The sequence below is a fragment of the Podarcis liolepis genome (assembly GCF_965112155.1).
Source record: "Podarcis liolepis genome assembly, chromosome: 18".
Lineage (NCBI taxonomy): Eukaryota > Metazoa > Chordata > Lepidosauria > Squamata > Lacertidae > Podarcis > Podarcis liolepis.
Genome location: NC_139572.1, coordinates 11,125,125 through 11,193,943, shown reverse-complemented (window position 1 = coordinate 11,193,943; position 68,819 = coordinate 11,125,125). Strand labels below are relative to the sequence as shown.

General features: G+C 50.0%; 3 protein-coding genes and 1 long non-coding RNA gene across 10 annotated transcripts in view; 2 read left to right on the top strand and 2 right to left on the bottom strand.

Moving 5' to 3' along the window:
- Positions 1-26,072: 26,072 nt before the first annotated feature.
- On the bottom strand, positions 26,073-28,656 carry LOC310697586. Its single transcript, XR_014521057.1, has 3 exons — positions 28,600-28,656; positions 26,904-27,063; positions 26,073-26,774 (listed from the first exon to the last, which is right to left on the bottom strand). It is a non-coding gene; the product is annotated as an uncharacterized lncRNA (long non-coding RNA).
- A 311-nt stretch (positions 28,657-28,967) lies between these two features.
- On the top strand, positions 28,968-41,750 carry ARMC6 (armadillo repeat containing 6). Of its 3 annotated transcripts, none has more exons than XM_083483963.1 (8): positions 28,968-29,089; positions 30,575-30,701; positions 30,834-30,916; positions 31,775-32,345; positions 33,379-33,524; positions 35,084-35,215; positions 38,065-38,202; positions 41,010-41,750. In XM_083483963.1, the coding sequence occupies exons 2-8, from the start codon at positions 30,581-30,583 to the stop codon at positions 41,220-41,222; spliced, it is 1,404 nt and encodes a 467-aa protein (XP_083340089.1). In that variant the 5' UTR covers positions 28,968-29,089; positions 30,575-30,580; the 3' UTR covers positions 41,223-41,750. The 3 variants fall into 3 exon arrangements, with proteins under 3 accessions (XP_083340089.1, XP_083340090.1, XP_083340091.1); XM_083483964.1 differs by having other exon boundaries at positions 28,968-29,094; positions 30,580-30,701; XM_083483965.1 differs by lacking the exon at positions 28,968-29,089 and adding an exon at positions 29,351-29,375 and having other exon boundaries at positions 30,580-30,701.
- Positions 41,751-44,594: 2,844 nt separating this feature from the next.
- LOC310697426 (uncharacterized protein) lies at positions 44,595-51,786 on the bottom strand. 4 transcript variants are annotated; one of them, XM_083484088.1, is made up of 6 exons: positions 51,623-51,786; positions 50,977-51,069; positions 50,543-50,692; positions 48,175-48,270; positions 46,908-47,315; positions 44,595-44,999 (listed from the first exon to the last, which is right to left on the bottom strand). In XM_083484088.1, exons 1-6 carry the CDS (start codon positions 51,635-51,637, stop codon positions 44,703-44,705), a joined length of 1,059 nt encoding a protein of 352 aa, XP_083340214.1. In that variant the 5' UTR covers positions 51,638-51,786; the 3' UTR covers positions 44,595-44,702. The 4 variants fall into 4 exon arrangements, with proteins under 4 accessions (XP_083340214.1, XP_083340215.1, XP_083340213.1 ...); XM_083484089.1 differs by having other exon boundaries at positions 46,897-47,315; positions 50,543-50,695; positions 51,623-51,764; XM_083484087.1 differs by having other exon boundaries at positions 50,543-50,695; positions 51,623-51,763.
- A 14,964-nt stretch (positions 51,787-66,750) lies between these two features.
- SLC25A42 (solute carrier family 25 member 42) overlaps positions 66,751-68,819 on the top strand; it is a 16,253-nt gene continuing 14,184 nt past the window's right edge. The window contains exon 1 of one of the 2 annotated variants that reach the window (XM_083484107.1): positions 66,751-66,894. The gene's annotated coding sequence lies outside the window, so the exon portion shown is untranslated. The remainder of the gene's footprint in view (positions 66,895-68,819) is intronic. The other variant, XM_083484108.1, reaches the window with a different exon arrangement.

Below are 68,819 nucleotides of genomic sequence, written 5' to 3'. Positions count from 1 at the left end.
GCAAAACATCATCTAACATCAACTTAAAATCATACTCCTCACTCAAGCTACTCGGAGGAAGACTCTTTGGAGCCTCTCTCAAATAACAAACATTTGCACACTTCATTCTAATTTTTTTTTTGTCCTGTTTAAGATTGATGAGGCCCAACATGGCTTCCTTAGATTTAAAATTTTGAAGCAAGCTTGCAATTTAAAAACTATGTGCATTTAAGAACAGTCTGTGGATGCCGAGGCCAATGTAAACACAAACCCTTTAAATATTTCTAAATCTTTGAGTACAGTACATCTCTTATTCATTTTTTTTTAGAGAAACTAAGATCTCTAATGCGTGGGATCTCAGGCTGGGCTGTTATTATATCTATTGAGTGAACTCACTCACTCACTCACTCACTCACTCACTCAATCAATCGGAGGGAGGCCTCTTCCCTTTCCCCCTTTTTACGATAACATTATTGCCCACCCCACCCCTGCTAAGGAGCAGTCCATGGGAACCGAGACTCAAAGCGGTTCCACCCAGCAGGAATAAATCAAGGGAAAGGGTGGCTCTGCAGTGTCCCAGGAGAAAGCCGTGTTTGAGAAGCTGGCACAGAGTCAAGCTGTACAGAAAGCAATGCTGCTTTTTCCCCAGGGTGTAAGAATTCTGCCCCAGACCTGCGACACCCCAACCCCTGCTTGGATTCAGATTGCTCTCTCATTTCTGTTTCCGGGTTCCTGCGCCTTGAACAGCTTTCTGCACCAAGGGGATTTCAGCAGGGTATAAGCTCTATGGGAGAATTCTTTTTTAAAATAATAATTTTTATTGAATGATTTTATGTTACAAAAAACAATACAGCCATACCACCATTAAATATAATTAAGAAATAAAAATTACATACATCGATATTTAGTTTGTTTTTTGTTACTTACCGTCTTATTTCCTCCCAAATATTTCATCCAACAACACACATATGTGCAGAGACCCACACACCCATACCCGCACACAAAATGATAATAATGAAAGTAAATATTTTTCCACTTTTATCTTCCAAAATCTTTTCAACTTTGACTTCCTGTCAAGTCCCTTTGCATATGTTTTATCTTACGTTTGAATGTACTCAAAACAATAAACCTTTCTATATAATTTTTCTAATACATTCTGAGCTCTATGGGAGAAATTGGCTACCCAGTGCCTTAGCTAGGGGTGGGCCAGGGGGCTAGCCGGGGGTTTTGCCTCCAGAGGGGCACCATTGAGGTGCATGTACACAAATGTGCCAAACTGGGTCTTTGACCCAGGTGAAATAAAGTCTCGGTTCTTTAACCAGGCCTTTGGCTGACTGACATTCAATGAACTTCTAAAATGTCTTGCGGGGGGGGGGGATTGGGTTGTTTTTGTTTTATGCAGACAGGTTCCAGGACAATTGGACGGTGCCTTGAAGGGCTGCACAGAGACGAGGTGAAAAAGGGCAGGAAAAGCTTCTGGCTTCTCCCCCAAAACAGGAGACACCCCTGCCCTGTTCAGTACCCTGCAGCAGAGCCTCCCTCCTGGGCTCCCTGGTGCAAGGGGGGTCAGGATCGGGGCCACAGGGTTTGCAAGTCCACCTGCAGCCCAGGTGTGACTCATCTGCAGCCCAGGCTCCCTCCTGCATAAAAGGGGCTTAGCAAGGGGCTTAGCTGAAAGAAGCTTTCAGGAGGGAAGGGGCGGAAGAGGTGGGCAGTTGCTTGGAATGGAGGCGTTGTCAGCAGGTAGGTGCCCCAAGAGAGCCGAGTTCCTCCAGTTCAGACTGGGAGTGCTGGTTTTGGAGCTTTCTCCAGCGAAACCTGGAGGCTTCTCTCCCGGGAGGACGTGGGGGGTGAAGGAGAGGATCTCTTAAGGCACCCAGAGAGAAAGCAGGGGTCCTCAGCCCCTGCCCTCCCAGGAGTCCTTGGAGGTGTTATTCAAAAGATAGGACCCCCAGCGAAGGGGTGTGGCAGTTTGGAAAGGTTTTAGGGACTGCCCCGCCCCTTAGCCAAAGACCACCTAAAAGCACCACACCGAATTCTGAATCTGCAGCAGAAATCTGAGTGTGGCTTGTGAGGGTTTGTCAGAAGATCGGAGAATGCTGGCAGGCTGCCTTATCCTGGCCAGTCGGGGACATTTTTGAAATGGTTTCTGAAACCTGCCCTATTCACACACAAAATGTGCTCTTGTGACTGGATTAGAAGGATCTGTAAGTGAAAAGAACCTTTGGGAGAGGTGTTTCCAAGCTATTCTCTTTTGCAGAGAACAAATTTGGGGTCGTTAAGAGTGAAGATGACTTCTGGATTGCTCCCCTGTTCTATTTTAGAAATAATAATAATTTTTTTATTATTTACAGTCCACCCATCTGACTGGGTTATACTTGTGTGTGTTTTACCTTGTGTACTTACAAACATTCATTTTATTTCTGGCACCTTAGAATTCTTAAAACAGAGGGAAGGCTTACATGCGAGTCATCTTTGCAGGTGGTGTCTCCACCTGAGCCCAGAACCTACCCATGCTGCAGGTGGAGGTCTTCCCTTGCAGGGCTGGGGGCTCCACTGACTCTGGGGCTGAGCTACAGGAATTTGGTGGGGGCTGGAGAATGTGGCAGCACTGCGGGAGGGGGTGCCCAAAGTGGCCCCCGCTAGTCAGAGCAGCTCAGGGATGGTGGCCAACGTGTGTCTACGCTGGGTAGGTCCAAAGCCCCAGCTGCTTCCCATGTGGGGGCAAAGCCCCTTTGGACTGGGGAGGTGGAAGTGGGCGGCTGGGGTGGGGGGAGACACATGCGCCCCTTGATGGACGTGCAGGACGCAGCAACAGCCGCAGGGGCAATGGCTGCCCACAGGTGCCCCTCTCTGCCGAGTCTGCAGCGTTCCAGGTGGGGGCGCCACAAATTCGCCCGCGCTGGATGGCTCTGAGGGGAAATGCTTGCCCAGGGGGACAGTGGTCCTTAAGGGTGGGTGGGGCGGTTGCAGGGTGCCTGGCGAATGCGCTCCTCCTCTTGCCTCTGCAGCCAAGTCCTCTGCCTCGCTGGCAAGGCGCAGAACCCGCCCACGCTGGCCATGGTGATGGAGGCGGTGAAGACCCTGAATGAGCGCAAGGGGGTGGGTCTCTGTCATGGCCATAAAGCGTGTTACGGAAATTACGGGGGGGGGGACATCTTTAAAGTTAAAAATTACAAATATTATGCCTGAATATATCCTTCCAACTTGACAGCTCAGGGAAGTCACCTAGCTTTAAAAATAATATAAAACCATCTCCTTTCCCAGTTCCCCCCATTCCAAAGCTATTTTCCCCTTGCAAAGGACTCCAGGAAGTTCCCAGAGGTGACAATTGCTGGGCTCCTTGTTAGCCAAAGGAAGCCAAGTCTCATCACCTGACTCGCCTCAGGCTCCAGACATGCAAAGGAACTTCTATTGTACTTTTGGGTGGTGGTACTTAAGACATATTTGTCTATGCTCATCTTATACCTGAGTCTTGCCCTGCCATGTCTGCTTATGCTAATCTGGTGCCAAGGACTTGTCTGGACATGTTTGCCAAGGTTAGGCCCTCCCCTTCAAACTGTATTCTGAGATGTGGTGGGAAAGTTTCCAAAGTCTTTGTCACCCCATCCTCGGGGTTCAAATTTGCTTTTGACCCTCTTGCGCAATCAACTTTGGTCTACAGCTCTTTGCTCCGGTTGGCTGGACTCCTTCCTTTCTTCCGCAGGGTCCCGCGGGCTCTGCCCGGCCAGCTGGGGGACGGAGCAGCCTCGCACCTCGATTTCCCCCTAACAAGCGCCACATCCTGGGCACCTGCCCCGGCGTGGAGCCCATCCGCCTGAAGGTGGCCCTGGCCAGAGGCCTGGAAAGGGGCTGGCTCATCCGGCCCCAAAACTCTTCCGCCCTGGGGGCCACAGGGAGATTCAAGGTGAGGGGAAGGGGCTGGGGGGGTATCTGGTGGGGGACATGTCCTGCTCCTTCTGAGCCCCCTCCCGCCTTTTAGAAGCTGCCAGCAGGCGACAGCGGCCACAATCCCAGGATGGCTTCGACTGGCCAGCTGACCCTCAGGGAGTTTGGGGCTTCCCTTGCATGTGAAGACAGGCTCCTGCTAGCTAGGGATGATGGGAGTTGTAGTCCAACAACAGCAGGAGACCCAGGTTTAGAGCCAAACATCTCTGTGGAATCTGCCCTGAGAGCTCAGAAAGACCCCCCCCCACACACACCCCAGAACTCCTGGGAAAGGGAGCCTTTTCTCTCCCTGCTCTTAAATGTCATTTCTTGTGTCCCAACGCCTCCAGCTGGGCCCAGCGTATGCCAGGGGGGAGAAGAGCCCGCAAAAGTGCCCACACCGAGGAAAACAGCCAAGGTTCCTGTGGAGAAACCGAGGCTGGGAGGTAAGGAGGAAGGGCCACAACCACCCCTGGCTCTGTGGTTGCAGGGGGGCTGGGGGGCTCCATGGACGGAGGCAGGAGAATCAGGGCAATGGTTGGGATTCATGGGTCCTGCTTGTGGGGCAGCTGGTAGACCAGGGACCCTTTGGCTTCCCCTCCTCTTAAGCAGGTCTGTTGGGATAGCAGCACCTCCAGGGCCAGGGGCAGTCTACCCCTGAATGGCAAACCAGGGGCAGGGCTCTTGCACTCGGGTCCTAACCCACAATGGGCACATGGCTGGCCCTGGGAGAACAGGAGGCTGTGCTAGATGGGCTCTCTTTATGTTCTTAAGAGGCTGGGCCCCCACCCTGGGCTCCCCCTGCTCAGCTGTGACTTCTGGGGTGTTTTTGCTCCCTCTCCAGCAATCGCAGAAGGGGAGAAGGAGGAGGAGGAGGAGGGGGCGGGTCCCAGCACAAGCCCCAAGGCGAAAGCTTGCAAGGTAAGTCCTGGGTCTCGTTCTTGTTGATTCCGAGTGCACCCCCCTTCACCTGCAGAACTCAGGGCGGCTTGTCTTCTTTGCTGGGGGCTGCCGCCCCCCAGTGCTGAGCTCTGGCCTCTTCTTGCCACCAGCCAACCAGGCCGTGGGGCAGAAGGGGCCGGAGTGGGGGTCACTAATCCAGCTGAGAACGAGGAAGCCCTTTCTGTCTGGAATGGGTCCCTGAGAAGATGGGGGGCTCTCCTTCCTTGGAGGTTTCTAAGCAGAGCTTGGGCGGGCATCTGTCAGGGATGCTTTATCAGAGAGCCCTGCATGGCAGGGGCTGGGCTGGAGGACCTCTGGGGACCCCTCCCAACTCTGCTTCTCTAACAGCTGGGCCTCCAAGCCTGCTGAGGTCTTAACTCTCTGCCTCCGCCCCTCCAAGCTGAACCTCTCTCTGCAAGCTCCTTCACACTTTCCTCCGGGGCTTCCTCTGTCTCCCCACTTATCTCGGATTCTTTTTCTTTGCCCTCCTCTGAATTTCTTCCAAAGAGCAGCCAAGATGCTGCCATGCAGCCGCCTCCCCTCCTGCACAGTCCAGGTCCCCTTTCAGTCAGAAGGCTTTCCGTCCCGGGGGCCACACGCCCATCTGCACAACCTTCCAGGGGCCAGTGGGGGAGGCGAATGAGTGGCCAATGTCAGGGCTGCCTTTGGTTAGCAGGTGACGCACACTCACCCCTCCTCGAAATGAGAGGCAGTTGTCCAAGGGCAAAAGCACTGGCAGAGCCTTTTGAGGGCCAGGCAGTAAGTCATGGAGGGCCGCATCTGGCCCTTGAGAGTGTACCCCATCCCTGGCCTGAAGGAACAAATGTTTGCATTTGGATCTCCGTTTAGCTTGCACCCAAGGAAGTGGGGAACTCCTCCATTGCTTCTCCATAGTGTAGTTGGAAGGGGACCCCCAGGGTCATCCAGTCCACCCCCCTGCAATGCAGGCATCTTTGGCTCCGAGATTCAGAGCCTCAAGGGCCACTGTGGTGACTTGTGTGCAGCAATAAGGCTGCTGGCACATTGGCAGAGCTAAGCAGGGTCCAGCATGGCTTCCAACTGGCAGGGCTGGGTGGCCCTCAGGGTCTCTTCCAACTCTGCCATTCTGCCAGTTGAGCCCCTTCTCCTCTCTCTCCTACCTCGCAGGATCCCGGCAATCCTCCAGCGAAGCCCAAGGCATGGAAGGAAAGCAAGACGGGGGGCCGAGGATGAGGGGCCCCCCCAGGCAGAGGCCAAGGCGCCTGCAGCGGCCAAGAACGCCAGGTTGACCAGGGGTCCATGCCCCCCCAGAGCCAAAGGGTTTCTATAGTATAGGGTATTTTAAAATGGGGTTTTAGAGTTTTTAGGGGTTTTTGAATGTTTTATGTAGTTTATATGTAGTTTTGTGGTAGTTTTATGCAGTTTTTATGTAGTTTTTTCAATTTCATTGTCCTGCATGGGACAGTGACAATAAAGATATTATCATATATCGTAAGGGGGAGGGGGAGAATCCAGCCAGCCGGGGCCCCAAGGAGGCCTGAGGGGCCAGATCCCGCAGGGGGGGCAGGATGGGGGCACATGGCTGTCCAACGCGGCACCCTCCATCCTCCTTGTCCAAGGGAGAGGAGACCCCTTTTATGGTGGGGGCTGCCCCTCCACCTCTGGCACAATGTCCCCATTTATGAATGGACGATTTATGAAGCAAAACCCTGTTTTTAAACACCGTGTCATTTCCCAATAAAGTTCAGAATGCAGCAAGTTGTGACCTCAAATGGCTGTGGTACAGAATTTAATTTGCTCTCCAAATTAAATGCCGCCATAAAATGCTCCGGGGGTGGCATACACTTATATATGCCCGAAGAATCTGTCCCAGCATTTTAATCTGTGCATATCCCCAACTCTGCATATTCCCCCTCCCTCCTTCATATGTTAATCCTGTGTAACCCAACCCTTTCTTGATATATTCATGATGTAACTGTGATGTATTGATGATGCTTCTGCACTGTATCATGGGTAAGGGAGGGAAGTTTTAAATGTTCATGTCACCCCATCCTCGGGGTTCAATCTCGCCTTGAACCTGTTGCGCAATAAATGTGGATCTTCTGCATCTTGCTCCCGTCTCCGGCTGCGCTCATTTTGCTCCGCAGGGACTTAGTCTGACGAGCTGGGTGGCACAGCAGCCTCGCACCCAGATTTACCGTAACAGCTGCTTGTGCAAAATGGCTTCTCCGTGCATGGGGAGGCCTGACCCCCTCCCAATGGGGCCCTGATCCTATGGGGGGGTGGCAGTTTCGGGGGGGGGGCTTTGGGTCTTCTTGTGCCTTTAGGGAACCTCCAGGCCCAGAGGCAGTCTATCTGGGCTCCCTGGTGCTAGCTGTGTTTGGCAACTGAGAACAGGACCCTGGGCAGGGCAGCTCCATTCCTGAGAGTGTGGTGCTGACAACGCCAAGGCTGCAGGCTCCGTTCCCATGTTCCTGCATCACAGAGGGTTGGACGGGATGACACTTGGGGTCCCTTCTGATGATTCTATGATCTGAGCACAAGAGCAACTCTTCCCTCCTTGTGGTTTCCAGCAGTGAGGATTCAACTGTGGAGGGGAGATCACATAGCTGAAGCGTTGGAGGACCCCTGAGGGTCGTCTAGCCAAAGCCCCTGCAAGGCAGGAATATGCAGTTGTCTCTTACCATGACTGAATCTGCAACCTTGGCCTTATCAGCACCCTTTTAACTAACTGAGCTATCCAGGCTGATATTCATCTGTTTGCAATCTCAGCCGCCTTGATGCAGAGTCAGGCCATTGCAGCTCAGTACTGCTGGCACTGACTGAGTGGCTCTCCGGGGTCTCCCAGCCCGGGGGGGGGGGGCGATGAACACAGGGAACCCTTTTGAATGCACCGGGAATGTCCCCCCCTCTGCCCGAGATGCTGCAAGTCTAGAGGGAGAAAAGGCTTAGCAGTTCCCTAAAAAGCATTGGGGGGAGATAGAGAGCTGCCTCCCCCCCCCCCAGCCTGGGCCAGAGATCTGGATTGGTTGGAGGGGCATGAGAATCCTGCCCTTTCCCCCTCCTGGCTCCCTGTTTCTGGCGCAGGAGGAGATTTGAGAGCCCTCCTCCCGAGAACCCTGCCTGCTTTCCCCTGTCTTTGTCCCCTGCAGAGATAGTGGCTTCTAGCAGCACCAGGGAGGGTGCCTGTGATAGGCAGCGTGACTCACAGCCATCAAGAACACTCACAAGGAGAGAGAGGTGTATTCCCACATGCTCTGCTGTCAGAAAGGCAGACTCGGCACCCATGGGGTGAGTCAGCGCCCCAGGCCAAGCTGGGGAAATCACCCAGGCTGCCCCACCCACCCCCCACAAGGCCCTGAATTGGGGGGTGCGAGTGAGAGAACGCTCAGCATTGCCAGGACTTCGTTGCCAGCACCCTCCCAGGGTGCAAATGCTCCCAAGGCACCAAAACTGCGGTTCCTGCATTGCAGGGGGTTGGGCTGGATGACCCCTGGGGTCCCTCCCCACCCTGCCGCTCCAGGACTCTACAACAAGGAAGCCTTTGCTTCGAGCGGCTGGAGGGGAAAGCCTGCCTCTCGCTTCTTTACTCTGCAAACCTTCCTGCTGCCTGGCAGGGCTGGAGCAGGGCCAAGTCCCTACGTGAGAGGAGGAGGCCACAGAAGCAGTGGCAGAAGTTGATTTCTGAAGCCCTGTACCTCCGTCCCCAGCTCCCTTTCCTAGGTGAATGGAGACAGAGGCACTTCATGACCCATGAACGCCGGGTTTAAAAAATGCACGCAGCCCAAATCTTTTCCGAGTTAGGCCTAAGTCAGCTTCTGCAGACATTGAGAGCTGCCTCTTCTCTCTGCCCCTTCCCTGGTTCCAAGGGGCTGGAGGGAGGGTGTGATCCTGCTCCCATCTCCAACCACATGGGTGAAATCTGGAGGACTCTCCTTAGCTGCTGAAGCAGGGATAGAATATGAGAGTTGGAAGGGACCCCCAAGGGTCATCTAGTCCAACCCGCTGCAGTGCAGGAATATTTTGCCCAGGACCCTGAGATGAAGAGAATTTTTGCACTACCAGAAATTGCAAGGAGGGGGAAAGGAATTGCCTGATTGTCTCCCACCATGCAGGCAGAGCAGAGCTAACATGGCCTGTAGCCACAGATGTGCCCATAGTCATCTCCATGAGTTAGTCATAGAATCAGGGAATCGCAGAATTGGAAGGGACCCTGAGGGTCATCTAGCCCAACCCCCTGCCATGCCATATGGGAACTGAACCTGCAACCTTCTGGGAGGGAGTTCCACAGATTTCCAACCACTGGTATTCAGTAGCCACTGATGCAGCCTGAGCTTTGCCAGGTCCTGATTCTATGCAGCGGGTTGGACTAGATGACCCTTGGGGGTCCCTTCCAACTCTACAATTCTCAGGAATTCCATGCCCCTTAATCTGGTCCTTGCGGCTATACCCATCCATGAGACAGGCTCTGGGAGAGAAGCCTGAGGAAGCATCTGCACCCGCTGCCTTGTGGACATCTTTGGGAGGGGGAAAGGACCAGGAGTAATCCCTGCATAAATCTGGAGCAAAGTCCCTAAGGCGGCTGGATGGCACCTTCCACGCCTCCTTCCGGCAAATCCTGCAGCCCAGCGGATGCCCAGCGTCTTGCTCTGCTTTCCTTCTTCATTTTTTTTTTTTTATAAAATTTTTTATTGGTTTTACAGATTTTTTAAACACAAACAAACACATAAAAAGACATACAAACACGTATAATTTCATAGCATTTTTTCATAAACTTCTTTTCCGGGACTCCCCCATACCCCCCTTTCTGCATCCCAATGACCAAAGTATTTTTTAGCAACTTCTAAATGTACTTTTCCAACCTCTGTCATTTTAATCTTTTCTGTAGTCTTATCTCTTAACACTGTATCCCTTTCTTCCTGAAAACCTCAACATTCTAACATTCATCAAGTTTATAATAGTCCTTAAGGTAACTTTTAAATTTTCTCCATTCTTCTTCCGCCGTCTCTTTTCCCTGATCACGGATTCTGCTTGTCATCTCAGCCAATGTCATATAGTCCATCACTTTCATCTGCCATTCTTCCAGAGTGGGTAGATCTTGTGTCTTCCAGTATTTTGCGATAAGTATTCTTGCTGCTGTTGTAGCATACATAAAGAAAGTTCTGTCCCTTTTTGACACCAATTGGCCGACAATGCCCAAGAGAAAGGCCTCTGGTTTTTTAGGGAATGTACATTTAAGTACCTTTTTCATTTCATTATAGATCATTTCCCAGAAAGCCTTAATCTTCGGGCACGTCCACCAAAGGTGATAGAAAGTACCTTCAGTCTCTTTACATTTCCAACACTTCTTGTCGGGCAAATGATAAATTTTTGCGAGCTTAACTGGGGTCATGTACCACCTATATACCATTTTCATAATGTTTTCCTTTAAGGCATTACATGCCGTAAATTTAATACCGGTGTTCCATAACCATTCCCAGTCAGCTGACATAATGTTGTGTCCAACATCCTGTGCCCACTTAATCATAGCCGATTTAACTGTTTCATCCTGTGTATTCCATTTCAGCAGCAAGTTATACATTCTTGATAAATTCTTAGTATTGGGTTCTAGCAGTTCAGTCTCTAGTTTTGATTTTTCCACCTGGAAGCCAATTTTCCTATCCTGTTTGAAAAACTCCATTATTTGATGATATTGAAACCAATTTTGTACCTTATGTTTCATTTTCTCGTGACTTTGTAATTTCAATTTATCTCCCTCCTGTTCCAAAATTTCCCAATATTTCGGCCATCCGACCTCCATATTGAGTTTCTTCACTGCCTTAGCTTCCACAGGTGACACCCATCTAGGGGTTTTGTTTTCCAACAGATCTTTGTATCTTATCCAAACATTAAACAATGCTTTTCTGACAATATGATTTTTAAAGGCACTATGCAGCTTAATTTTATCATACCATAGATATGCATGCCAACCAAATGCGTTGTTGAAGCCTTCCAGATCCAAAATGTCTGTATTCTCGAGGAGCATCCACTCTTTAAGCCAGCAAAACGCTGCTGCCTCATAGTACAATTTTAAGTCCGGCAGGGCAAAACCCCCTCTTTCCTTGGCATCTGTCAGTATTTTAAATTTAATTCTGGGCTTTTTGCCCTGCCAGACAAATTTCGAAATATCTTTCTGCCACCTCTTGAAACATTCCATCTTGTCAAGAATCTGCAAGGTCTGAAACAAGAATAACATCCTAGGCAATACATTCATTTTAATCACTGCAATTCGGCCTAACATTGACAGTTTCAAATTTGACCATATTTCTAGATCTTTTTTGATTTCTGACCAACATTTTTCATAATTATCCTTATACAGATTCACATTTTTAGATGTCAAATAAACCCCTAGATATTTCACCTTCTTGACCACCGTCAACCCTGTCTCCTCTTGGAATTTCTCCTTTTCCATATCTGTTAAGTTTTTCCCTAAAACTTTAGTTTTTTGTTTATTCAGCTTAAATCCAGCTACCTGGCCAAACTGCTGGATTATTTCTAACACCTTTTTCGTACTAGTGTTTGGCTCTTGCAAAGTCAATACCAAGTCATCTGCAAATGCTCTTAACTTGTAATGTTTAGCTCCGACCTGTACACCTTTGACCTGCTGGTCATTTCTAATCATATTCAGCAAAACCTCCAGAACAGAAATAAAAAGCAATGGGGAAATTGGGCACCCCTGTCGTGTTCCTTTTTCTATCTTAAGTTCCTCAGTTAATACATTATTTACAATCAACTTAGCTTTTTGTTCAGAGTATATTGCACCCAAGCCATTCTCAAAACCTTGGCCTACCCCCATCCCATGAATATTCTTTTTCATAAATCTCCAAGAAATATTGTCAAAGGCTTTCTCCGCGTCCACAAAAATCAATACTGCTTTGGTGTTTATATTCACCTCTAGCTTTTCCAAAATGTCTATTATATTCCTTACATTGCCTGATAGGTGTCTTTTTGGGAGAAAGCCTGCTTGGTCCTTGTGAATCTTCTCCATCAACACTCTTTTAAATCTTTTTGCCAAAATGTCTGCAAAAATTTTGTAATCCACATTAAGTAATGATATTGAGCGGTAGTTCTTAAGTTGAGTCTTTTCAGTCTCTGTCTTTGGTATGAGTGAAATATACGCTTCTTTTCACGATTCAGGTGCCTTTTTTCCCACTAAAATCTCATTACAAACTTCTTTTAACGGTTGAATCAACCATTCCTTCAAAGATTTGTAGTATCTAGAAGATAGTCCATCTGGTCCTGGAGATTTGCCCAATTGCATTTTCTGAATGGCAGCCTCTATCTCTTGTTCTGTTATTCTCTGGTTCAGATCCAACTTACTCTGGTGAGAGATTTTTTGTAATCCATATTTGTCAAGGAATTTATCTATATCTTCTTCATTTTGCGGTCCTTGAGTATAAAGTTTTTTAAAATAGCTTAAAAAGCAATTTCTAATTTCATTAGGTTTAGATATGCTCTTTCCATCCACTTCTAGACTTGTAACTGTATTTAATTTCTGCCTTTTCTTCAGTTGCCATGCCAGAAGTTTACCACATTTGTCTGCCGATTCAAATGTCTTTTGTTTCAATTGCTTTATCTTCCATTCAATCTGTTGATTCATCAATTCCATGTATTGTGTTTGATATAACTTGATCTCTCTCAAAATCTCCTGGGACTTTGGTTTTGATCTTAATTTTTTCTCTCCTTCCTTTATCTTTTCCAGAATCTTTTCCTTCTTCTCATTCTGTTTCTTCCTTTTTATTGAGTTTTGTTGAATCAGAAAACCTCGCATCACGGCTTTGCTTGCGTCCCAGATCACTCTTTTCTCCACATCGGCCCTTAAGTTTATTTCAAAGTAGTCCTTTAAAGTTTTTTGGGCCTTCATGAGGATCTCCTTATCTCGAAAGAGGGTGTCATTCATTCTCCATCTAAATTGACCAGTTGTTGTAAGTTTCATTTCCATCTTCACGGCGTTATGGTCGGAGCAGGTTTTTGGGCAGATTTCTACCTTTTTAATCTTTGGAGCCATCCCACTAGTAATCCAAATTTGATCAATTCTGGTCCAGGTCATCATTGCTTGGGAGAAAAAGGTTCCCTCTCTCTCAAGAGGGTTTCTTGTTCTCCATATGTCTATTAAGTCCATATTTTCCGTCATCTCAAAGAAAGTCTTAGGAAGTCTTCCTTCCTTGGTAGCTGTCAGTCTTTGTGCCTTGTCCATGTTAGTGGAGACCACACCGTTCATATCTCCCATAATTATCATATTGTAATCCAGATAGTCTATCAAAGTCTCATGGAGTTTCTTAAAGAATTCAGCTTTGCCATCATTTGGTGCGTAAATTCCAACTATCAAAAATTTTTCTCCTTGTACTTGAATTTCAACTGCCAAATATCTCCCTTGTTCATCTTTAAACATCATTTTTGGAGCCCACTTCTCTTTTACATATATGACAACTCCTCTTTTTTTAACTTTGTCTGATGATATAAATTCTTGTCCTAGTCTTTTATTTATAAGTAGTCTCCTGTGAGCTCTGGTTATATGTGTCTCTTGTAGGCATATCAAATCCAGTTGTTCTCTGTTCAAAATATGAAAAACTTGTCGTCTCCTCAAGGGCACATTGAGCCCATTACAATTCCAACTAAGGAATTGCAGAGCCATCTTGTTATTTTTCTGGCACTCCTCCAACAGCTCCAAGTTGTTGCTCTTCCTCTGATGGTGGTGGTTTGTCTCCAAACGAAAGATTCAGAATGTCTATTGCTCTCCTCTGTTCTGCAAGTGGTTCCACAGTTCCCTTCTGTAAGTCCTCTCGATTTCTTTCCAAAAATTTCTCTTTATCTTGTATGGTCTTTATTTTCACCTTCTTCCCCTTGTAATCAAAGGACAGTCCCTGTGAAAATTCCCACCTGAAAAGTATAGTATTCTTCTTTAACAGATAAACCAAGTCCTTATAGAAGGCTCTCAAATCCAGAATGTGTTTAGGAATGTCTTTAAAAATCTGTACGGCTGAATTTCCAATTTGCAAGGCCTTTTCAAAATGTAGTCTTAATATTTTGTCTCTTTCTTCCTTGGATCTAAGTGTAATCAAACAATCTCTCGGGGTCTTTCTGTTCTGTTTTTTACCCAGTCTAAACGCTGTTGTAATTTTAAATTCGTCTTCCTCCAAATCTTCCCAACAGTCAGCAAACTCTTGTGTTAAAAACTCCACGAGATTGTCAGCTTCGTTCTCTGGTATCAGTCTTAATTTCAGGTTTCTCTCTTTTCTTTGTAATTCCCACAGAGCCAAAGTTGCATCATGTTCATGCACCTTTTTGGCAATCGGTTGTAAGTTCTCTTGAGTCTCTCCAGCAATAGCTCTAGCTTCTTCAGCAATTTTACGTGTAGCAGAGTTTTCCTCAACCAATTTATTTATAGATTCTGTGTTCTGGTCTAGTCTTGCTGATATTTCTGTTAATTTTTGTGTGTTTTCTGAAGTCTGTTTTGTTAAGGACTCCAGGGATTGGTTTATCTTAAGTAAGGCTTGTGTCACAGCATCCATGGAGACAGCTGTCACTTTTTCTTGTCCTATTGTTCCTGTAGGTCCTGTAGGTCCTGCAGAAGTTACACCTGTGATCGAGCCTCTTTTCTTTAGTTGCTGTTGCTGCTGCTGGTGCTGTTGTTGTTGTTTGGTCTTGGCTCTTGTGACTATCTCTTCTTGTGAACCACTCATGTCAAGGTCGTTTCTCACGGGAGCTATTTCCCGATGGAAAGTTCCACTGTCTTAAGCTGTGTCGGCCTTTACTTTACCCTCTAGGGGGAGCAAATCAAAATGTCCGAATACCAAGGCAAAGAGAATATCCAAATACGTAAGGAAGAGAGAAAAGGAAAAATTTAAACAAGTATAGCAGGAGGCTTGTAACTGGAAATTGCCACAGTTTCCCAATAGATACAGTCTCAGCCTGCTCTGGTATACTGTAGCCAGGCTATGCCAAAACTTTGTATCACAATGTAACTTTCACAGGGAAAAGTCAGTTCAGTATCCTATTGTCTTATTAAGCAGACCGTTTCAGTTTCTTGAGACAGCAGAGGATTTTTTCTTTTAAATAAATCATGCAGTTGCTAATGTCTCTCTTGCCTCCCCTCTGCCCTGCTAGCTAGAGGGGAGATCTAAGGTCCAAATGTCAGGTTTAATTAAACAAAGACAAAGTTTCTGACGGATGCAGCTTTTCAGTTCCGTTGCTTTCACTTTCATGCAGTCGGGGGAGGGCAGACTTCCTTATTTTTCACCTCCCCGTTTTCAGCCAAATTTCCAGATTATAATTCCAAATAAAGATTCCGTTTTACTCACGGGTTTTTTCTGTCCAAAATTTACAGGAAGGAATCGGCGCTCTCCACTAATAGCGACGCGGCTTCACCCTGCGGGCTGGGTAGCGATTCTCAGCACCGCACTCCCCCGATGTCGTTCCAGAGCCTTTAAAAAGGCTCTTTCTGCGGTAAGGGGGGGGCGCTTCTGGTGCCCACCGAATCTCCTTGTTCACAGGCTTCTGCGCCTGTGATTTTAGGGGTCCCCCGCTTGCCGTAGCGGGGCAGACCCGAACTCGCAGGGCTGTCCTTTTCCGGAGCTCGGAAAAAGGACCGCCATTAGTGCTGGCGCCGACCGGAAGTCCCTCTGCTTTCCTTCTTCACCCCATCAGTGAGGCCAGGGGGGGCGTGTCTCATTGTCTGGGCAGCCCAGGACCCCCAGACTCACGGCCCAGGCCTGCGCCAAGGGGAGGTCACTTGGTTGCCACAAAAACAAGGTGGGAGGCAGCAGTTACGAGTTACCGGTCTTTGCAGCCACAGTGGGATACTCCAGCAGTTGGTTTCACCCCCAGAGGCACATTCTATTGTCTCTTGAGACAGATGGATGCTAGCAAAAAAAGCTCACAGAACCACAGAATTCTAGAGTTGGAAGGGACCCAGCAAGGTCATCTAGTCCAACCGCCCACAATGCAGGAGTCTTACACCCAGGGGCAATTAAGGTTCTTATAAGAATTCTAAGGTCTCAAATGTAAATTAAATGTTATAAATGTACGAGGCAAACACATACATAAGTATATAAACCACATGTCTGAAATAGTACAGGAGAGCAGTGCTTGAAGCCATTTTTACTCTCCCAAATATTTTTCTGAAGGAGAAAAGAAATGGGAAAGTATTTGCATTGTCTTTTGCTTACAAATCCTGTCTTAAGGGCATATTTGTATATGAATAGGTGAGCCTGTGACCTGAATTCAGGAACCATCACAAATCATCGCAAAAAAATGGCCAGGCTGCCCAGATAAAGCAATCAGTGACCATTATCAGGTATCCTGGCAAACGGGATTTCTACTGTAGAGCGCCTCCTTCTGTGATGTATGTATAAAGTTTCAGGGGGTGGCCTTGGGCTACAGGGTAGGCAACTTCAAATGTCTATATAAGGGTATGCACACCATTGTTCTGAGTTCTCTCCTCGCTCCTGTGTGTGGGGAGTGGGGGTCCTGTTGCAACAGTAGTTTTCTATTGCAACAAAGATCAGGCTTCCTAGCCGCTTTGCTTCTCAATATACTCTGGTTGGCCTCTGTTATTTTCTCCTTGTGAGAGCCAGTGTGGTGTAGTGGTTAAGAGTGGTAGTCTCGTAATCTGGGGAACCGGGTTCGCGTCTCCGCTCCTCCACATGCAGCTACTGGGTGACCTTGGGCTAGTCACACTTCCCTGAAGTCTCTCAGCCCCACTCACCTCACAGAGTGTTTGTTGTGGGGGAGGAAGGGAAAGGAGAATGTTAGCCGCTTTGAGACTCCTGAAGGGGAGTGAAAGGCGGGATATCAAATCCAAACTCTTCTTCTTCTTCTTCTTCTTCCTACTGAAAGGGAACCCACTATACACAGGCTATGGATACCCCGTAAAGGAAAAGGAGCAGGGGTTTTTTCTTATAAAGGTTAAACAGGAATTAAGGTTGAAAGGGCAATTAAGTGAAAAGGCCGCAGCGTTACGTGAAGCGGCCCTCATCCTTCCCTCTCTGGGTGCCTGTGGAAAGGAGCAGGCTGGTGTGTTTGCCCGGGAAAGAAGCAAAAACCAGCCCTGCGAAGGAGGCCTGTGCAGCAGCACTGGAGGGAGCAGCTGTTGGCCTCTTCGCAAGCTGCACCATTTATTCTGCTTTGAGGGCTGGAAAAGGTTCCCCAATAAATTGGAAAGCAGATTCTTTTCACATTTCAAGTGCTGCCTTTTTCATACAGTCGGTTGCAAGAAATGCGGCAGAGTCACAGCACTTGCCTACTCAAGAGTTGTGTTCTGTGTGGCTGATTCTCACAGTACATGACTGAAGCCTTGTGCAGGAAAAAGAAGAGGCCTCCGACCATTGGTCCAATTAGCTCAGTACTGGCCACACTGACTGGCAGGGGCAGCACCCCGGGGGGGGGGAGCAGGAATCCTGACCAGCTCCAGTTGGAGATGCTGGGGACCGTCAGTGCTGCAACCGAATTACGACTGACTAGAACCTGCGCCCTCTCCTGACTCAAGTGCAAGCAACTTCCAATTCAGTGGAATCTGCTCCCTGGAAAACCGCCCAGCGTAACAGGATTAACTTAGCAAAGTTTCGTTCACACTGCAATGAGCACAGATGGTCTGGCAGAGATTCTCTTAAGTACCTGCAAGAAGCACAGCTTTGCTGCTAAATATATATTTTAACACAGTGTGCTCTGAGTTTCTGCTCAGTGACTGTTGTGAAAACGTAAGTGCTGAGCCACCCATCCCTCTCACGCTGGACACCTAAGCACAGGCCTGGCACGCTCGGATTCAGAAAAGGTGAACGTGGGACTTCCGGGTTAGCGCCATCGGCTAATGGCGGAGTTCCTCCGAACAGAGGAACGGGCTCCGTGGAAACCGGGGTCTCTCATCGCGGCGAAGGCGGGGGCCCGTTAGAAATCCCAGGCGGAGGAAGCCTGGGACTGTGGGGTTCAGCAGAGCACCAAGAGCGCCTCCCCTACTCACGAGGAAACCCTTTTTGGGGGGGCTCCGAAGTGAAGCGGGGTGAGCAGCGCGGTGCATCGAACCAATCGCTATTTCCATGGAGGGAAGCCGCGCAGCCATTGCCGGAGAGCGCTGACTTTTTCCTGATGACATCTGGACTCTAAATTAAGTACCCGTGAGTAAAAACGGAGAATTGGATTAAGAATCTGCAAATTTTATGAATTAGGCACGAAGCGGGAAGGCGTAAACAGGAAGTCCGTCTCCCGTTTTTGTATACAGATTAAAGCAAAGACCCTGCAACCTAACAGCCGAAAAAGCCTTTTTAAAGTTGGAAATTTCCTGCACCCATAACTAACAAAACCCCCCTTGGAAGCAGGAGAAAGGGGGGGGGGAATCTGACTGTTTAATCCTGCAGGAAGTGAGGGAAGGAACTTAAGTTTCTAACGTCCCAAACCTGGGGACAGGGTACCGGGACAGAATCTGCTTGAGATGTCCATCGATTGAAAGTGGAGCACTTTGACAGATAGAAAAAATAAAAGAAAGAGAAACAAACTAACTTCAATGCCATCTTCTGCATTTCTGCTTTTAAAGAAACAAAGTATTTGAAATTGAAAGGACTTTGAAAACTTGCTCTCAGAACATTCAGCTGCCTTTGGCTTTTGCTGGCTCCCTGCCCCATGCTCAAAGAACGATGGCAAACCCCTTTTGCAAAATGAAGCCAGGCACAAATGCTGCCAGCTGAGCCTTCCTGCAGGAGGAGGAACTCAGCTCTTGCCGCTCGGCTGCGAAGGTTCAGGCAGGCCTCTGGGTTTCCCTGGAGAGTCACCCATGTCACATGAGGCCAGCAACATGACGGCACCTTCTTGATGACAAAGACTGCCGGCGTGTGCAGGCTGGCCTTGTGACTGCTCTCCCACCGCTCTACGATGTGAGCAGCTCTTGTTTGGGGAATGAAGTGCAGCACCCACGACTGGCTCAAAATAGACACAGGAGCCCACGAGGCGGGTGTTGCAATCTGGAGGAAGGGTTTATTCTGCAAAGAGATGAGGGGGGGGGGCTTTATTTCCCTGTGAGCCTTGAGCCAATCGTGACACGTTTTCGGTAAAGGCCAATGACCGAGGCATCATGTGAGGCATGGGGGGGCACGGAGCCTGCCGGGAAGGGGGGGCGGATGGAGGGGAGAGGCTTCCTTTGTCGCCTGCCCTCCAGTCACGCTGGCCTGGCAGAGACTCAGGAGCTGAGCTCACCCCTGGGAAAGAGCGGGGAGAGAAGCATCTCTGCAGCTGCCCCCAGGCGGGAGCAGGAAGCTGGAAAAGGGGAGCCTTCTGCCAGGAGGGGTGAGGTCAGAGAGGGAAGGCGAGCCAGGGACTCCCACATGCCCCTGGTCCTCCTTCTGAGACAAACTGCACACTCTCCCTTTCTCTTTGTCGCTGTGGTGCCCATTAGGGCTGGGCAACATCATCCATAGCTGGTTTGAAGTCCACATGGTGGTAACGGTTTCATAATATGCATTGAATTGGAGTATAGCATCTAGATCAAGGGAAGTAATAGTGCCACTGTATTCTGCTCTGGTCAGACCACACCTGGAGTACTGTGTCCAGTTCTGGGCACCACAGTTCAAGAAGGACACTGACAAACTGGAACGTGTCCAGAGGAGGGCAACCAAAATGGTCAAAGGCCTGGAAACGATGCCTTATGAGGAACGGCTAAGGGAACTGGGCATGTTTAGCCTGGAGAAGAGGAGGTTAAGGGGTGATATGATAGCCATGTTCAAATATAGAAAAGGATGTCACATAGAGGAGGGAGAAAGGTTGTTTGCTGCTGCTCCAGAGAAGCGGACACGGAGCAATGGATCCAAACTACAAGAAAGAAGATTCCACCTAAACATTAGGAAGAACTTCCTGACAGTAAGAGCTGTTCGACAGTGGAATTTGCTGCCAAGGAGTGTGGTGGAGACTCCTACTTTGGAGGTCTTTAAGCAGAGGCTTGACAACCATATGTCAGGAGTGCTCTGATGGTGTTTCCTGCTTGGCAGGGGGTTGGACTCGATGGCCCTTGTGGTCTCTTCCAACTCTATGATTCTATGATTCTATGAATCACAGAATTGCAGAGTTGGAAGGGGCTCCAAGGATCATCTAGTCCAACCCCCTGCATGCAGGAATACGCAGCTGGCCCAGTTGGGGATCGAAGCTGCAACCTTGGCGTTATCAGCTCAAAACAACTGAGCTTTCCAGGCTGATTGATGTGGCCCTACATCGCAAATTGCATTACGTGTGCTGTGTAAAAAACTGTGATGTGGGGAAAACTGTGAAGCTGATCATTGCTTCTCTCATGGATCTGTTGCTCTGTACTATAAAATGACCATTGTAAAGTAAAAAAAAAAAGTCTGTTTCAGACCCCTAAAGTAGTAGCAGCTGCCGGGACATTGCCCTGTTCGCCTCTACCTCGCTCCATTCGTATTTCAGACACTGTGATCGGTCAGTATATTGCAATGTTTCTCTGGGGATAGAGCACAATGTTGAAAGCCAGACGTCACCCAGTCCCAGGGCCCATCTTCAAACACAGCCTGGAAAGTCACCCTGAGCCTGTGGCCGGAAGTTCTTCCCAGCCCCAAAGAGCCTCACAAAGATGTCTGCCAACGTGGCATGAAGGCTGGCAACATTGATCCCGCCATGTGGGAATCCCTTGCTGAAGACCATGGTGCCTGGAGACAGGCAGTCAGGTGATCAGAGGAGGAATGGCCCTGGGAGGAGCGCAGAGAGAAGAAACGCCCTGGCGCATCTGCAGCAGCAAAACCGGAGGCCTTCCTCTGCCCCGGCTGCAACAAAACACGTCTCTCCCACATCAGTCTCTGCAACCACAGCAGACACTGCAACCGTTCAAGGGCTTGACCTCAACCCCCTCAGGAACTCCTACATTGTCTCTCGAGACAGACGGAGGCCAACAACTTATTTTCACCACAGAGATGCTAAGTGAGAGACCACCCATGTTTCTCCCTCTGCCGCAAGAAATTGGCTCAGGGACACAGGACATTGCAGTACTTGTGCATGTGCAGAGTGCTTGCGAAGAGAAGGGAGGGTTTTGGGGCTCCCTGGGCACGGCTTTTAGGCGCTGCTCAGTCAAAGAAATGCACATGGTGGAGAATTAAATATTTATTGTCACATGAAACACTTGCAGTCACTTCTCCAGCTCCAGATACCTACGCCACTGTGATAGGAATTTTATGGTCTTGGATATATGGTAATGTTCATAAGTGTACCAACCAAGCACATACATAGATCAGCACAGGAAGACCAACCTGGAACCATTTTGATTCCTAAACTGACCAAATGTTTTCTCTGCAAGGTCAAACTTAAAAAGCCTCCCCATTGTCTTTTCCTTCACAAATCCTGTCTTAAGGGGGGGTTTGAATAGGGTGTGAGCCTGTGACCTGGCCCAGGAACTAAATATTTATCACTATTTATCACTACAAAAGACTGGCCAGGCTCCGCAGGCAATCCAATCAAGTAACCTGCCAGACAAGAGATAAACAAGGAGATATTCAAATTTCTGTTTAGACTGCCTTTTTCTGTGATGTATGTATGATGCTTCTGGGGGTGGTCTTCATCTACAGGGTGGAATTTCAAAAGTCTTTATAAGGGTATGCACACTATTTTTTTGGGTCCTCCTCCTTTTCTGCGTGTGAGGAGAGCACCCTGTTGCAACAGATCAATAAAGATCAAGCTTACTAGCTGCTTTGCTTCTCAATATTCTCTGCTTGGCCTGTTATTTTCTCCGACCAATAGGGAACCTATGTAAGGACTCTATATGGGCTCTTGGATACCCCATAAGGGGAAAGGGCATATTTTTATTTACAACAAAAGGAAGCTTACTCGGGAGTAAATTTACCTGGCACAGAAGTAAGAAGGAGAAGGAAAAAACCCATGAAAGAGACAGAGTGAAACAAGGGGGGGCATTTTCTAAGAAAAGAGGCCAGGAAGTCTTATAGAGACTCATATCAGGAGCCTTACAATAACTTCTGTCCAAATCAAAGTTAAAACTGGACTCAGATATTTTTCTTAGAAGGAACACCATACTTTCATAGGCATATGCTTAATGAAATACATACACTGCATTTTAGCTTGAGAGAGCATTGTGCTCAACTAGGCTTTTGCAGCAGAAACATTAGGTTAACTTCGCAGCACATTCTGAAATAGACTGGAACACGGGTGTAGACTCACAAACTCAAAAGTTGCAACAAGTATTTATCTTGTAAGTTATCTGTTTGCATGCGTTTCCCACTGAACAGGAGTACCCCTCCTGAGGGCCAGGGACCCCACAGCAGCCCTCCCTTGCCTCTGCAAGTCTGGTTTTATTTTTCTTCATTCAGCTGGCGGACAACCCAGCAGCCTGGCCCGTTTGCCAGCTGATGTCACAAAGTGCGGCTTTGCAAGCAAGCCTGATAATGCCCTGCAAGGGGGATGCCTGTCAGAGGACAGTGAGAGATTTGTAGAGAAAATGAATGCTGAAGGTAGGAGGCCCAGAGGAGATGAGTGGCAATATTATTATTGTGAGGTGATGCTATTACAATTCCAAAGGGAATGCCAAGCAGGGAGGGAGGGGGAAGAGAGTGAGTGGAATTCTGGTGGAGACGGAAGATGGAAGGAGGCTTGGAAAGGGAGTTTGAAGGGGGGCAGGTGAGAGTCGGTTGAGAGCGGTGGGTTCTAGAAGGGGGCACGAGGGGGGGGGGGCTGAAACTGAGCTGGACTTAGAAGCAGCAGCACAGCCACCATTGCTATTGCTGTCAGGATGTGGCGGCAGGAGGATTCGCTTTATTCAGGTGAGCCATGGAGCCATATAACCTCTTCCTTTTTTATTTTCCTTTCTGTCTCCTAGGACATAAAAGGCTGCTGAGACGGCAAACCATGAAGGAGGCTGGTGTGCCACTGAAAGAAACATTGGAGATTGTGGTAAGTTAATTCCATGGGGAAAGGGAGTTTGAAGGGGGGGGCAGGTGAGAGTCGGTTGAGAGCGGTGGGTTCTAGAAGGGGGCACGGGGGGGGGGCTGAAGCTGAGCTGGACACAGCCGCCATTGCTCTGAGCATGTGGCCGTTCAATGCCGAAAGAAAGGGGTCTCTCCAAACTTGGCAGCAAGAGGATTCCATGAATTCAGGTGAGCCATGGAGCCAGGGCTTGGCTTTGGAGTATTCAGGAAAGGTGCCTAGCAGGCTTCAGCTTGCACGGGGCAGGAGCCTGGTGAAATTACTTCCGAATTATTTCTTTGCGCCATCGCTGCACATGACCCTTCATGGAAAGGGTCCTGCCCCGAGGGGCTTACAATCTTTAATAGGACACAGGGAGGGAACAGGGAACGGTTGAGGTCCAGGCTGGATCCTGAGTCTAGGTCTCTGAGTTTAGACTTTGGGATTCCCGGACATTTCCCACCTGTAACCTCTTCCTCTGTTTTTTATTTTCCTTTCTGTCTCCTAGGACAAAAAAGGCTCCTGAGACGCCAAACCATGAAGGAGGCTGGAGTGAATCAACCATTGGAGTTTGTGGTAATTCCATGGGGAATCCATTCCCCACATGTGCGGGGAGGTCATGGCGCTGACCTGAGTGAAACAGGGCTGGGTTGGGGGGTTGCAGTCCCGTCTCGCCCCAGCCCCTTGCTCCCCTCCTTCCAAGCCAGGGGTCAGGTGCCCAGGCAGGAGCAGGCTGGCAGCCTGTGGTGACGTGGGCATGGACAGCCTGGCAGGGGAGCTTGTTCTGCCCCCCTAGAGAGTACAATGTCCTTCTTCCTTTGCAGGGCCGTGGTTTGGGGAACCAGCAGCAGCCCAGCGGTGCAGGGAAACCCAGCAAAATCTGGAGGTATGTTGTGACCTTGTGTGGCAGGGGAAGTGTTTCCCAGTGATCCTGGGGGTGGAGGAGAAAGGCCTGATTTAGAGATCCCTGTAGTTTTATGGAGAGGGTTTCTCTGTGGTCCAGGCAGGGCCCTAGCTAGGGGGTGATGAGGTGGGCCCCCGCCAGGGGCGCAGGTGAGGGGTGGGGCACAAAATTACCTCAAAAAGATGTCCAGAAATATGTCTAAGCATATAGATGATAATAATAAATATTACAATCTATATATTTATCTGGAACTCCTCCAACCAATCAGTCAATTGAATGAGTGGTTTATCCGGTCATTAAAAAAAAAAGTTATTTCTCTTAGGTTGCTTTTGGTTCAGTATTTATCTTGCAAGTTATCTGTTTGCATGCGTTTCCCACTGAACAGGAGTACCCCTCCTGAGGGCCAGGGACCCCACAGCAGCCCTCCCTCGCCTCTGCAAGTCTGGTTTTATTTTTCTTCATTCAGCTGCCGGACAACCCAGCAGCCTGGCCCGTTTGCCAGCTGATGTCACAAAGTGCGGCTTTGCAAGCAAGCCTTATAATGCCCTGCAAGGGGGATGCCTGTCAGAGGACAGTGAGAGATTTGTAGAGAAAGATGGATTCTCCAGGTAGGAGGCCCAGAGGAGATGAGTGGCAATATTATTATTGTGAGGTGATGCTATTACAATTCCAAAGGGAATGCCAAGCAGGGAGGGAGGGGGAAGAGAGTGTGTGGAATTCTGGTGGAGACGGAAGATGGAAGGAGGCTTGGAAAGGGAGTTTGAAGGGGGGCAGGTGAGAGTCGGTTGAGAGCGGTGGGTTCTAGAAGGGGGCACGAGGGGGGGGGCTGAAGCTGAGCTGGACACAGCCGCCATTGCTCTGAGCATGTGGCCGTTCAATGCCGAAAGAAGGGGGTCTCTCCAAACTTGGAAGCAAGAAGATTCCATGAATTCAGGTGAGCCATGGAGCCAGGGCTTGGCTTTGGAGTATTCAGGAAAGGCGCCTAGCAGGCTTCAGCGTGCACGGGGCAGGAGCCTGGTGAAATTACTTCCGAATTATTTCTTTGCGCCATCGCTGCACATGACCCTTCATGGAAAGGGTCCTGCCCCGAGGGGCTTACAATCTTTAATAGGACACAGGGAGGGAACAGGGAAAGGTTGAGGTCCAGGCAGGATCCTGAGTCTAGGTCTCTGAGGGATTCCTGGACATTTCCCACCTGTAACCTCTTCCTCTGTTTTTTATTTTCCTTTCTGTCTCCTAGGACAAAAAAGGCTCCTGAGACGCCAAACCATGAAGGAGGCTGGAGTGAATCAACCATTAGTGTTTGTGGTAATTCCATGGGGAATCCATTCCCCACATGTGCAGGGAGGTCATGGCGCTGACCTGAGTGAAACAGGGCTGGGTTGGGGGGTTGCAGTCCCGTCTCGCCCCAGCCCCTTGCTCCCCTCCTTCCAAGCCAGGGGTCAGGTGCCCAGGCAGGAGCAGGCTGGCAGCCTGTGGTGACGTGGGCATGGACAGCCTGGCAGGGGTGCTTGTTCTGCCCCCCTAGAGAGTACAATGTCCTTCTTCCTTTGCAGGGCCGTGGTTTGGGGAACCAGCAGCAGCCCAGCGGTGCAGGGAAACCCAGCAAAATCCGGAGGTATGTTGTGACCTTGTGTGGCAGGGGAAGTGTTTCCCAGTGATCCTGGGGGTGGAGGAGAAAGGCCTGATTTAGAGATCCCTGTTGTTTTATGGAAAGGGTTTCTCTGTGGTCCAGGCAGGGCCCTAGCTAGGGGGTGGTGAGATGGGCCCCCGCCAGGGGCGCAGGTAAGGGGTGGGGCACAAAATTGCCTCAAAAAGATGTCCAGAAATATGTCTGAGCATATAGATGATAATAATAAATATTACAATCTATGTATTTATCTGGAACTCCTCCAAGCAATCAGTCAATTGAATGAGTGGTTTATCCGGTCATTAAAAAAAAAAAAGATATTTTTCTTAGGTTGCTTTTGGTTCAGTATTTATCTTGTAAGTTATCTGTTTGCATGCGTTTCCAGGTGAACAAGGAGGAGTACCTCTCCTGCGGGCCGGCGACCCCACAGCAGCCCTCCCTCGCCTATCATGGCATGGAAGTGCAAAAAAAAGAAGAAACATCTTTGAAGGTCAGATGAGCAGGACCAGCACTCTCTGCCCAGCCCAGAAAGGAGGCGGGAGTCATCAATGTTTTTCTGACAGCCTGGAGGCTGCTGGAGATGCGAAGCAGGTAGGGTGCGGGGTGAGTTCGGATTCTGAGAGGTGCCAACAGGGCTCGTAGCACAACGGTAGTGGCCTTTCTGCTCTAGAACCAGGCCTTTGGCTAATTAAAGAATGCATGGCCTATTAAACATGCTTGTGGATTGGGAGGTTGGCTTATGAGTTTGTTTTTGTTTTTAATGTGTATGCTGTGTTTTTATTTTGTCTTTTTATGCTGCAAGCCTCCCTGAGAGCTTCAGATAAAGGACGGCATGCAGATTAAATTAATCGATTGACTGATTAATGATCATGGCAGTTTCCCAGAATCTGGAGGTGAATTGTCAGGCTAGAAGTGGAAAGCGGGAAAAGGAGTCCCAAGACCCCCTTGTGCCTTGGCCTGCGTTCCCTCATCGCCTGTGTCCAAAGGGCCTTTAAAAAAGTGCCACCACCTGCGTCACCACTGGAACCCAGAACCAGCACCAGCAGGGCGCAAGCAGAGAGGAGGCTGCTCCGCACGCAGCTGAGGCGGTGGATTCGCCAACACAGCAGCTGCATGCACCCAGAGGCACTTTGAGGATGAGGAAACACCACTTCTTCCCCGGCCACTACCCAGCACCAGCAGCCACCGGGTTTTCCAAAAAGCACCGCCACCAGTGCAACCAAGCACCAGCACCAGCAGAGGGGCGCAAGCAGAACCGAGGCCGCTGGGCAGGCAGAGACGGGGGAACTGAGTGAGGCGTGAGGGGGTCGTGCAGGGCTCTGATGGTCGCCCCGGGGGCATGTCCTTGCCGCCGCCACACAAGTAAGTCTCGTGGGGCTCTGATAGGGTACCAGGAGTCTCCTTGACGGGGGTGCGGCTCCGAGCAGATGACCCCCGCTGGGGATTCTTCTTCCCACCTTCCTTCGCTGATCTGACCTGTGAGAAAAGAAAACAATTCACCATCAGTGCTGGGAAGAGGGGAGAGACTTCCCAGAATCCCCTGCAACCTGGCCTGACCCTGTAAGGCCGTCCTTTGTCTTCCCTCCTCCTCTGTCCGCCACACACCTCCTTGAGGCATCCAGAGTCCCCCAAGGTGTCGCTCTTGTAGGTTTCATGGTCTAAGCTCAGGGACGGTCCGAGTCAGCGTCTCTCTGGGGGTCAAGGCGTTTCTTCCCATTTGGGCTCCTCCTGCACACATCCTTGGTGTTGCCGATATCCACTGAAACTTCCATAACAAAACAAAAAAGCCACCAAATTAAAATTATTCTAAAAACAGGTAACAAATCCTAAAAGCAATCAGCGGCTCTCCAAACAACTTCAGAATTGCCAGGGACAGGGCTTTCAACTCCCAAATAAACAGTTTAAACAGGGATACCTTTAAATTTCTCATAGAAGCTAATAGCGAGGGAGTCGGATGCACCTCACGAGTGAGGGCATCTCACAAACGGGAAGCCACTGCCTTGTCTTGGGTTACCACCAACCGGCCACCCTGGCAGCCTTGTGTTAACCTTGTAGATGCAGGGTCACGTGGGCAGAGGACTTCTGCCCGCAAATGGGGCCTCTTTTACCCCGGCCAGGCTAAACACGTCCACTCCCTTCCAACCTTTCTTCATCGGACTGTTCCCCATCCATTCCAGTTTGTCCCTACCTTCCTTTAAAGTGCGGGACCCTCAACTGGGCACATTCCCACTAATGTTCAAGGAAATCACACCTGGCCTAACAGGCCTCTCATTCCAGGCACCGTCTTTGAAGGAAGCAGCACTTTCTCTGTTTTTTAAAAGGTGTTTTTTTACCAATATGGTAAGTTCTAGACAAAAACGAATGTGTGACTGATCATGCATCACATCCTCTTTCTGGAGATTCCTGCTTTAGCTGGTCAGTCGAAGCCGGTCCCAGGATTGTGGCCACTGTTGCCTGCTGAATGCTTCCGGGAGCCGCAGATGAGAGCGGAGTGCAGGGTGGGGACCAAAGGTGGACACACGACCCCAGAAGGAGCACGACATGTCTCTCCCCCTCCCCTAAAACGCCACAGGTGACTGGCACCTACAGACATGACTAGAGCAACACCAAGTATATTCTATCATCTCCCCTCAAAAAGGAAAAAGGCCTCCCTGCCTGCCTCCTCCCAGCACAGTCGTACCTCGGGATGGATATTTTTGGGTTGCCCTCCGCAGTGAGCGTGTCATTTTTGGGTTTCGCTGTTTGCGCATGCGCAGACGCTCAAAACAAAGCGCCGAATGGCGACACATGCAGACGCACAGAAAAGGAAAAAGCCCTTCCTGCCTGCCTCCTCCCAGTACAGTCATTCGGGATGAATATTTTTGGGTTGCTCTCTGCAGTGACCCGGAAGTAACGGAGCGCGTCACTTCCGGGTTTCGCCGCTTGCGCATGCGCACTCAAAACGAAGCGCCGAATCGCAACACACGCAGACGCACAGACCCGGGTTGCGTCGGCTTCTGGATGTGAACGGGGCTCTGGAACGGATCCCGTTTGTATCCAGAGGTGCCCCTCTACAAGGTTTTATCAGTTTATTTTATTTTATTTTATTTCAAATGCTTTTTGTTAATTTTTTCCATATGGAAAATACAAGGTTTCATCAGTTTAGTCCAAATAAACCATGTCCCACCTTTGAGCCACGCCATCCGGGCAATTCTAAAACACGGCTTCCAAAATCAGTTTTAGAAAGTGAAAATATTTAACCTATGAAAGCAAGAAAAAGCCTCGGGCTGGAAGCTCTTCTTTTCGGGGGTTGCCAACTTACCAGCCCCTTCCTCGCTCTCCGTCGGGCGCATGCGCACAAGGCCCAGTTTCCTCGCCCGGCCTTCCTGCGCTCTCTTCCCGGCAAAAGGCGTCGCCAAGGCCGGGGGCGCTTTCCGCGCAGGCGCAGTAAGGTGCGGGGTCAACGGGAGGAGGCCTCCCGCCTGGGTCGAGGGGGACGAGCGGCCTCTGCGGCGGATTAGGGGCTAAGGAGGCCATTCCTGACGGAAGGCTCAGCGAGCTCGACGCCGCCCGGAGTTACGGTTGCCTAACGGCCAGCGCAGGCGCAGTATACTAACGCCTCGAGGCGCACGCGCGGCGCCGTTAAGCTGGCCGTTAAGGGGCGGGCCGGTCGCGCTCTGCGCACGCGCTGCCTGTGCTTTCGCGGACGGCAGCCGCCTGGAGACAAACTTAGGGCGCGCCAGCCGCGCGAACGACCCTCGCTGCCGAGGCGGAGCCTTTGACGGGACGGCGAGCGCCGAGGGACACACCAGGTGAAGTGATGCAATAATAGAATCGGGGGGGGGGAGGAGGGGGTTGCGCTCTGCCCATGCTCAGAGTCCCGGTGTCCCCCCCCGCCAGTCAGGGGCGGAGGCCGTTGGCGGTGGGTGCAAGGAGGTAGGGTGGGCTCGCCGGCACTCTGTGTGTGCTCAGAGGCACAGCTGCCTCTCCGGCCGCGTCTTCGGGGCTGGAGGAGGAGGGGGTCGTGAGGGCTGGAGACCCGCCTCAGTCTGGGAATTTGGAGCTGCTTTTCATACCGCGTTCGGATATTCAGGTTGCGTTTTGGGGGGTCGTAACTAGATAACGAGAATAGATAAGAATATTTGAGTCCTTGGAGGCATCTCAGCTCCAGGGCTTTGGGGAAGCAGCTGGTTATCTCACCACCTTTGAGCCCAGATTTCAGTCCAGCTTCTAAGACTGGGTGCCTGCTGCCAGCCACGGTAGACTGACGTTTATAATACAGTATAATAAAATAATAATAATAATAAACTAAAAAGAGGCATTCTGTATGTTATTCTGTATGTTATTTCACCCCCCCCCACTCCCCTGCACCAGTGCTGAGCCCTGACCTTGACTTTTTAAAAATAATTTATTTAATCATTTTTGTATTTTTTATACTGCTGTTCATTGCAAATCTTCCAGAGACCAACAAATCTTTAAAAATAAAATTAATGCAAAATAATCCAAATATCATAAAACAATGAACAAAAGTCAACATGGCCTAGCAGGCTACATTTTAAAATGCCATTCAAAAGCTATGGGAGCGCATACAGTACGATAAAACCTTCTATTAGCAGCAAGGGGGAAACAGATCAGCTTTTTAAAACGTCTGAAAAACCTCAGGCTGCAGATCTTTTGAAAAGGAAATTCATAGGGGATATTCAGGCAGGATGCAGCATTTGGAAAGGGAGCAATCTGTGGAGCTGATTATCCTTCCCGCTTTCTGCATGAAAGAATGTCTTGTTCATGCACAATCAGAAACTGATTACTCAGCAGAAAAGACCCCCCTGCGTTCCATTGGACACTCTTCCAAGCAGTGGTAGACACTCAGACATATAAGCTAACCACCAAATCGCACCTTAAACCGAGGTAACAGTCACCAGAAAGACCAGGTTTGAAATCTGCACTTGGCCATGAAGCTCACGGAATTACCTTGGGCCAGTCTTTCTCTCAGCCTTCCCTACCTGGTAGGGCTGATGTGATGATAAAAAGAGAAGGGGCGGGGAGACGTTTGTGTGCCACAATGAGCTCTGCCGGGTTAAAAATTGGGATATAAATCTATTTTAAAAAATAAACAGAATGTCTAGTATTGATTCTGGCTAGTTCTCTTGCGGACTCTCCTTCCTTGGAGGTTTGGAAGCAGAGGTTGGGCGGCCGTCCGTCTGTCATGGATGCTTGAGGAGAGATTCCTGCATTGCAGGGGGTTGGACTAGATGTCCCTCGGGGTCCCTTCCAACTGTCAAACTCTTGTCCCACAGGTCAGAATGGCGGCCAAGCGGATCACCCAGGAGACCTTTGACGATGTTGTGCAGGAGAACATCAGCGACCTTGGCATGGATCCGGAAGAGGCCGTGATCGAAGCCGTCCAGCAGTTTGAGTCTCAAGGTGTGGTTTTTGCGAAGAGATGTTTTTAACTGGCTGGGTAGACCTGAGATGGCACAGCCTTCTCTGCTGTTCTAAGAATCCCTACTGAGGACCCCTTCTCATTGCCCCCACTGCTCCGTGTCTTTTCTCCAGGTGTTGACTTAAGCAACATAGTGAAGGCAGCCCCCAATTCCGCCTCTGTGGGTGGGCAAGAGCCACAGCATGCTGTTTTGCAGGTGAGAAGGGTGTCTGGGGCCGCCCAAGAAAGGAGGAAAGCCCCAGGGGTCGCTTTGGGAAGGGGCCCAGTGGCACCACAAGGACCTCAGGCTGAATCCCGGGCATCCTGAAGTTGGGCTGGGAATGTTCCCTCTACAGTGGTATCTCTAGTGGCGGAATTAATCCGTTTTGAGGTGCCATTTGCACCCCAAAAAGTCCGCAACTAGAGTGCCTCTTCTGCGCATGCATGGGTGGCGAACCCGGAAGTAAACACTTCTGGGTTTGCCACATTCGTAAGCTGAAAGTCCGTAACAAGAGCGGAACGCAACACGAGGTATGACTGTATTCCTATTTAAACCAGGGCTTTAATCAAAACCATGAGCACTAGGATCTTGGTTTGTTTCTTAGGAAAGGAGCACAGCTCAGTGAGTGGGCAGCACTTGTTCTGGAATACTGAGCTCAGTGGTCCGACTCAGTGTTAACCAGACCCATAGGGCCCTAAGCATCAGAAGGTCAAATATATAAGCTGGGCGTCAAACAGCTCCTTAAACCAGGGTTACGGTCGGCAGAGTGGAATGCCTACTTGCCATTTGGGGGCCAGACGGCTCGAAGGTCATATTTTTTAATAGGGCTTTCCTGAAATTCATTCTGATTGTGCCGATAAAATGGAGTTCTACAGGATGGGGTGTCCCAAACCCAAGGACCCCCAGGCAGGCACCTCCAGGTGGTGGAGATGCCAGGCACCCTCCTGGCACCCAGGCATCTTCACCTAGCCAGGTGCAAAATGGCATCGCGATGTTAATCACCAGCCCCGTCCTTGTATCAGCCATTGTGATCTCCTGGTGTGCCCAGCCCTACTCGCTCCTTTCCTTCTGCAGACGCTGGACTCCTTGCAGAAGGCAGTTGCTGATGGCGACTCGGGTGCGGTGGACGAGCTGCTGGTGAGCTTTGCGGAGCAGTGCCGGCAGGAGATGGCCGTCCGCTACTTGGCGGGGCAGAAGGGCGCTTATCCTGCCGTGCTGGCCGCCTGCCGCCTGGCTTGTGAGGAAGGCTGCTCCCTCCTCAAAGCCCTCCGCGCCCTCTCCGCCCTCCTGGACGGCCAGCCCGACTTCCTCGATGCCCCCGGGCAGGAGCTGCTTCTGCGGGTCTTGCGGGAGCGGCAGGACGATGGCGACCTGACCCTGGCCACGATCCGCTGCGTCCGGCAGGCGTCCCTCAAGCACGAGCAGAACCGGCAGGACCTGGTGAAAGGCGGCGTCCTCTCCCTGCTGGTGGGGGCCGTTGTCCGCCATGGGGACCGGGCCGATGTGGTCCGGGAGGCCTGCGCGGGGCTGCGCTTCATGACCTTCGACGACGATATCCGGGTGCCCTTTGGCCACGCCCACGAGCACGCCAAGATGATCGTGACGGAGCACGGCGGACTGAGGGTCCTCATCGAAGCCGCCAAAGGTAGAAGCCTTGCCCCTTCCTCCCCAGCCAGGGAATGCAAGGAGAGCCCTTCTGGATCAGGCCAGAGGGAGGGGGGGAATTCGATTCCAGCGTTACCGGAGGCAAGACCTCCCTCTCTGTCTTTCCAACGCCAATCAAAGACAACCAAGAAGTGGTTTGGGGTGTTGGCAGCTTTTTGCCAAATCCTTTTTATTGATTTTCCAAATTCAACGCCATTTCCCCCAAAATAGGTTTCCCACACTCCACGCAAGGTTTCCTCTTGTTGCTGCTTTGTTTCCCTGGTTGTTTCCAATGCTCGTTCCATTCAACTTACTTATTCTGAAGCATCGGCTCTCTGCTTGCCAATTCCTGCTCGTACGATATTTTAACATTTGCAATATTGAGGATTGACTTCACGACAGAAGTACTGTTCTTGGGAGACAGGGGGCGGGCAGGTGTGGGGGACTCCCTGGTCCTGAATGGGGCAGCTGTGTTGGTGTTGACCCTGAAAGCCCTAAATGGCTTCAGCCCAGTATACCTGAAGGAGCGTCTCCACCCCCATTGTTCTGCCCAGACACTGAGATCTAGCGCTAAGATCTTCTGGCGGTTCCCTCACTGTGAGAAGCCAAGTTAACGGGGAACCAGGCAGAGGGCCTTCTCAGTAGTGGCACCCGCCCAGTGGAACGCCCTCCCATCATCAGATATCAAGGAAAAAAACAACTATCAGACGTTTAGACGACATCTGAAGGCAGCCCTGTTTAGGGAAGTTTTTTATGACTGCTGTTTATTGTATTTTTAATCTTTGTTGGAAGCCACCCACAGTGGCTGGGGAAACCCTGCCAGATGGGTGGGGTATGAATAATAAATTCTTATTCTTATCTACAAGTGAGGTTACTCCACAAATCATAAAATCCTCAATGAATCAGTAATTGCCGTTTTTCAAATTCCTTTTCTTTCCTTCTGCATGTATGAAGCCCAAAAGCTCACTTTTACTTTTCACAACCAGGTACGATTCACAGACCATCTCACTTTCTCTTCCTCCTCCTCCTCTCAGCCTTCCCCGACGACTGCAGCGTCCTGAGGGAGATCTGTGCCACTCTGGGGCGCCTCTCTGTCCGGAACGAGTTCTGCCAGGAGATTGTGGACCTGGGCGGTTTAAACTTCATGGTGGCGCTGCTGGCCGACTGCATTGACCACCAGGTACTACGAATGTAGGTAACTGCCACGTCAGATCACTGTGTCTGTCCAACCCAGTAGTGCCTACTCTGACTGGTAGCGGCACTCCAGGCAGGGCTGGCCTGATCCGTGAATATGCAGTGGATCGAAATAAATCAAGATTTCGGTCCTCATTATTCCGAAGGAAGGACTGATGGACTAAAAATCTAGGCAGCATCTTCATATTGCACTGCGCCAGCAATCCATCTAGCTCAGTATTATCGACACTGGCTGGCAGCCGTTCCCCAGGAGTTCCAGGGGACATTCCAGAAATGCCAGGGATTTCTCATTATTTTTTTTAGTTTTTGTTGATCTGTGGTTTGTTTGAAAGGAAGTCTGAGACCAAACTCCTCCTGGAAAAGTTGACTTCAGAAAAATGATTCCAACAGGATCAGGGACTTTTGAGAGTTTTCTCACCTATGCTCCAAAACTCCCCCTCCCCCCCTTTTTTTGGGGGGGGGGTAAAAACAGCTAAAAGCAAAGGGACTTTCAGATATATAAAAGCCAAAAGCGTTAGGGAGGCTGTCCCAACTGCAGCACAGACTTGACCATTTTCATTTCCGTGGGCTTGCATTGGGTAATATTAATACAGTGGTGCCCCGCAAGACGAATGCCTCGCAAGACGGAAAACTCGCTAGACGAAAGAGTTTTCCGTTTTGGAGGTGCTTCGCAAAACGAATTTCCTATGGGCTTGCTTCGCAAGATGACAATGTCTTGCGAGTTCCTGCTGGTTTTTTTTTCCTTTCCCCCCTCTTTTTCTAAGCCGCTAAGCCCCTTATCAGCTGATCCGAGCAGATAAGCCGCTAAAAGCCGCTAATAGCGCTAATCCGCTAATCCTTCAATGGGCTTGCTTCGCAAGATGAAAAAACCGCTAGACGTCACAGAACGGATTCTTTTCGTCTTGCGAGGCACCACTGTAATGAAAAGAACAATCTATGGCCTTTTAAACTTTGCATGGGGGAGTTTTTGTTTGTTATTATAGTATTTCTTGTGTTCTTATATTGCAAACTGCCCTGTGATCTTCAGATGGAGGGCGGTATAGAAATCTTCATCATCATCTTGGAAAGGAGTTGAAATAATAATAATAATAATAAATGCCCATTAGCACCTTAGAGACCAACTAAGTTTCTTCTGGGTAGAAGCTTTTGTGCGCATGCACACTTCTTCAGATCCACCTGAGTTGGTCTCTAAGGTGTTGCTGGACAATTTTTTATTCCGACTGCATCAGACCACCTGCCTGACTCTAGACTCCTGGGAAGCAGATGCTCTGCCTTGGAGCTACAGGCGCTCCCCTAAAATAATAATAGTAAGGTTCCAGTATTTGTTTTTCCAGTATCTTAGTCTTTGCTTCTCCACCCCAGACCCAAACTTTAGCTGACTTGGTGGGCTGGCCGTCTGTCCTGGATGCTGGAGCCGGGATTCCTGCCTTGCAGGGGGTGGGACTAGAGGACCCCCAGGGTCCCTTCCAACTCTGCGACCGCGAGGCTTTCTTTCCAAACCTGTCCTCACGCCTTGGGTCTTTGCCCTTCCGCTGCGGATTGTAGGACCTGGTGAAGCAGGTGATGAGCGCCATCCAGGCGATCGCGGGCAACGACGACGTGAAGGACGCCATCGTCAATGCCGGAGGGACAGACCTCATCGTGCTGGCCATGACCCGGCACCTCGGCAGCCCTTTGGTGAGTGGGTGTCGGTAGAGGAAGCTTCCATTTATTGGCTGGTCTGTTGCATTTATCCCGCCTCTTCCTCCAAGCAGCTTAAAGCGGCGTTCGGTTGTTCACCTCTACAGGTGTAACCCTCACAACAACGGGGTGAGGGGGTTAGACTGAGAGGCCCCAACCAGCCCATCACCTTGTCATGGGGAGTGGGCTTGCACGTTCCTAGGACCCTTGTGAGCGCAGCCGTCGGGAGTCTCGTACTCCCAGCAGGGTCACCCAAGGCGGTAAGGTCAAAGGGGAGGAGCTAGACAAAGCATGATCCCAGAAGTCCTCAACGGCAGAACAGGCGGAAGATGACAAGCGGTGTGTGACAACGGCTGTGAAGGCGGAGGAAGAATCTACCGGTCATCGTGATCCTCATGCCATTGGAATAGAGCCTTACTGTGAAGACCGTGCATTGGTCAGTGGTCCCTGATCTATGCGCATAAAACAAATTCACACACAGGCGTCTTCCAAAAACCTCTCCCAAACCCCAAAAGTCCCAAGGGGATCGGCAAATGGTATCGGGGGCAGGACCGTGACATCTGGAAGCCCCTAGTCAAGAACCGGCACATGGGCGGTGGATACAGATTCAGTCGCTCTGAGTCAAGGAACGAGGCAGTTGAGTAGCTTGGCAGCTGTATCCATGACTGAGCAGCCCTATTTAGGATCCACTCTGCTCACCCCAAAAAGGGGGAGGGGCTAAAAAAGGTGCCCAAAACATAGTCTGCCTGCCTTTTCCCCTGACTGGATTACTGCGCCGAGGTCACCACCCAGCGGTCGTAAAAGACAATTGAAGCTGTGATGTTTTATCTTCAATATTGCATCGCTTCAAGGAACTCAAAGAGCAGGTGAGGGACAACTGAAGGAAGAAAAGGGAGGCAACACTTTCTTCTGGAAAGGTCTTCCTGAACAAGAACGTTGAATACACGGAGTAGGCTTTGCTATCAAAAACGATCTGGTGAAGCTCTTGTCAGAAGTCCCTAATGGCATTAATGAGCGACTTTCAACACTTCAACTAAAACTCACCCCAAACCATCATGTCAGGGAACTCCCATCAGTGCCAGAGGGAGAGAGCAAAAGCCAGAGGGATTCCAGAGAGCGTCCCGGGAGTGGGAGAGGCAGCCCATCTTCTGGGGAAGAGAATCAGCGTAGCAGCAGTGGAGAAGGGGGGCAGAGGGGGGAAGCGGCGAGGCGGTCCCATGACTCCTTGCCGGGGACCAGCGGGGAGAGTAGGGGTCCTCCGCTGCCCATGCCCTCCTTGCGCAGAAGGCTTTCGCGCAGAGAGGGTAGGAGGAGACTAGGCGTCAAAGAGCTTCTTTCCTGGAAGAAGTTTAAGAAACGCCCACTGACGGATTCTGCCAGCGATTGAGTCAGCCACGGGAGAGTGGCTGTCCGGACAGGAAAGGTTCACTCAGGCAACCCAGCCAGGTGTTGGCACAGGCTTACGCACGAGCAACCCCTAGAACCATTACACATCAGGCTCCTATTCTAAGCGCTTATGCACCAACACTGATTGCTGATGAAGACATTAAATAAAAATTTTACTCTCAGCTGGATATCCTCCTGGGTAATTTTAATGCAAGAGTTGGGCAAGATTTTGATCTGTGGCCTGGGACTATAGGGAAAGAAGGAATTGGCAACAGCAACCAGAACAGAATCTGGCTTTTGATGATATGAGCAGTGCACAACCTTGGCATTACCAACAGACTCTCGACAAAAAAATAAACATCTTGGAGGCACCCTTGGTCAAACCACTGGCACCGCTTAGACTATGTAACCGTCCGAGCGGAAGATTGCCGTGATTTGCTCCTTACCAGAGCTGTGGTGAGTGCTGATGACTGCTGGACAGATCACCAGAATTGGCCTCCACAGTAACTTACGGACTCCCATTTAAAACTGTGTTTGTGGAAGACAATCTTACTCGGCGATGAGTGATCACAGAAGAAGAAGAAGAAGAAGAAGAAGAAGAAGAAGAAGAAGAAGAAGAGTCATTCAGTGAGCTTCTCTTGGGTCCTGTACTGACCCTCTAACCTAGAGGTTTTCAACATTTTTGAGTCCATGACTCCCTTGACCAACTACATTCTTTTTGCGGCCCCCCTGTGGGGCTCACCCCTTTCCTGGTGAACCAGCAGCCCCTCATCCCTTTTTGAGCACTTTCCCTTGTTGTGCGTTCACTCAGCCTCCCCGCTCCCTCTTCTTGGGAGTCCTCTAGGCAGCCACTGCTGACACCCCTGGTCTCTGAGCTGCCCCCCGCTGCCCCAAAGAGAGATGCCTCCCAGAGGCCCCTTTCCCCTGGGAAGCCTCTAGCCGGGCTGCTGCAACAAACAGCTGTGCAAGCCTTTGGGAGGCAGAGGGGCAAGAGGGCATCAGAGGAGGGAGGGAAGGAAAGAGGGACAGAGGCCAGTGCTGCCCGCTGAACCCCGATCATCATTCAGGGCACCCCAGGGTGCCATGGCACACTTGGTTGAAAACCCCTGCTTTAACCACTACACCACATTGGCTCTCCTTGGTTGCTCCCAGTTCCTTTGCTGTTCTTGAACCCCCTCCCTCATCTTTTCCCCCCCTCCCCTGGATCAGCCCCCTCCAGAAGAAAGAGCTCTTCCCTGTTCCAAGGGATCATAGAATTGTAGAGTTGGAAGGGGCGGCATGCATATTTAATAAAAAAATAAATGTTACACTATATTAAAAGCAGTTGAAAAGAACTTAAAGTTGCAGAAATACTATTACTGTACGATAAAATGCAAGAGTGGCGTCAAGCTTGCTGTATAATAAAAATGCAAGTGTGTCGTCAGTCGGTTGAACATGGCTGCCTGCGTTTCCGCCCTCAGGTGTGTGAGCAGAGTTGTGCGGCCTTGTGCATGCTGGCGCTGCGGAAGCCCGAGAACTGCCGGGTCATCATGGAAGGGGGCGGGGCCTTGGCAGCGCTGCAGGCCATGAAGATGCACCCCAAGGAAGCTGGCGTGCAGGTAACAATTTTGCGCTGTGAGAGACAGGAGTCGCTCTTTCACCCACCCTCTGCCCTGGCGTAACCACAATTACCTCTGAAGGTATCAAGCCTGCTTTCTCACAAGGATATAAGATGGGCTGCGTCTGGTGTTTGAACTACTGTTTCTGGGGGACAGGGGGCAGGCAGGTGTGGGGGACTCCCTGGTCCTGAATGGGGTAACTGCCCCCGAAGGACCAGGTGCACAGCCTGGGAGTCATTTTGGACTCACAGCTGTCCATGGAGGCGCAGGTCAATCCTGCGTCCAGGGCAGCTGTTTATCAGCTCCATCTGAGACCCTCCCTGCCCACAGACTGTCTCGTCAGAGTGGCACATGCTCAAGTTATCTAGTGCTTGGACTACTGCAATGCACTCTATGTGGGGCTACCTTTAAAGGTGACCCGGAAACTACAACTAAACCAGAATGTGGCTGGTGACTTGGAGTGACCACTGAGATCATATTACACCGGTCATGAATGACCTACATTGGCTCCCAGTACCTTTCCGAGCATGATTCAAAGTGTTGATGCTGACCTTGAAAGCCCTAAACAGCCTCAGCACAGGGAACCAGGCAAAGGGCCTTCTCAGTGGTGGCACCCTCCCTGTGGAACACCCGCCCATCAGACGTCAAGGAGATAAACAACTATCTGACTTAGGCAGCCCTGTATTGGGAAGCTTTTTACGTTTGACGTTCTATTGTGTTTTTATGTGTGTTGGAAGCCACCCAAAGCGACTGGGGAAACCCAGCCAGAGAGGCGGGCATAAATAATAAAATTGTTGCTATTAGTAGTATAGTCCTACTCTGAAGGCCCACTGAAATTAACATAAACATCTTAACTCCATACTGGAAAACCACACAATGAATCGCTAGAGTGCAATATTATATACCATTTTTTACACACTGTTGATTTTATTGGTATTGCAAACATTATAATTTCGTAAATAATGTACATTCTAATTAAGTGTAAACCACTTAGGAAGTGTATCAATGTTGTTTAAGGTGCCATATATATTGGAGAGCTGTTTCTCTCCTCGCCCCTTACATTTGGGCATCTCTTAAGGTACCATAGACCAGTGTTTCCCAACCTTTTTGGGGCAAAGGCACACTTGTTTCATGAAAAAAATCTCGAGGCACACCACCATTACAGCCCTGTGACGTCAGCGCGCAGCGTCACGCCGGGAGGGACATGAATTGCTAGCAAATTACATAATCACCTCCTTGAGGGCTGGCTCATCTTCTCCGAAGGCAGAACCCCATTAATTAACAGCACAGACTCACACCATAGCCAAGACGAGGGGGGAAAACCTCAGTCATGCACAGTCATGCACATGTGGGGGCTAAATGAGGACGAAGACCGGGCAGAGAGCAGGGTTCAAATCACCCCACCTGGCCAGGACAATCCCTGGGTGCTCCCTTGGGCCACTCGCCTGACCCACCTCGCAGGGCTGTTGTTGCGAGGATAACACGGGGAGAACCACGCGCGCCCCCGGGAGCTCCTTGGAGGAGAAAGCGGGCGATGAATGCAATGCACGAAATATATGAGAGGCGACCAGGTTTTGCAGGTGAGGGGCCCCCGCCAGCCTCCGCTTCCAACACCCGGCGCAACGACGCCGAAGTTTCCCCCCGGGCTCGGCTCGGGGAGCAGCGCTGCTCCCCTTCGCCCTCCTGGCTCTCTCTGCCGCCCACTGGGGACCCCCCTCACCTGCCAAGTCCGGAGTGCCGGTGGAAGTTGCATGCATGCATGCAGGGCGCCGCGTTGCCATTGCATTGCACTGCACTCCATGCAACGCCTGCACGCATGCATTGCCTTGCACGCCCGCCAAGGGGTCTCCCCGCGGTCCGATGCGTCCCCTCCGGCGCTAATGCAGCATTGCAAAAATAACCACCCCCCCGACGCAGCCCTACCTGGGGGGCAGCCTCCGCCGCTCCGCCTCCGCGGGGATCCCCAGGCTCCATCCTGCCGCCCGATCTCCGCGGGGGCGCAGGCAGGCTGCGCGGGGTCTGCGCGGGAGAGCCCCTGCCTGCCCGGCCGCCGCTGCTGCGCTCATTCCATGGCCGGGAGAAGAGCGCTTCAAACAAAACGCCCGGCCCGCCAGGCCACGCTGGGAAACGTAGTTCGCGCACCCCGCGCGGGCGCGGAGCCCAAGGGCGAGGGGACTACGGATCCCGGCAGCCCCCGCGCCGGGGACGGAGGGGGAGAGGCCGGGTGCAGGGATGGAGGGACGGGTGGGCGAGCGAGCGAGTGAGTGAGTGGCAGCCGCCAAGCCTTGGCCGAGAGCCAGGAAGGGCCTCCCCGGAGGAGGAGGGAGGCGCAGAGCGGGAGGGAGGGAGGGAACCCCAGGGGTCATCTAGTGACGGCGCCCCAATCGAAAATTTGACTTAAAAAAAAAAATCTTTCGAATTTTTTAATTTTTCCCGCGGCACGGCACACCAGGCAACATCTCGCGGCACACTAGTGTGCCGCGGAACAGTGGTTGGGAAACACTGCCATAGGCAACGTCTGCATGATGGTTTCTGAGATCAAGGAGCAGTTTCTGCCTGCTTAGGGTAACAAGTTTTGACTCAAGGTGGCGAGCAGAACCTTTCAAAATGGTGCTGATTTTATTCAAACATTGCATAGTGGTCCTTGAGATCAAGGCGCAGGTTTCGGCCTACGTTCGGATGCGACATTTTGAATCAAAATGGCACTGATATTTTTGTTGTTGCTTCTCAGAGGTCCCAGGTGACGCTGGGCGCTTTCTTCTGCTAACGAAGTAAATCGTTTGCCATTTTTCTCTTTCTCCGTCCAGAAACAAGCCTGCATGCTGATCCGCAACCTCGTCTCCCACACTCGGGATTTCTCCCAGCTCATTCTGGAAATGGGCGCTGAGGACTTGATCGCCGAGGCCCGGGCCGCCCACCGGACGTGCGAGGACGTGGCCAAGGCCGCCTTGAGGGACCTGGGCTGCCAGGTGGAGTTGAGGGAGCTCTGGACGGGCCAGAAGGGCAGCCTGGCGCGTTGACACCCGGAGACGCCGGGAAACGGGGGGTTGGAAGCGGTGGGGATAAGCGGAGAGCAAGATGGACTTGCAGAGCGGAATAAACGCAGCCCAAGCGAGAAGGAGGGTGTTGGCCTTGGGGCCATTAGCTGCACAGGCCCCGGAAATTCACCGTTGTGCCGCCATTTACTTTTCTGCAACAAGTCTTCAGTGCGGTTTTTGTTGTTATCTTAAATATCTGCCGCTTCAAGAACTTGACTGGCCGACCCTAGAGAATGGAGTGGCGCCTGCGGAGAAAGCTTCCCTTTCTATAAAAGCGGCCAAGAGCAAAAAGCAGCAACAAGGGGGGGGGGAGGCTGGCAGGCCGCTTGTTCCATTTACAGCTGTATTTTGGCCCTACCCTGGCTCTCCATGTGGCCTGGCAGGCTTCTCCACCTTCAATTAGGCAACCACTGCTCCCTCCTGTCCTCCATTCTTCTTCCAGATGTGCCATCCTCTGGCCCTTGGCCGTTCTTTTTCCTCTTGTGTCATCATGCTGCTGGTTTAAAACAATCATGTGCCTGTCTCATTATTCTCTACGGTTCTCCTCTTTGGTCTCATGATAGTTACAAGAAAGGAGATTCCAACTAAACATTAGGAATCTCTGTTGTTGGCAAGATCCGTTCGACAGTGGAATGGTCTCCTTCGGGAGGCTGCAGACTCTCCTTCCTTGGAGGTTTGGAAGCAGAGCTTGGATTGCCATCCGCTGAGATTCCGGCATTGCAGAAAGTTGGACTAGAGGACCGGGGAATCTCTTCCAACTCAACCATTCTCATTCTAGTTGGATAAAAGTTGGCTCCCTCACATCCTCAGTTTCTTCCTTTTTTTAAAGTCAAGTTACAGCCCTTATGAGTGTTTAGAGATGCTTGGGAGAATCTCTCAGAAGCTGGAGCAGATTGCTGGCCCTTGGGGCTTTGGTTTCTAAGAACATGTTTCCAAGAACAGACCCTCCCAGTGTCCCTTTTTTCCAGGGACAGTCCCAGATTTACAAAAGCCGTCCCAGTTTCTGATTAATCCCAGAATGTCCTGCTTTTCCTTAGGACAGGGGTCAGCAAACTTTTTCAGCAGGGGGCCGGTCCACTGTCCCTCAGACCTTGTGGGGGGGCCGGACTATATTTTGGAAGGGAAAAAATGAACGAATTCCTATGCCCCACAAATAATCCAGAGATGCGTTTTAAATAAAAGGGCACATTCTACTCATGTAAAAACACACTGATTCCCGGACCATCCGCGGGCCGGATTTAGAAGGCGATTGGGCCAGATCCGGCCCCCGGTCCTTAATTTGCCTACCCATGCCTTAGGATGGATGTCCTTATTTTCATGAGAGAAATGTTGGAGGGTATGATGCAAGCAGGGAGCAGCGTGAAGGAACGAGCATAAAAGATGCACGTTGAAGGCTTCAGTTTTTCTTTCTGAAGAAGCTTGTTTGGCAGAGACAGGGAGGAGCTCTCTAGATGTCACGGGACTCCAGCTTCCCTCAGCCCAGCCGGGATTGCAGACAGTCGGGAGTGATGGGAGACGGAATCCAGCAACACCCAGACTCTGCAGGTTTTCCTTCCCTGGTCCTAAGAGGAGACATTCCCTGCTGGCTGCACGAGGAAGGAAAATGCCTCTAATCAGAAGAGGGATGCTCTTCCAAGAGCAGGGAATGCCTCTTAGAGCTGGGAGGGGGAATCTCCGGAGCCCCATCAAAAGTTCCTCCAGCCAGTGGTCTGAGATGATGGCGAGGGGTGTGTGTGGCATCCGCCTGTCTCGAGGGACAATGGAGTGCGCCTCCAGGGGTGAATTGCTGTGTTGGCAGCACGGAAGTGACCTCCCCAGGGCAAGGGCCTGGGCTGGGGGTCCTGGGCTGCCCAGAGGACAAGACCCCCCTTCCGGCCACACTGAGGGGTCCAAAGGAAACCAGAGCAAGATGTTGGGCACCAGCTGGGCTGCAGGAGTTGCCAGAAGCAGGCGGACAAGGCGCCAGCCAACCGCCTTAGGGACTCCACTCTGGATTTGCATAGGGCTCACTTCTTGGCCTTTTCTCTCTGAGATGTCCCACAAGGCAGAGTTTTCTTCGAGACAGGCTCCCTTCCCAGGAGCCTGGCTTCGCATGCAGGGGAAGCCCCTGACTCACTGAGGGTTTGAGACCCATTGGCTCCCCTCACCCGATTTAGCCAGCCAATCGAAGCTGCTCCCAGGATTGTGGCCGCTGTCGCCTGCTGACGGCATCTGGGAGCCACAGGTGAGAGTTGGCTGCAGGTGGGGACCAAAGGTGGACAAACGACCCCAGAAGGATCACAACATGACCCCCCCCCCACAGAGGTACCATCCCTCCCCTACCACCCCATCAGTATCTGAAGGGTTGCAGGCACCCCACCCATTGGGCTATGTAAAGCTGTTGTGTGAGTGTGCACACACACTCAAACTAAAATCCTTGTTTTGTCTAGCTCTGTCCTTGCTGTCAAAAGCTGCCTTGTGTTTTGGCTACGGCTCTTTCCTCCGTCTCCCCTGGAGATTGAACTGGTGGCCTTCTGTGTACATAGCAAATGTTCCACTACTGAGCTAGGTCTCGCTTACGGAGAGCCAAAAGTTGCTTCCCGGAAGCTTCCAGGTTCATCCCAACTGGCTGCGAGGTGACACTCCCCCCGAAAGGGTTGTTCACTCAACAGTCGCACTGTGTACGCAACGGCCTAAGTAGATCCCTGATGGATCAGGACAAGGAAACATTGGCCCAGCATCCTGGCCTCGCAGTGGGAAGCCTTACAAATCAGCAAGTTTCTCCACCTGCCATCCCAGCAACTGGTATTTAGGAGCTTGCTGCCTCCAGCAGTGGAGGAGGGAGAGCAAGGGTGCGTTTCAGCCTTGAAGGGAGAGATGCCAAGAGGCACAGGTGAGTCAGGCTGGTGAAGGACCAGGATGTCTCCCCTTTCACCCGGTCTCCCAGCACTAGAAGAGGTATGAAGAGGGAGAAGCAGGCGCACCGGCAGAGTCTCAGGTTGCCTGGGAAGGCCCCATGGGAGAAGGAGACGATGGGCAGCTGTGGGAAGTGGCCACCTTTAGTCCCTGCCTCCTTGGGGCAAGATCGGCCGAGAAGAATTGCTGGGCTCATTGGGCCTGGCGCCCTTGAGGAAGCCGTTTCTTCCAGTAAACAGTTCACTTACTCCGCGCGGTTTATTGCTGGCTGGCTCCTTGAGCACACACCCTCCTCCCGTGCCGTGAAAATCCTAAATCACTCCCCATGGTACCTCCCCAAAGGGGCAGAGGCCAGGTCTGTACACTGGAAGTATAAAAAGGGTTACAATTGCAGGGTCATTCCAGCCAATGCTCCAACCACCCGTGGTGCCCATGTGGCGATGTGAAACGACTCTCATGTTTTAGTTCTGTCTTGTGAGCCAAGAAGAAAGCGGGAATTTTAATGGAAATGGTTGGCTTCTGCAAAATACCCTGCAACACACCCCAACCGGGCCCCCAAGGTCTGAGTCACATCGACTGGGGGTGGATGCGACCGCGGTACTGGGCAATCCACCGCCCCAGCCGCCTGGCCAGCGGCCTCCCCACTTGCGCCCCGCTGCTGGTACTGGGTTGTGGTGGAGGCTGCGGCGACGGCGCTTTCCTGAAGATCTTCCGGACCCAGGAGACCAGGAATTGGAGGCTGAGGCGTGAGGGGGTCGTGCGGGGCTCTGAGGGGGTGTTGTGACTCTCCTTGACTGAGGGGCGACTCCCAGCAGAAGGGCACTGCTGGGGACTTGTTCTTCCTCCTTCCGTCTCTAGCCTGACCTGCGAGGAAAGCAAACAAGTTACCTCCAGCCCAAGGGATTCTGGGAAACTGGTTACTATTCAGATGGTCCTGGGTGGGGTAACTGTGCCCCCCAAAGGAGCAGGTGCACAGCCTGGGGGTCATTTTGGACTCTCATCTGTCCAAGGAGGCGCAGGTCCATTCTGTGTCCAGGGCTACTAGCTCCATCTGAGACCCTCCCTGCCTGCTCCCTGTCTTGCCAGAGTGGTCCATGCCCTGGTTACTTCCCACTTGGACTACTGCAATGCGCTCTCCCTGGGGCTGCCTTTGAAGGTGACTTGGAAACAACTAACCTTGAATGCGGCAACTAGACTAGTGACTGGGACCACATAACACCGGTCCTGAAAGACCTACGCTGGCTCCCAGTACGTTTCCAAGCACAATTCAAGGGCCTGGTGCTGACCTTTAAAGCCCTGAACGGCCTCAGCCCTGTATATCCGAAGCAGCACCTCCCCATCGTTCAGCCCAGCCACTGAGGTCCGGCTCTGAGGGTCTTCTGCTGGTTCCCTCCCCGCGAGAAGTGAGGTTACAGGGAACCAGGCTCAGAGCCTTCTCGGTAGTGGCACCCAGTCCATCAGATGTCAAGGAAATAAACGTATATCTGACTTTCAGAAGACATCTGAAGGCAGTTTAATGTTTGACATGACGTTTTCATATGTGTTGGGAGCCACCCACTCAGATGGGCAGCCTCTACATAATAATTACGATGCCTGGCTTGAGGTCCGGAGGGCCTATGGCTGGGCTGCCCACAGGCAGGGCTGGATGCTGAAGAACTGCAGAGGCCTCCTTATTGTGGAAGGTGGCAGGGCTTCTCCTCCCTGTGCCAGCTGCGACCTCGCCAGCCAGCGAGCGCAGTGGGCACCTGTCCGCTTTTGAGAGAGCCAAGAGGGCTGGTGGGAGGCTCCAGCTGGGGAGCCCCTCCCCGAGGGAGACCCCCGAGGAGGCAGGCCCAGAGCCAGGGGACTGGTGGTGGGACACCGAGGAGGAGAGGTCAGAGGAATGAGAGGAGGAGCCGGACGCTGACGGGGCAGCAGGGTTTAGGGAGCAGGGAGAGCCTGCGACAGGGAGCATTTCAGAAGAGTCCCCCTTTCCGGCTGCCCCAAGCTCCCCTGCCCTGGGTCTCTGAGGTTGCACAGAGAAATGGAAAGGGGTTGACTGTGCAGACACAGTTTGAGATTGCTAGGGAAACGTCTGGGAGAGGAGCAGCCTTGGAGAGTTGGAAGGCAGGGACCTTCAGTCCTGGCAATGGCTCCATGGGGCAAGACCACCTGGGAAGGCTTGCTGAGACCACTAGGCCGAGTTGTCTGTTCATTTCCCTGAATGAAGAGTCCGTTTCACTGACAACAGAGCCTTGCTTGCCTGCACCTGACCCCAGGGCTCTGGAAGGAGCTGCCGGGAGAGGAGATCTCTGAGGATCCACACAGCTCAGGTGTGGTGAACTAACAGCTGCTCCCACAAGACACCTGCACACCTGGGGGCGACCTTGGACCTCGTCCCCTGCAAAGCCACAAGCCCTGCTGCAGACCTCTCCCAGCGCCCCTTTTTCCCAGGGAGAGACCCAGATTTACAGAAGCCGCCCCGGTTTTCTATGTGATCCCAGAATGTCCCGCTTTTCCTCAGGACGTCCTGTTTTCACTGGGGAAATGCATGGAGCCCTGAGCAAAGGAGATAAGTAACAACCTTTTGAGGAAGGCAGCCCTGCAGAGTTTTCCAATGCTCTTTATATATGCTGGAAGCTGTCTAGAGTGGCTGGGGCAACCCAGTTAGATGTACAGAGTATAATAATAAAATTATTATTATTGAATAATACGTCCCTATTTCCATTGGATTAAATTAGGAGGGTATGCTTGCTGGGCCCCGCCCAGAATTTGAACTCACATCGCGCCCACCTGCTCTGGGTTGGGGGGCAGGGAGCGCTGGTCTTGCGGCCGAGGCTTCAGCCCCCCTTCTGTGGCCTGCTCCTTCTCCGGGGCCCCTCGGTTTTTCCTCTTTTGAGGGCACTTCCTGCTCACACTGGCCGCTGGCAGGGGCGATGGGGGGCTGTGGGGGGCTCCCTGCCCCTTGGTGGGGGGGATCTTCTTCCTGCCCGCTCGGGGGGCCCCACTCTCTCTGTCCTCGGGGCGCCCGGGGGGCTGGTAGCGGGGGAACTCCTCGTAGGTCCGGTAGCAGGGGAAGTAGCCTGTGGAGGCGCAGGAGTCGCCCAGGAGCGTTTCCTCGTCATCGGCCAGGTAGTAAGCCTCGTGATCCGCTGTGGCCCTTGCAAGTTGGTCTGGCTTAGCATTGTCATAAGGAAGGACCTTGAATTTTTCAGAGAAGAAAGAAAACAAGGCTGCAATCTAATGAAGTGAAACTGAGTCGCGCTGGAGTGTTAGATCTGTAGGATTGCAGGGTTGGTTTGGGTGAATTGAGACCCTCCAAGAGTCCCTATTTTCCCAGGACACTCTGGATTTACAGAAGCCGTCCCGGTTCCTGATTTGCTCCCAGAACAAAACGCCCCGCTTTTCCTGAGGTTTCATGATTTTTGACCTGGCAATATATTGCAAATCATGAGCTGCGTGTTGGTGTGCTGTGCAAAAATCCCAACATGGGGGAAACCAGCCAAGGGCTCTACACAGCTTCAACTTTATTTCAGACATCGAGATACAGGGGGACATCGCAATGTTTAGCTGGTGATATATCACGATGTTGAAAAGCGCATCTTGCCTGCAACCCCTGGAGATTGTGTCTCTGCATTAATGGGTGGATGGGTGGAAACCATCATTGCCAAGCAAGAAGTGAAATCATGCTCCATTGTTTGACCTTGTAAGTAACAACTGTGTACTATCCTAGTTCTCAGCCCCCCTACTGTGGAGTGGTGGGTTGTGTTTCTATTCAAATCTCAGCCCTTATTCCTAAATCTGTCCCTTTGGCCATCCAGATGTTGCGAAACTACATCTCCCAGCGAGCATGCAGTGACTACGGGAGTTGCAGTTCAGTCCAGCCACATCTGGAGGGCCACATCTTCAGCCCAGTCCCGTTCCATAGAAATTTGCACACTCTTTTCTTGGGAGTTGTGTTCAAGGGCCACCCACTCCAACTTAGGGACACCCAATCCTGCCATCTCACCAATTCTGGTGGCAGGCAGTTCCTAGGACTCAATTACTACATGCGTCTGACCTCTTTGACTCTGGGCTCTGGGGGGTCTTCTTTGTTGTTGTCAGGTGGGGGCCACAGCTGCTCTTGTAGTAACCCCTTTTCTTCCTTTTCCTGCAGCTGTGGGACAAATTCCAAACAAAAATAGCAATATGAAGAAGTCTGAAGAACAGTGTTATAAGAATTCTAAGGTCTCAGATATAAAAGACCTGTTCATAAATGTACAAGGCAAACAAAAACATAAGTATATAAACCACGTGTCTGAAATAGTAGAGGGGAGCAATCCTGAAACCATTTTGACTCTCTCGGGGACCTCAAATATTCCTCTGCAGTGAGGAAGGAAATGAGAAAGCCTCCCCATTGTCCTTTTGCTCACAAATCCTGTCTTAAGGGCATATTTGTGCATGAATAGGGTGAGCCTGTGATCTGGATTCAGGAACTGAGTATTACAAAATACCGTATTTTTCGCACCATTGGACGCACTTTTTTACTCTTAAAAAGTAAGGGGAAATGTCTGTGCGTCCTATGGAGCGAATGTGTGGTCCCTTGAGCCTAATTGCCGGAGTGCGGCACACTCTTGGACTGGTCTTTGGTAGTGGTTGTGGAGCCGCGCTCCCCTGCCGGCAGCCTCGGCTTCTCCCTGCAGCCCCGGGAAGCTTTGGAGGAACGGGAGGGCTGTGCGCCCATCCCCTGCGCTTCTGGGCTGCTGAATGGGGGAGGTGGGGAGAGCCTCGCTCGTCTGCCGGCAGCCTCGGCTTCCCTCTGCAGCCCCGGGAAGCTTTGGAGGAATGGGAGGGCTGTGCGCCCATGCCCCACACTCCTGGGCTGCTGAATGGGGGAAGTGGGGAGAGCCTCGCTCGTCTGCCGGCAGCCTCGGCTTCCCTCTGCAGCCCCGGGAAGCTTTGGAGGAATGGGAGGGCTGTGCGCCCATGCCCCACACTCCTGGGCTGCTGAATGGGGGTGGGGGGGTGCTGCTCTGCCAACAGCCTGCCTTCCCCTCGAGGTTTGGAGCAGTGGGCAGGCTGTGCGCCCATGCCCCACACTCCTGGGCTGCTGAATGGGAGTGGGGGGGGGTGCTGCTGTGCCAACAGCCTGCCCTTCCCCTCGAGGTTTGGAGCAGTGGGCAGGCTGTGCGCCCATGCCCCACACTCCTGGGCTGCTGAATGGGGGTGGGGGGGGTGCTGCTGTGCCAACAGCCTGCCCTTCCCCTCGAGGTTTGGAGCAGTGGGCAGGCTGTGTGCCCATGCCCCACACTCCTGGGCTGCTGAATGGGGGTGGGGGGTGCTGCTCTGCCAACAGCCTGCCCTTCCCCTCAAGGTTTGGAGCAGTGGGCAGGCTGTTCACTGAGAGAGGGGAGGAAGAGGACGGAGAGGAGGGGGACCAAGAAGCTGGGTGAAGGGAGATGAGGTACCATAGGTTGCCGTGATTGGAGAGTCATGGTAGAGGGCAAAGGAGAGGGAGCAGTGAAGGGGAGAAATTGTAGAGGTCACCTGAGGAGTTTGGGTGAAAGGGATGGAGAGGAGGAGGCTGGAAAAGGGGACTGTTCTGCTTGGGGGGGGGGGAGAAAAAAGTGGGGAAAAGGAAAGCCTCCCAAGCCTGCCACTGAGAAGCTCTGCTTGGCTGTTTCTTGACTGTAATTCAAGTAAAGGGAATGTTTGCGAGCAGCTGGCAGGCTGTTCGCTGAGAGATGTGAGGAAGAGGATTGAGAGGAAAAATGTGGCATTAGCAATGCTTTGGATGGATACGACGATGGTATTTTACATGAAGATAGCGAAGAAAGTGATGTCAGTGACTGTGAGCAACTGAGCTTCATAAATTCTGACTTTAGCAGTGATGAGTTCTTGGGGTTCACAGAAGACTAGAAGAGTACTCAAACCTTAAAGTCTCTCTTCATTTGTTAATGACAGTGATGATGGTTCTTAATGCCATTGTTGACTGCTGTTCACTTTACATGGCTGTAATGTGATTCTGATATACCGGTTGTTTATTAAATACAGTAGTTTATACAACATTTGATTCAGAATATTTTTTCCTTGTTTTCCTCCTCTAAAAACTAGGTGCGCCCTATGGTCGGGTGCGTCCAATGGAGCGAAAAATACGGTACTTTGCCATTACAAAAGAATGGCCAGGCTGCCCAGGCGATGCAATCAGTGACCATTAACAGGTATCCTGACAGATAGGATGTCTGCTGTAGACCACCTCCTGTGATGTGTGTCCTTGGGGGTGGGTCTTGGGCTACAGGGTGGGCAATTTCAAAAGTCCACATAAGGGCTTGCACACCAATGTTCTGGGTTCTCCTTCCTCCCTGTGTGGGGAGTGTGAGGCAGCAGTTGTGGGGTTGATATGCCCCCCTCCCCTTCTGCCAATTGCCCCTCAGGCCGCTGCCACCTACCCATCGGAAATCCAGCAAATCTGTGCCCTGTGGTCTGGGGGCCTCCTTCTTGCCCTCGCCTTCTCCCTCCAGGGGGCTGCCCGGGTCTTCCTTGGGCTCTTCCTCCTTGCTAGCCGCTTGGTCACGAGGTTCTTGGCCCTCAGATGCCGACTGCTGGCAGAGACAGGACCCCCGAGGGGGTGGGTGGGGTGGGGGGCAGTGAAGAAAAAGAGAGCAGCCCAGAATGAGACAGGCAGGAACCCAGAAGCCAGACTCTCCTGCCCGCATTGAGTAGCTGGCCAGGAAAGCCCTCAAGCCCTGGCGCCATGGGGGGCTGGTCCATCAGGACGAGTGGGGCAGCAAGCACAGCCTGCCCTCAGCAGCCCCCTGCCTGCCTGCCTGCCCCCTTGCTCGCGACCGGTCCAGAAGGTGGCCCTCCTCTCTCTGCCACGTACCTCTTTGATGTCTTCAGAGCCCCCCAGGGTTTCCAAGCTCAGGGGCCTCCTCCTGCACACATCCTCGGAATCCCCAATATCTGTTTCGGGGAACTGGGGAGGAAGAGGGAGAAGGGTGAGGGGAGGGAATGCGTGGCATCTGCCACACAAGCAGGTCTCTGCCCCAAGGAAGCTACAGTAGGAGGCTGACAAGACGGAGGGTGTCAGCATGAGGAAGAGGCAAAAGCCTTTCCAGGAATGTAATCCTGGGGCTCTGGCTTGTATCTGACACCAGCCATGCTCAGAGTAGACCCATTGACATGAATGAGAAGGAATAACTCTGGCCCATGACTCTGAATGGGTCTACGCTGGGTGGAAGCTACTGGGATCGAAGCCACACGGAACAAGGGGGTTTCAAGAAAGAATGCTTGTAGCAGAGGGAGAAAGAGAATTATTATTATACATTTAGTAATTCATGTGTCATAAGCATCTCATTCCCAAATATAAAAACAAGTAACACAAACATTAAAATGCAAAAGATGAACATTTTTAAAAACACATTAAAACGTTTAAACTCAAGGCACCCATAACTGAAACAAGAGAATAAAATAAGGACTCAAAACACTCTTAGCAACTTCCCATTAGCAATAGAGACTGGTCCCCTCACCAGATTCCCAGCCATTGATCTTCAGGTTTTGCTCCGCCTTTCTCGCTGTCCCCAGATTTTCTGATTCTGTCCCAGCCCAACCTAGCCACTCACAGGCTGCTGACCCAAGGCTGGGTGGGTGGCGGGGGGGGGGGGGACTCAACTGCACAGTGAGGCTGGGATTCTGAGCCAATGTCATAGACAGGTTCCGACCAGTCCACTTCCTCTAACGGGGGGGGGGGCACCTGTTTCCCCTTAGGGTGAGCGCTTAACACAGCACCCCAGAGAAAAAGAAGAAGAAAAGCGGGGAAATCTTTTAGTTCTGTAGCATGAAAGAATGTGCGCCAGGAGTTTTCTTTCCCCTGCCCTCCTCCATTCCAGCCCCTTTTCCTTTTGTGGACTGTCTTATCACTGGTACTTATAGAATCATAGAGTTGGAAGGGACCCAAGGGTCATCTAGCCCAACCCCCGGCAATGAGGAATCTCAGCTAGTTCATTCATAACAGATGGCCATCCAACCTCTGCTTAAAAAGCTCCAAGGAAGGAGAGGCCGCCACCTTCCTAGCTAGTCCATTCTCCACTCTCAAACAGCTCTTTCTGTCAGAAAGTTCTTCCCGATGTTTGGTTGGAATCTCCTTTCTGGTAACTTGAAGTCATGGGTTCGAGTCCTACCCTCCAGAACAGGAGAAAACAAGCTGGTTCCCTCTTCCATGGGACAGCCCTCGAGATATTGGAAGATGGCTCTGTTTCTCCAGGCTAAACAAACCCATCTCCCTCAACCGTTCCTCATAAGGCTTGGTTTCCAGACCCCAGAATAGGGCTTGATCTTGTAAGTCACTGGTATTAATAGCAATAAAGGTAACACTAATCACAATAAGAAAGATAGTAATATTAGGGAAGTTTTTAATGTTTAATGCTGTGTTGTGTTTTTAATATTCAGTTGGAAGCCACCCAGAGTGGCTGGGGAATTAATAAATTAATAATAAATTATTATTGTTATTATTATAGGCATTGTTAACAATTGTTTTTAAGAACATTGTTCACACATATTTATACTGCTTAACTGTGTGTACATTGCAATCACGTATTCATTTTTGTGCGTAGTCATTTTAAGTGCATTGTTAATATAAGAATAAATGTGCAATACTGTTAAAATGCATATCTTCATAAAATATAAACACATAAATAAATGAAGTATCCTATAGTACAGTAATTCAGTGCTTGGATAATATAATATAATATAATATAATATAATATAATATAATATAATATAATATAATATAATATAATATAATATAATATAATATAATACATTCCCTTCCCCCCAAATTAATACTTCATTACTAATTACCGTAATATTCGTACTACTGTAATAATAAAAGAAGTAAAGCCAGAGGCTCCTCCCAGCTTCGCCTTTCCCCGCCCACTGGGCGTGACCACCCCGCTAAACCCCGCCCCGCTTTCCGCCGCCGCCGCCTTTCGCGACCTATTGCCTTCCCCAATTCCACTCTCCCCGCCTCCTTTCCACAATGCCTCTCCCGGATTGGCGCAGGCGGACTGCCACTCCCGCGGGCGCCGGAGCTCCCCGCTCCCCTCTCTTCCCTCTCGCCTCGCCCGCCCCGCCCCTCGGCCTCGCCCCGCGCTGATTGGCCGAGACGGGGGCGTAGGGGGCGTGGCTCGGCGGGCCTACCCGGAGGCGGCGCGGCGGCGGCGGCAGAAGCAGCTGGAGGAAGGAGCGCGAGCGAGCGCGCCCGAGGGGAGGGGTGAGTTCTCAGCGTGGTCGGCACGGGACGCGCATGCGCACGGGGCAGCTGCCCCACTCCTCACCTAAGGGGGGAAATGGGGGGGGGGGGAGAGTAACTGACATGGACCCCCCTCTTAAAAAGTGCATCTTTAATGTTATTATGAGTTAATTTTGGTAGGGGGAGTCGAAAGCTTATTGCTCCCCATAGTTTGTCTCCCATAGGTTAGGGGGCTCTGACCCCCCCATTTGAAAGGCCAGTTCCAACCCCCCCCCACTTGAGGGGAGGGGAAGGCTTGTTTCCTGGCCTCCTCCCCCCGCCGGGTCGAAATTGGTTGGGGGCTTATGCCCTTGGTGATATATTTGGGGGGGTTATAAATGTGACACCCCCCAATCTGAAATCAGGGAGGGGGTTAAAGTAAGGGGGTGGAGAGCTTAATCGCTCCCCTTGCTGTCTGAAAGGAGGGAGGATCATATGGTTAATTTCTGTCACCCCCCCTTATGAGATTGAAGAGGGGCAAGGGGCGGTCTCTGAGATACGGATTTTGGGGGAGAAAAGATAACTCTCCCTACATTTTGGGGGGGGCAGAGGTTGAGTCCCTCGCCTCTTCACAAGTGCTGAGATCCTTATTGTGGGTGGGGAGGGGGGCAGTTGTCAAAAAATCCGCCACCCACCCATTAGGAAAGATCTGTCTCTGAAAGTGAATTGGCTTCCTCGTTTCTCTTCCCAGTGCCCCACCCTGCCCTGCAAGCTATGGGGCAGGGGTCTTCATTTCCCCTTATCAAGCCTGAGTGCTTATGGGTGTTTTTCGGTGGGTTGGGGGGTGGGGAGATCAGATGTTAACCTTCGGACTAACAGCCCCCTGGTATGACTCCCCCACACAAAATAAAAAGTTTCCCTGCCTTGTCCCCCCACCCCCAACAGGTAGAGAATTGAACGTCCTCTGTGGGCATCGAGGGGTTAATTCACCCCCAGACTTAATTATGCATTAACTCTGCTTGAAAGGGGGGGGCAGAAAAAAGGCTAAGTTCTGCTCGCTCCCCATTTGTGTGCCACAACCTGGTTTGAAAAGCGGGGCGGGGGGGGGGGCTTTGAAAACAGTCAAGCTTTCAAGGACTCGGGGAAATTTCAGTTCTGGGGGGGGGGGCGTGGAAGGTGACTTTGTTTTCCTGGTCAGAGTTTGAGGCTGGGGAATAGGGAGCAACTTTGAGGCTACTTCGAAGGACAAAAAATGGGAGGTCTGTTTCTTTAGGTGTGGGTACAGTTTTTTTAAAAGTGTTTTGGCTTCCTTTCTCCTTGGCATTCCTCCCACCCACTCCAAATTTATTTATTTAAAGTATTTATAAGCCAGTTTTGGGGGTAAAAATAGAGATACCTCTTCCAACCGTCAATGTATGCAAAGTTGTTGTTTTTTTAAGAAATATTCTCCCCCCTTGATGCCCTGCCTTTTTTCTGCTAAAAATGTATAATATATAAATGGGTGTGTATATATGAACTGTTTCTCGAGACAGACGGGTGCCAACAAAACAACTCTCTATATTGGATACAGTTGTACCTTGGTTTTAAAATTCAATCTGTTCCGGGAGTCAGTTCAACTCTGGAATACAGTATTTAGAAAACCAAGGGGCGGCTTCTGATCAGCTTCCAAAAATTGTTCAAAAACTGGAATAATTACTCCTGGTTTTTGATTGTTGGGGAGCTGGAACGTTTGAGTTCAAAGGCATTTGGCTTCCGAGGTTCCGCAGTACATAAAGAGAGAGAGAGATTGAGAAATATCTCTAGCACAGCTGGAATGTACAAAGGTTAAGCGCCTCAGACATTGTTCTGCTGGTCTCCTTTGGGTTGAAAAAGCTGCTTCCTGATGTGAAAAAATCATAGAAATGTATTGTCAGAAGGGACCACGGAGGGGGGGGCATCTAGTCCAACCCCCTGAAATGTAGGAATCTGTCACCCAACGTGGGGCTTGAACCCTCAACCCAGGGATTGAGAGACTAATGCTCTACCAATTTAGCTATCCAGCTTCAAGTAAGATCTTAAAACGGGGTGGGGGGGTGGGGTGGCATTTGCTTGTTGGAGGAATGCACCGTACTGGGAGAGACTGGCCAATGGCCTGATTTGGAATAAGGCAGATTCACCTATTGGAATCCTTGGTTTCCTTGGGCAAAATATTGGTGGGAATTAGCACCCATCGCCCTCTGGGTGTTTCAGTACTCCAACTCTCAGCAGCCAGGAATGGTCAGGGGTGATGAAGGGAGTTGAAATTCAGCAAAACCTGGAAAATAGATGTTTTCTCCTCCTGGTTATCCTCTCCAAAGTATATGGGAAGAGTTGGTAGTAAAATAGCAGGAGAGTCCTAGCCCAGCAGGACATCTGCTCTGCATGGAGAAGATCCCAGATTCTGTCCCAAGCGTCTCCAGGTAGGACTGGGAGAGCTGCTGCCGGTCAGTGTAGTGATACTGAGCAACGTGGACTAATGCAAGGTCTGGCTCTGGATAAGGCAGCATATCAAGTTTCTAGATTGCAAAAAAAAAATAAACCAACATCAAGCTGCTTGCTGAGGTCCCAGGTTCACTTCCCAGCATCTCCTGATAGGACTGGGGATGTCACAGAATCATAGATTACATAGATTGGAAGGGACTCCAAGAGTCATCTAGTCCAACCCCCTGCAAAGCAGGAGTCTCAGCTCAAACATCCATGACAGACGGCCATCCAACCTCTGCCTAAAAACCTCCAAGGAAGGAGAGGCCACCACCTGTTACTCTTATTATCAGAAAGTCTTTCCTGAGGCTGATTCGGAATCTCCTTTCTTGTAACTTGAAGCCACTGGTTCGGATCCTACCCTCCAGAGCAGGAGAAGACAAGCTTGCTCCCTCTTCCATGTGACAGCCCTTGAGATATTTGAAGATGGCTCTCATATCTCCTCTTTTTTAGGCTACACACCCCCAGCTCCTTCAAGCGCTCCTCATCAGGCTTGGTCTCCAGACCCTTGACCATCTTGTTCACCCTCCTCTGCACACCTTTCAGCTTGTCAAGATTCTTCTTAAATCGTGGTGCCCAGAACTGGACACAGTATTCCAGGTGTGGTCTGACCAAGGTAGAATAGAGTGGGACTATGACTTGGCTTGATCTGGACACTAGACTTCTGTTGATGTCCCCTGGATCAAATGGTAGAGAACCAGTGCAGACCACATTGATCTAGACAGACGAGCAGTCTGACTCTGTAAGCTTCCTGTGTCCCTAAGGACCAGCTGAGTTCCTTGTTCTGGGGCTGGTTAGCGCCCCCCCCCCCGCCCTATTTAAGATGAATCCATTAGGATTTCTGTTCATGGTGATATTGGGGAGGTTACATTATTCTTATTCTTGTGGTGGTGGTATCAGGGTGGCCACTTAATTAATTAAGTTTGTATATTGCCCTACACCTGTATATCTCAGGGCAAGAAACCAAACCAAAAATCCCTCTTGCAATCCTGCCTTTGATACTGTCCCTGCATAGTTTGGGGGCAGACATGATTTGCTCCTAAATGGCGCATGCCCTGTAATTTCTTGCTGAAATCCTGCAACTTTTTATACTGCGAATGTTCTGGTTTGGGATTTCCTTGTTGTGCAAAAGTGCCCTTCTGGAAGTCAGTAACAGTGGGGTGGCATGCATTGCTGAGCAACTAATATAAAGCAGAATGGTGTGTGGACGGTCCGGGATAAACCCAGCACTGATACACAATGTCCTGATCAATTGCAGCAAGCTCCCCTAGGAGGAAAGGTTTCTTCAGCGTCTGGGACTTTTTAGTTATGAGAAAAGGCAGGTTAGAGGCGACACAATGGAAGTTTACGGCAGGTCCAGGGCAGGTCCAGGCAAGTCCTTAAAACTATGGCACTCCCTCCCACTTGAGGCAGGAATGGCCAACAACTTGGTTGGCTTTGAAAGCTGATTGGGCAAATTCAGGGAGGAGAAATTCAGTGGCAACTCGGCACCATGGCTCTGCTTCTCCCACATTCAGAGGCCGCAATGCTTCTAAATCCCAGTTGCTGGAAGCCACTGAAGGGGAGAGGTCTCTTGAACTCGGGTCCTGCCCGTGGGCTTCCCAGGGGGCATCTGGTTGGCCACAGTAACAACAGGATGCTGGTTAGAATCAAGGTTGCAGGTTTGATTCCCATATGGGGCAACTCGCAGGGGGTTGGACTAGATGACCCTCAGGGTCCCATCCAATGCTAAAATTCTGTTTCTTGATGGGCTGTTGGCTGGATCCAGCAGACTGTGTTTATGCTGCACAATGAGCCCCCCCACAGAAAAAACACACCAGCCTGGAGCGAGATTTCTCCCCACTCTTTGCAAAGATGCATTGCTTTCCCTTGTGTATATAGATTGAGCCTGGTGGCGCCAGATGGGAGTTGGAGCCCAAACATCTGGATGGCACCAGGTTGACAAAGGATGGTCCGCACCAGAGTTTCCCAAACTTGGGTTTCCAGCTGTTTTTGGACTACAACTCCCATCCCTAGGTAGCATGCCCAGTGGTCGGGGATGATGGGAACTGTAGTCCAAAAACAGCTGGAGACCCAAGTTTGGGAAGTCCTGATCCACACCAACACAGGTGCAACTACATATGCAAAAAAAGGTAGCCTTATTTATTGTAAAAACCGTCATAATTTCACTTCAGGGTTTGTGGACCATTGTGGAGCTTTTGACGATCGATTGACTGAAAGTTTAGGACAAGAATTGCGTAATGGCTTCTTTTCTTTAAGTAGTTAAAGCTGGATTAAAAGCAGATAAAAGCCGATAACAACAACTAAAAGGAATTGGCAGCTCTCAAAACAACTTCAGCTCCCAAATGCCTGGTCTGCTTTTAAATTTCTCCTGGAAGCTAATAACAAGGGAGATGGATGCACCTCATGAGTAAGGGCATCTCACAAATGGGAAGTCACCACCAAGGAGGCCCCGTCTTGGGTCACTGCCAACTGGGCACCCTGGCAGCCTTGTGGATGGGGGGTGGCGAGGGCGGAGGACTTCTGCATCTTTTACCCCGACCAAGCAGGGCTTGTCTTCCAGCCTCGCCAATGTGAAGGAAGGCCTCCAGTCCTTAGTGTACAACATGGCAGTGGCAGAAAGGAGTCACCCCCTGCCAGTCTGCTTGCTTTCCTGCGTGGAATGCCTGCTGGCAACAGATGAGCTCTGTCGTTGGAGCATGAGGCTCTAATCTCAGGGTTGTGGGTTCAAGCCCCACAATGGGCAAAAGCAAGGCTTTTTCCCCCAGCTGGAACTTAGTTCCGTTGCCTCTTGTGCAATTGCCTTTGCCATTTTAAGAGAATGAGGGAGGCATTCAAAGTGAGTTGCAGCACCTCTTTTTCAAGAAAACTAGCACTGGTAAAATAACAACCCCCTTGGGCTCCCTTCCAACTCTACAGTTATAAGATTCTTTGACCAGGCATTTGGGATTCAAGGCTTTCTCATCACTTTACACCAGCCCTGTGAGGTAGGCAAGGAGTTCTCTCTTCATGTGGCTGACAGAAGTGTGGGTGGAAAAACTGAGGCTGCAGGGAATAATTTTATAGCAGAGTGGGGATTTGAACTCGGGACCGAAACATTGCTGTTCCGCTCTCTTTTTAAAAAAGTCCCACATCTTTTGCCTGGAGGCTCTACCAGAATCCTTAAAAACAACTAGGGAGCAGTGATTTTTTCGACGTGCTACTTGCAGTGCTGCAAAGAGGACTTTTAATCTTGAGGAGCAATAGTACAGTATGTTTGCCTAAGGAGCTGCCCAGCGGGTAGACTTTGAACGCTCTGGTTCTGGACAGACCTCCATGCGGGGACCTCTGCAGGAATTCTCCCCTGGTAGGCAGACAGGGTCAGCAAACAGAGGATAAATAGCAGAGAAAGCTGGTTGACTCCACTGACGTTGGCTGGGTCTAAGCCCCTGGGAGTGGGACCCTCACCTCTGGGGAAGGGAACCCACTGGAGCGTGATGGGGGATGAGTATTGGAAGGCTGGATCCCACCAAAGGAGAGCCGGCTAGCCTAGCATGCTGCTCTCAAAGGCATCTTCAGGGTCAAGCGCAAGTCAAGCCCCACAGAGAGCACTCTGCAGGAGTCCAGTCTGGACACATTATTAGCAATGGGCAACATTTTACTGTTTTAACATGTTCCGTGAAATTGCTCCCTCTAACAGTAAATCTGAAGAGATGACAGATTAGCGCCTGGCTAATTTCGAACACTGATCTTGCAAATACAGTGGTACCTCTGGTTGCGAACGGGGTCCGTTCCGGAGGCCCGTTTGCAACATGAAAAGAGCACAACCCACAGCAGCGCATATGCCTATGCGCAGGTTGCGATTCGCTGCTTCTGTGCATGCGCATGATGTCATTTTGCACTTCTGCACATGCGCAAGCAGCGAAACCCAGAAGTAACCCTTTCCGGTACTTCCGGGTCACCGCGGGACGTAAGCTGAAAGAACATAACATGAAGCAGACGTAACATGAGGTATGTCTGTACAGTCATAGCTCGGGGACTCACGCAGAGAGACACGGGTGGGCTCCTGTGAAGCCAGCTGGTCCTCATTTTATGAATAAAATCACATATCAGATACTCGCACAGAGAGACTCCTCTGAAAGCAGCTGGCTCTCACTTCCTCTGCGTCTTCTTTTTGCACCATTCAGTTCAGGAGAGACAAGGTCCTCCATCTCCAAGAAGTCTCAGGAAGCCTGTTAAGCTCTGAGTTTCTCCCCAAGGGAAAAAGAAATAGGTCAAGGCCTTTTTGGGAAAGCAGCCACTCAGGATTATCTTACAGCTTGCCAGCCAGTTCCCTTTGGCCGAGGTGGGGAGTGGGCAAGCGAAGAGAGGTTTTCCTTTCCCCATCCAGTGAGAGTTTTGTGGTTTTGTGGAGAGACAATGGGAGAGCCTGGCTCCTGGTCTCCCAGCTGGGAAAAATCCCAGAAGTTCTTGGGGTGGTGGGGAGGCTGACCCCTTTAGAAGAAATAATGGCGAGGGCCTCCCTCTGCGTGGTTGAACTGGTGCCTAGGCTGGTCCCAAGAGAACAGGAGGAAATCTTATTTACTGTGGCTGCAAAGAGCAATGCTTGGGAAATGCACCCAAATCTATGCTTTGAACCAGAGGTTCCCGCCCGCCCTGGGAGCAGCAGGCTTTGGAAAACTGGTGTCGTTGGATCGAGACCATCAATTTTGCAGAGTTAATCCCCCCCCCCCCGCAACTCTTTTGCCCAATCTGGGGATCGAAATAGTTTGAGCTGGATTTTGAACAAATGTGCAATTAATCGTTACTGCTTTGAATCTTATGGTGTCAGCACAGTGGTTCTCAAGCTTTCAGAATAAAAATTTGCTCACGCCACACCGGATTTTTTTATTGATAAGAAATATATTGGAAAACAAAAAGAAACAACTTCTGGCGGTGTTTGATTTGTAACGTAGAGCACAGTTACTTTATAATATGATCATGGGACACCCAGAAAGTATTAAACAATGCAGCAGTGGAAGGACAGACATCATTCCCAAAATATAATTGTAAGCGAACCTCTTACATATGAACCTTAAACAGTGCTTTTTCTGGGGGACGTAGGGGGACCCATACCCCCAATCATCTCTTTTTAGAAAAAAAAGCACTGACCTTACATATAAACTCAGTGAGAGGTGTGATTTTGGTTTTTTTGCTAGGTAATCTCATTTATATTAGCTCAAATTTGAGACGAACAAACACTCATCAACACAAAGCAGCCTTCCTCTTTTCTGATCTTTCATATTTGTAGGAAAATCCCTGTTCACAACAATATGATGTGGATAACTGTAGAAGAATAGCTAATACAGTGGACACTCTGGTTGCAAACGTGATCTGTGCGGGATACACATTCTCAACCCGCAGTGGCGGGTTTTAGTGCTTCTGCGCATGTGCGACCGCCGAAACCCAGAAGTAACCCGTTCCGGTACTTCCGGGTTTTGGCGGTCCGTAACCTGAAAAAACCAACCTGAAGCGTCTGTAACCCGAGGTATGACTGTGGTCTTGAAGAGAGGCATGGGTACTGTTTCCAGGGTATGTGTGTGTATTTGTGTGTGTGTAAAATTATTTTGATGCGATACCATGCTTACTACACTGAAAAGTTAAAATGTTTCTTTAATTGCCCTTGAATCTTCTCAGCACAATTGCCACCCTCTCCTGCTGCCCTTTGAGAAGCCCTGGGTTAGCATATTCCTTGGTGGGCAATATAAACCACTATTTGTAACCACTAACCTGTCAAGTTTCCAGATCTCATGGTTGCAAAAAACCACAAAAAATATATCTGTATACATGGATGAGATCATGGGTTCAGGTCCCGGCATCTTCGGATAGGACTGGGAAGGTCTGTCCCTGGGAATGGCAAAGAGCTGCTGCCAGTCAGTGTGGGCAATACAGAGCTAGATGGACCAATATAATGCAATTTCCTTACAAAACACAATTATATAGAAAAGAGAGGGGAAAGAATTATTATTTTTTTAAAAAAACAGTTTTATTGAAGGTTTTTAATATATTGAGCACTAAAATCCCAACGCATTTCTAAAAAGATTATAAAAAGGAAATAAAATAATATTTTCCTCTTCTTTTTTGCTTTTTCTCTTACCTATAAAATTGTGTTTTGTAATAATATATTGTTGTTTATTGGGAAGTGGGCAGCGCTGTGGGTTAAACCACAGAGCCTAGGACATGCCGATCAGAAGGTCGGTGGTTCGAATCCCCATGACAGGGTGAGCTCCTGTTGCTCAGTCCCTGCTCCTGCCACCCTAGCAGTTCGAAAGCACGTCAAAGTGCAAGTAGATAAATAGGTACCACTCCGGCGGGAAGGTAAACGGCATTTCCGTGCGCTGCTCTGGTTCACCAGAGTCCTGCTGGCCACATGACCCGGAAGCTGTACGCCAGCTCCCTTGGCCAATAAAGCGAGATGAGCGCCGCAACCCCAGAGTCGGCCATGACTGGACCTAATGGTCAGGGGTCCCTTTACCTTTATTGTTGTTTATTATCTTTTTAGAAGTGTGTTTGGATTTTAGTGCTCGATATGTTAAAAACCTTCAATGAAATTGTTTATATAATGCATCTTCTGCAAATAATAATAATAATAATAATAATAATAATAATAATAATAATAATTAATATCTTTATTGTCATTGCCCCCTTCGGGGACAACGAAATTACTTGACTGCTCCATAAAAACACTAATTAAACAATACAGTATAATACAGCAAGGGAGATTAGATGACTTTCAAAGTCCGGGCTTCCCATTCAGGGCCGAGATCGCTCTGGAGAAGAAGCTGTTCTTAAGATGACTCGTTCTTGTCTTCATCGACCTGTATCTCCATCCCGACGGCAAGAGCTCGAAGAGACAGTGACCAGGATGCGATGGATCTTTTACTATGTCCAGTGCCTTCCTATGGCACCTTGTGGCATAAATCTGTTCTAAGGTGGAGAGTGGGCAGCCAACAATGCTCTCTGCTGCCTTAACAACCCTGCACAACCCCATCCTGTCCTGGGTAGTACAGCTTCCGTACCACACACATAAGCCATAAGTGAGCACGCTCTCAATGGCACAGTGATAGAAGGCAAGCAGCAGTTTCTGCGGAAGATGGTTTTTCCTTAGTATTCTCAAAAAGTACAGTCTCTGCTGCGCCTTCTTCACAAGCCCCCTTGTGTTGACACTCCAGGACAGATCCTCTTGTAATTAAATGCCCAAAAATCTGAACGTTGTTACTCTCTCCACACACACCCCATCAATCAAAAGTGGCTGGACGTTGCTCTTCTGTCTCCTGAAGTCCACCACAAGCTCCTTTGTCTTCCTTGTAATTTATGAGCAAGTTGTTAGCTCTGCACCACTCTGTCAGCCGCTCCACCTCATCTCTATAATCCGTTTCACCCTCCCTTTCAGGGTGAAATCCCAGTGCGGCAAGTTATAATCTCACAATAAACTGAAATCCCAGTGCGGCAAGTTATAATCTCACAATAAACATATTTTTTTTTAAAAAAAGCTGAAAGCTTCTGTGACCAGTTTCACCCTCTCTTGTTGGCTTGTGAAAAATGCCTCTTCGTTTTATAGAGAATCTGCTTGGTTACTGAATTCCAAGGAGTGTTGCTATGCTGCTGGTTTTGATGTATTTAAAGTCTTGCCACTCCAGTTTCAAAAGTGAAATGTGGTTTGATTCCCCTTTGTTTGAATCCTGAGGTTTGTGGCTGGCTTTGGGTTTGAGGAGGTATTAGGCAGTGCGCAATGGGCTACCTGTGACAATCAGCTCTGCCTTTCGGAGAGGAGAATTGGGCCCTGCAGGGTAAGGCGATCTCGTAGGGAAACTGGTCCCAATCTGTCTTGAGGTTGAATCCCAACAAGACAGAAGTGCTGTTTCTGGAGGATGGGGGGCAGGTGGGTGTGGGGGACTCCCTGGTCCTGAATGGGGTAACTGTGCCCCTGAAGGAGCAGGTGCGCAGCCTGGGAGTCATTTGGGACTCACCACTGTCCATGGAGGCACAGGTCTACCACCTATATCTGAGGCCCGCCCTGCCTGCAGAGTGCCTCGCCAGAGTGGTGCATGCTTTAGTTATCTCCCGCTTGGACTAGTGCAATGCACTCTATGTGGGGCTACCTTTGAAGGTGACCCGGAAACTACAACTAATCCAGAATGTGACAGCTAGACTGGTGACTGGGAGCGGCCACCGAGACCACATAACACCGGCCCTGAAAGACCTACATTGGATCCCAGTACGTTTCTGAGCACAATTCAAAGTTGGTGCTGACCTTGAAAGCCCTAAATGACCTCAGCCCTGTATACCTGAAGGAGCATCTCCACCCCCATCATTCTGCTCGGACACTGAAGTCCAGCACCGAGGGCCTTCTGGCGGTTCCCTCATTGCGAGAAGTGAGGTTACAGGGAGCCAGGCAGAGAGCCTTCTCGGTGGTGGCACCCGCCCTGTGGAACGCCCTCCCACCAGATGTCAAGGAAATAAACAACTAAATGACTTTTAGAAGACCTCTGAAGGCAGCCCTGTATTGGGAAGTTTTAAATGTTTGGTGTTATATTATGTTTTTATGTGTGTTGGAAGCCACCAACCCAGTCAGGTGGGCAGGGTTGTCACTGTTATTATTATATACTAATAGTAATACCTTGAGCTTGGCCCAGTGGCAAATTGGTAACCAGTGCAGATCTCCAAGTAGGTGTGGTGCTTTCGACAAGGCCTGTCAGCATTCGCACTGCAGCATTCTGCATCGATTGCTGCTTCTGGGTCAAGCTCAAGGGAGGTCCTACGGAAAGTGCATTGCAGTAGTCCAGTCTTTAAGGATGGCTATTTGAAGATGAGTATTGTATGACCGAGTTAACACGCAGCGCCACTTGTCAGGTGTGTGGGTGGGTGGATGCAACCTCCCCTCTTTCCGTTGACCTTTGGACCTGATGGTGCTCTTGTGCCCTTCATAAACAGCCCTGATGCCAGAAGCCTGCCTGCATTCTCTCTCTCTGGATTGACCTGCTGAACAAGTGGGAGCAGAAGAGATGGAGCCTTCCTCCTTTTTTTTTTTAATGCAACCCATTCTCTCTCTCTTTTAAAATTTTTATTTAGATTTTCCATCATACAAAAGAAAAAGAGAAATACTGTAATACATAACAGAAAAGAAACCTTAAATCATTATATATTAAATCATTATACAATATCCAAAAAAAGCTAAACAAAATAAAATAAAGGCACCACCCTATTTAACTTTATTCCACCGCTACTCATCTTCTCTAGAATCAATTTTACCCTTATCATTGCATTCTGATTGTTTTTATTTTCTCTATATACATATACATGTCATTGATAAATTATTGTTTTGATGCATTTACATGAGTCTAAGCATATCAGCATGTCTTTTTAGAGCAGTATTTTGTCATATACAGTGGTACCTCAAGTTACATACACTTCAAGTTACAGACTCCGCTAACCCAGAAATGATACCTCGCGTTAAGAACTTTGCTTCAGGATGAGAACAGAAATCGTGCTCTGGCGGCGCAGCAGCAGCGGGAGGCCCCATTAGCTAAAGTGGTGCTTCAGATTAAGAACAGTTTCAGGTTAAGAACGTACCTCTGGAATAAATTAAGTACTTAACCCAAGGTACCACTGTAGTCATCATTAACTAAAGTGGTGCTTCAGGTTAAGAACAGTTTCAGGTTAAGAACGGACCTCCGGAACGAATTAACGACTTAACCCAAGGTACCACTGTAGTCATCAAAGCATTGCAATTCATTTTTTAGTTTTTGATTTGACTTCTGTCGTATAGATGCTGTTAATTTAGCCAATTTTAAATACAGTCATACCTCAGGTTAAATACACTTTGAGTTGAGCGCGTTCGAGTTACGCTCCGCGGCAACCCGGAAGTAATGGAGCGCGTTACTTCCAGGTTTCGCTGCTTGTGCATGCGCAGACGCGCAAAATGACGCCATGCGCATGCGCAGAAGCGGCAAAAAGTGACGTGTGCATGCGCAGACGTGCCGTCGCTAGTTACGTTTACCTCTAGATGTGAACGGGGCTCCGGAACAGATCCCGTTCGTATCTAGAGGTACCACTGTATTTGTTTAATTTGAGAATGCATTCCTCTTTGGTAGGTAGTTCTTTACCTTTCCATTTAGATGCTACTACTATTCTAGCTACTAGGATAGGACAGCTAGATGGATCCTGCTTTTTGCCCTGTTTGGATGAGGGCTACCTTTGGGTATTTTCCATCTCTCTTTCTATACTTGCATTTTGTTTTTGTTGGCTTTCTGTGTCACTGCTCTGGGCAGCCTTGTTCCAGTGTCGAACGGCTCTTACTCTTAGAAAGTTCTTCTTAAGATTTAGTTGGAATCTCCTTTCTTTTGACTTGAAGCCATGGGTTCGAGTCCTACCCTCCAGAACAGGAGAAAGCAAGCTTGTTCCCTCTTCCATGGGACAGCCCTTGAGATGTTGGAAGATGGCTCTCCTATCTCCTCTTTTCCAGGCTAAATGTACCCAGCTCCTTCAACCGTTCCTCATAAGGCTTGGTCTCCAGTCCCTTGATCATCTTTTTATCAAAATTTCCAGACTTTTAGCTGTTTGCAGTGAGAGAAAAAAAGCAATGAAATGGCTCAACGGATGCTTCCAGTGGTTTCCCCAAATTCAGCTGAAATTGCAACTTATACTGGCTTCTCCGGTCTGTAGATTTTGATAATAAACCTGATTTGCAATGGGGGTTGGATAATTTCGATTGCAACTGTACGTTGACCAGCTGTCAGTCCCCCTGAAAGTTCTTCGTAACATTGGGTCAGAATCTCCTTTTTTGCAATATCAGTGCATTAATTTATTGCTGTTTATATCATTTAAAGGCTGGCCACACTTGTCTAATCTCACCGGGACGCCGAGCACGCCAGGAAGACCTCCTTGGAACGGACAAAGGCAGGTCTCTGTGCTGAGTTGAACAACGAAGGTCCATTTCGTCCATTTCCTTGAGGTGCCGAAGTGTGTGGGTGTGTGGGGTGTCCTTTCTCCTGCGGAGCTCAGCCAACCTCCCTCTCGGATCTTCTCTGCCGTGATCCCCACCTCTGGACCCAGGTAAGAATATTTCTCCTCTCTTCCCCCTGCTGTGTGTGTTTCTTGTTAAGTTTCTTTCGGCTGAAATTTGCAGGAGGAACCCGTGTCTTTCTGCTCCTTTCTGTATTTGGGTCTGGTTCCTTCCAGTTTAATTTTTGGGGAGCCGATGGTGCTGGACACCTCAAGGTGCTGGTGGAGGAGAAGGATGGAGGAAACCTGCCCGGCTGCAATCAGTGTTCAAAATCCCCCTGCCAATGTATAAAACAAGTAATCATTGTTGGAAATGTAAAGAAAAGGAAGGTACTTTTTACCATATGTGGTGGGTCTGTAAGGAGGTGAAGGCTTTCTGGGAAATGATTTATAAAGAACTTACAAAAATGTTGAAATATACATTTGTAAAAAAACACCCAGTAGCCTTCTTACTAGGCATTTTTGGTAATGAAATACATAAGCAAGATAAAAGACTGTTTTTATATGCAACAACTGCAGCAAGACTATTACTAGCCCAACGATGGAAGCAACAAGAGATACCAACGAAAGAAGAGGGGCAGACGAAACTAATGGACTATGCTGAATTGGCGAAAATAACAGGGGAAATTCGGAACCAGCAAGAGAGGCTTTCCTGAAAGACTGGAATAAATTTACAGAATACTTGAAAGACAATTGTAAACAACTAACTGCTAGTAGGGTTGCAAGAAGTTTTGTAAGGTGGACTTTATCAATTATTGCAAAGTATAATTTAAAAATTGTTGATCTATGATTAGGATTTAATAGTAATAATTATAATCCCAAAATGAAGTATTAGATAATAAGTGGGGAAACCGTTAGTTGAGGAGGACAGAAGTCTCAGGGTGTTGTGGCCAAATGGTTTTTATATTATATACAAGCTGAATGCTATGTTTAAAATATCTGTAAAAATTAATAAAAATTATTATTAAAAAACACAAAATCCCCCTGGCAAGAGGCGCGTTTTGCAGCTGGCTTGGGTCCAATTGTGACCCCCAACGTCTCCCTCTGGCTTTCTTAAGCAGGTCAGCAGGAGAGCCTATTTACTGGATTTATCTTCCAACTTTTTCTCAAAGGAGTGCATGGTTCACCCCCCTCCTCAGGGAGGGAGGTTAAGCAGCTGTGAGCTGACTCACCAGGTCACCCAGGGAGCTTCAGGGCAGAGTGGGGATTTGAACCCTGATCTCGCCCAACACTCTAACCACTACACCCACTGCCTTCCCAGAGTTAAGTAGGCAAATAAATATGGGGAAAGCAGTGTCCCTTAGAGAAGGATCTGAAATCTTTTCCTTGAAGCTGGAGTTTCATCATAGGAATCATAGAACCATAGCGTTGGAAGGGACCACAGGGGTCATCTAGAAGAAGAATAACTGTTGTTGTTGTTGTTGTTATACGCTGCCCATCTGACTGGGTTGCCCCCACCACTTTGAGTGGCTTCCAGCATATATATAAAAGTATAATAAAACATCACAGAGGAACAAAAGGAATCTTTTGCCCAACGTGGGGCTCAGACCCACAACCCGAAGATTAAGGGTTGCATACTCTTAATCTTAAAACGGAGCTGTTTTATTCTGGATTGTTATTTTTGACGTTTTAATGTGTTATAAACTGCTTGGCGATTTCCCCCCTTTAAAATGTAAAGCGGTATAGAAATGAAACTAATAATAATAATAATAATAATAATAATAATAATAATAATAATAAATAAAGTTCATTGCAAAAAAGAAAAAAGGTGCCTGGACATTCTGTCACGGTGAACACAACCAGATTTAAGGTCCCGATTGGCGATTAGCTGATCTATCTGAGTTCCAACCTTGTGTGCGCGGCTCTGGCAAGCGTCGTAATGTCCTGTGCTTGAGATTAAGATCTCTCCTGCTCAAGTTGCAGCGGGAGAATTAAGATAGCAGCCGGGCGGTTAGCTCACACTACTCCCACCCACA

What these genes read in the sequence shown, in the direction of transcription:
- ARMC6 (XM_083483963.1), top strand. Translation starts at nt 30,581, where the DNA reads ATGGCGGCCAAGCGGATCACCCAGGAGACCTTTGACGATGTTGTGCAG. An exon ending in CCAGCAGTTTGAGTCTCAAG is followed by an intron (nt 30,702 to 30,833) that starts GTGTGGTTTTTG and finishes TCTTTTCTCCAG; the next exon opens with GTGTTGACTTAAGCAACATA. An exon ending in CCGACTGCATTGACCACCAG is followed by an intron (nt 33,525 to 35,083) that starts GTACTACGAATG and finishes TGCGGATTGTAG; the next exon opens with GACCTGGTGAAGCAGGTGAT.
- LOC310697426 (XM_083484087.1), bottom strand. An exon ending in ATTTGCTGGATTTCCGATGG is followed by an intron (nt 48,271 to 50,542) that starts GTAGGTGGCAGC and finishes TTTGTCCCACAG; the next exon opens with CTGCAGGAAAAGGAAGAAAA. An exon ending in TGCCCCCCAACCCAGAGCAG is followed by an intron (nt 45,000 to 46,907) that starts GTGGGCGCGATG and finishes CTTTCCTCGCAG; the next exon opens with GTCAGGCTAGAGACGGAAGG.